The sequence below is a fragment of the Hyperoodon ampullatus genome (assembly GCF_949752795.1).
Source record: "Hyperoodon ampullatus genome assembly, chromosome: 3".
In the NCBI taxonomy this organism is placed as follows: Eukaryota; Metazoa; Chordata; class Mammalia; order Artiodactyla; family Ziphiidae; genus Hyperoodon; species Hyperoodon ampullatus.
Genome location: NC_136916.1, coordinates 179,048,555 through 179,103,459, shown reverse-complemented (window position 1 = coordinate 179,103,459; position 54,905 = coordinate 179,048,555). Strand labels below are relative to the sequence as shown.

The following is a 54,905-nucleotide window of genomic DNA, read 5'->3' as shown; positions in this document are numbered from 1 at the left end:
TGGGTCCGGGGCGCCCGAGCAGCCCAGCGGGACGTGCCCTGGGCGCCACCTGGTGGGCGCGGAGAGGAGCCGGCTGCCGGCACTGGCCCGCGCGTCGGCCTCCAGGCGCCTGCCCAGAGAGGGGCGGGCGGAGCCTCAGCCCCTCCTCTCTCACGAGGACTCAGCCCCGCAGGCGTGGCCGGGACAGGCCCGGGCGTTCACGGCGCCTGGCGCCTGGGCCCGGGGGAGGGGGCAGGAGCAGCCTGCTTCTCCAGGCTCCGGGGCCGGTGACCCTGACAAGACATTCCTTGGGGCGGGGTGGCTGCCGCTTCTGCTGGAAGGGGCGCCTGCGCGGAGCATGGGGTGGGTGGGGTCCGTCAGGCCTGCGGGCGCCTCTCTGGGCGGTGCCTGATTGCTCAGTTTTGATAGGCTCTGAACTATTTCACTCCCACAGCTTTTTTGGAAACCACAAACACACCAAATGTTACCTGCTAAATGATGCTTTGGATCCAGATTTCAGATACATAAAAACGTCCTTCAAATTGGGAGCCTGTGCACTGTGGGTGGGAATGTAAAATGGCTCAGCCTCTGGAAAACAGTATGGAGGTTCCTCAAAAAAATAAAAATAGAACTACCATGTGACCCAGCAATTCCACTCCTGGGTACACATATACCCCAAAGAGCTGAAGGCAGGGTCTTGAAGAGGTGTGTATTTTAACACATAAAGAAAGGGAAACAATGTATATTGTAGACATGTAGACACCAGAGCCTACAGCAGTACCTTTCCATTATCCTCGAACTTCGAGCAAATGGTGCCCCAAAGCGGCAGATGTGGTGTGGAAAACCGGGAGGTGCCTCTGCAGCTGGAGCTGGGGCATGGGGGGTGGGGGGGCGGCCAGCTGGTCAGGCAGAGGGGCACAAGCTGCTCTTTCTCGTGGGACCTCCTTGATGATTGGAGGATGGGGGGATGGTTGGGGATAACTGGGGGATGCGGGTGATGGCCTTAGGGACATTCCTTGGCCTGGGACAGGCTTCAAGGTCATGGGCATGGACATGAGCACTAACTTACCCTGACGGTATGTCCCATCTGGGTGGGTGGGGCCGAGAGGGAATGAACCAAGACCGGAGACCCCAGAGCCTCCTGGCCTTCCCGGAGGTGGGGCTGTGCAGGCGCCTCCTGCAACAGCGTCGGGGCGGAGCGGTAGGGGTGCAGGGAGACCGGCACCTCGGGGAGGAAACTCCTGGGCGCTATCCCGTCCGGGCCGCAGGGCCAGAGCAGAGCCGGAGGGGCCTGGTGAACAGCGGCCTGGGGCAGCGAGGACCAGCAGGGTGGAGGTCCCACGGCCTGGCCTGCACGGGGGCCGAACGCCCTCCCATGTCCCACCCAGCCCTTCCAAGCAGCAGGCCGGGCCTCCGGAGGGACACCAAGACAGGAACAGAAGTGCCTTTAGCACCCGTAGTGCCCACGTTTCAGCAGGCATGGCTGGGTGCTGCAGACGAGGCCCTGGGGGCTGCGGGTAGGCCAGCAGCTCCCAGCAATGGGCCAGCCAGGCTGGGGTGTCGGGACGGCATAGGGGCGGGGTCTGCCCCCCAGTAAATGCCACTCCAGGGATGTCTGCTCAAAGACGGGTCATCATTCAACAGATACTGTCTACCCTTTCCCTTTGAATTTGCTTGTGTCTTCATACTCAAGGTGAACTTCTGGCAGACAACAGAGTTGGCTGGGTCTCAACTGTTGTTTAGACGATCTGAGGGCCTCCACCCCTACGGGGGTGCTTAGATCACCTACAGGAGTGGGATCTAGACGTGGCTGAGCTTAAACACCATCTTGCTGTTCCTCTGTGCGCCCCATTGGTTTTTTGTGCCTTCCTTCCTCTTTTTCGCCCTCATTTTGGATTAAATAACTATTTTTTTTTTGTTTTTGTTTTTGTTTTTGCGGTATGCGGGCCTCTCACTGTTGTGGCCTCTCCCGTTGCGGAGCACAGGCTCCGGACGCGCAGGCCCAGCAGCCATGGCTCACGGGCCCAGCCGCTCCGTGGCATGTGGGATCCTCCCGGACCGGGGCACGCACCTGAGTCCCCTGCATCGGCAGGCAGACTCTCAACCACTGTGCCACCAGGGAAGCCCTAAATAACTATTTTTTAACAACCCATTTTATCTTTTTTAAAAAAATTTTCTTAATGTTTTTGGCCACGTCAGGTCTTAGTTGCGGCACGTGGGCTTCTCTCTAGTTGTGGCATGTGGTCGTCTCTCTCCGGTTGTGGCACTCGGGCTCCAGGGTGCGTGGGCCCTGTAGTTTGCAGCACATGGGCTCTCTTGTTGAGGCGCGTGAGCTCAGTAGTTGTGGTGTGCGGGCTTAGTTCCTCCTCAGCATGTGGGATCTTAGTTCCCTGACCAGGGATCGAACCCGCGTCCCCTGTATTGGAAGGCGGATTCTTTACCCCTGGACGACCAGGGAAGTCCCCCATTTTCTCTCTTTTATTGGTTTATTTCGATTTTACCAACTCTCTCACTGATGTTCCTTTTCTGTTCCAGGATCCAACCCAGGATCGCATGTGGAATTTAGAACAAATCTCTCCTGAAGGAACGACTGTAGCCACGGCCTGTCGGATGTCAGTCCGTAACTCACCCAGCAGCCTGCCTTGGAGGGAAATTCAGCCCTTCACACGCACGGTCCTCTGAACACACACCTCCACTTGCCGTCTCCGTGCTGTGGTCACAACTTTTCCACGTGTTCAAAATCCCCAACATACATTATTAGTTTTGCTTTCAACAATTGTCTTTTTAACATTTTAAATATTCTTACTTGGTAAAATATATGTAAAGTTTACCGCTTTAACCATTTTTAAGTGACCAGTTCAGTGGCATTAAATGCGTTCACGTGGCTGTGGCACCAGCACCACCGTCTCCAGAACTTTTCATCTTCACAAACTAAAACTCTGCTTCCGTTCAACACTCACTGCCCCCTCCCCCGGCCCCCACCCTTCCACTGTCTGTTTCTGTGAACCCCACTGCTCTAAGGACCTCATAGGAGTGGAATCACACAGGACCTGTCCTTTTGTGACTGGCTACTTCACTCGGCCTGACATCCTCAAGGTCCATCCGTGCTGCCATCTGTGTCAGGATCTCCTTCCTTTCTAAGGCCGAATCATATTCCATCGTATGGATGGACCACAATTTGCTTATCCATTCATCCCTTGACGGACACGTGGTTTGTTTCCACATTTTTACTCTTCTGAATGCTATTGCTATGAACGTACGTGTACGGACATCTGCTTGAATCCCTGCTGGGTATTTGCCAGAAGTGGGATCGCTAGGTCACGTGGGCTCTACTTTTAAGTTTCTGAGGAGCAGCCATACTGTTCCACAGAGGCTGCATCACCTTACATCACCACAGCAGTGCACAGGGCTCCCGGGTCTGCACGGCCCCGCCAGCGCCTGTTTCCTGTTAAACAGCAGCCCCCCTGCCGGGTGAGGCAGCACCTCCTGTGTTATTGAGCTCTGTTTCCCTAATGATGAGAGATGCTCAGCATCTCTTCACGTGCTCACTGGGGCCGCGGTCTGCAGGTGGACACTGGGACGGAGGCCCAGGGCCTCTACAGGAAGCCAGGTGAGAGGAGGTGAGCCCACGATGAGGGCTCGTGCTGCACTCACGTGGCCGAGCCAGAGAGGCCTCTGGAGGTTCTCAGCTCAGGAAGACCCATGGGCTCACGTGCAGCCGCCCCCAACACCTCATGCCTCCCTGTGGCCCTCCCCCGCTCCTGCTTCAGGGGTCCTAGGCCCTGCACTCGGGGCAACCCCCCCGGCCCAGCCCCCTGGAAGAGTCAGTCACTTGACCCTCCACAGTGGGTGCCCCCGCTGCCCACGGGACACCGCCTTGCTCCCCGCCCCAGAGAGCCTCTCTTCTCCTCCAGGGTTTCTCGGAGGGGCTGGGACTGACCACCCGCGGATTCATCCCGAGGGCCTGGGCCCACGGCGCTGCAAGGACCCCGCGCGTGGGAACCAGGGCCCAAGACCCAGGTGAGGAGGCCCCGCGCAGGGCTGCGACCCTCCCTTCCCCCCTTCGTCCGCTCCCCCACCTCAGGCCACACGGGCTGCACCACCCAGACGGAACTGACAGGCAGGTTACCCGGGGCCTGGCCACCCAGACAGCAGCGTATTATGGTGGCATTTCAGGGACAGCCTGGGACGCGGCCCCACCCCCGAGAGGCACTGGAGCCCCACCTGGGCTCGCACGCTCTGGACTTCAGTGTCCCCACCTGTCAACGGGGCGACCGGCGGCACCTGGCACGGAGCTCAGGGCGCTGCCAGGTGGGAGCCGGGCAGACCACGGGCCCCAGGGGCGCTGACAAGTGAGTCCTCTTGTCCAAATATAAAGGCTTTATTCTCTTCTGTGGTCAGGAGAACAAAATACAAAATAGAAAGGCTGTCCCCTCCCGCCCCTCCCCCCAGTCCCTCAGCGTGGACGGCGGCGAGGTCGTCCAGGCAGGGCTGCCGTCCTCTCCCGGCCTCAGGCCTCGAACATGGCACAGCTGGCGCACAGCACTTTCTCGTGGAGGTCGTCACTGCAGCTGCGACACCGCGAGGATGGGGGAGAGGAGCTGGCGTTAGGGCCGAGTTCCCGGGAGCGGCCGACCCCACCTGGTCCCTTGGCTTTATCTGGAGGCAGGGCCGTTGGCCCAGACAGAACCAGTTAAGAAGAGGCCCCACAGCCGCAGGGGGCCGGGTCCTTGGAGGACACCGGCAGAGGGGGGCGGCTCGAGGGCCCAGGGAGAGGCTGAGCGTGGAACTCGCAGAGTGCGGGGCTCCAGGAGCAGACCCCGCGGCCTCCCTCGACCCAGCCCCCCGAAAGGTGTCTGCCTCTGGAGCACGAGGGTAAACGTCTGGGGTGCTTGCTGGAGCCGCCCCCACGGACTGACAGCTAAGGAGCCCCCGGGGCTCAGCCCGGCTCTCACGGCGGCCAGGTGCGCAGCAGGGTTGACTGGCCCCGGATGGCTCACAGGGGCAGCAGCTCAGGTAGGGTAGGGACGTGGCAACTCAGCGAATGGCAGGGGACGCGCGTCGGGAGACATGCTGAAAGGAGGCGGCAGCACGCCTGAGGTGCAGCGGCAAGGGGTCCACGTCCAGGGCCAGGAGCTCGGCTCCAGCTCTTGGCGGCGATGCCCCACCCGCGGCCGTGCCTGACCCTGGAGACAAGGCAGCCACCAGGTGCGGGCAGGATGCCCACTTCCAGGGCGGCGCTGAAGCTCGGAGGCCTGAGGCGTGGCCTCCAGAGGGGACCCAGAACGCGTCGTCTGTCGTCTGTTTCTCACCCCTCACCCGGGTCAGAGAGCCCCGCCCGCCGGGGCCTGAGAAACAGGCAGGTGCGCGGCGGGCTCTGTGGGCGCTTGGGGACCAGGCAGCAGAGAGCAGGGGCGGGGGAGGCTGCCACGGGAGTCCCTGAGGAGGAGGATGGCCCCGGGGAGGGAAGCAGCTGCCAGCAGGCGGGGCACCCACCTGGCCCCTCAGCTGGCCTTGTGCTGTGCGCAGCTCCCCCTCCAGGGAAAAGCCACTGGCAAGGCCCTGCCCGTCTCAGTTTACATATAAATAGGAAGAAAGGAAAAACTGAGTTGGCAGAATCAAAAGAAAGAGTATTCCACACCCACGCCTCGCCCGGCACCTGACCCTGAACTGGCCAGCACGTGACCCCTGAACTGGCCGGCACGTGACCCCTGAACTGGCCAGCACGGGAGGCCCACGCTGGCCTCCGTCCTTCTGCCCAGCGCGGCCCAACCGTGGAGCAACCCACCTCTCGAGAGGCGTGTTTTTAACTTTCCACGGTTGGGGTTGGTTTTTTTGTGTGTGTGTGTGGTGGGGGGGCGTTGGTTTTAAAGGCCATTGGGACTAAACTGGTTTGAGATCTGCAGAACTTTTCTTACGGGGCACTGCCCATCCCTACCCGTCAGCTGGCAGTGGCCGCTGGGACGAGGACAGCGCCCGAAACCTCCTGGGCAGGGACAGGGTCCACCGGCTGTGGCGGACATGCTCACCCAAGTCACAGATAAACGCTTGTTTCCTGCCCTCACCTGTCAGGTGTCCTCCGCTAACGAGCGCGCTACATAGGAAGGCCACGTGAGGCTTCCTGACGCCAGGGCTCAAAGGACTAGAGCGCGGATGGTCTGGGACAGACCACAGACAGCGCAGAGCTGACCTACAAGGTCTGGACTTCCTCCAGAAAGGATCTCAAGGTCTTGGAAAAACTCAAGCTGAGCAAAGCATTTACTGGCATCACATCGTCCCACCGGGCAATGCGGGGTGGGCCTGCCGCCCCCACTCCCCGAAGGGGCCCACACTCACTCCACAAGGGCACACAGGGTGCAGGCCACTGCCCCACAGCCGCAGCAGGTGCGCACGCAGCGCCCGCACAGGGCCCGCTCGCACTGGCCACATGCCGCCTTCCCGTCCACGGCCCGCACGCACGACGAGCAGGCTCCCGATGCCGCCATGGCTGGGTCTGTGGGGAAGAAACACCCATCAGCCCAAAGGGGACCTGGAGCGCTGGGGCTGGGGGCCACCCTTCCTCCCGCGCCTGACCGACCACTAGGTCCTAAGACGACAACCTGTGCGTAAGCACAGCACCCAGACCCGTTCACCAGGGAGAGATCCCAGCTGGCTTCCGTGACTCCCACCTACAATTCCCACCACACAAATGTCGGTACCTAAGGGTCAGCCCTTCTCCTGACCGCCTGCATCAGAAGTCGCTAGGCCTTCGTCCCCTGTGTGTCTCACAGCTGCGTCTCAAAGCGTGGTCCCTGCATCACGGGTTAACACAGGGGTCCCTTTGCCCCACCCAGACCCGGGGGCGGGAGAGTTTTTAACCAGCGACACAGATGACAGTCTGAGACGCACACCACACTGCACAGGGACTCGAACAGGCTTTTCCCACCCAGCCAGGTGGGACTCCGTGGGAGAGCTGCAGGTGGAAAGCAGGCAGGACACCCAGGAGGGTCACCCAGAGGGGTCTCTGTTCCTTTCCGATCCAACAGTTAGAAGCTGTTCGCAGCTACCAGATGTGGATGTTGGTGACAGCAGAGCCTCCTAATGTCAGGAGCCTGCAGGCCCTTGCCCTGTTCATATTGTCAGACTCGGGCCAGGCTCCCTCCAGCCCAGGTAGGAAAAGCCCCTGCCGCATCCCGTCCTTAGCACACAGCTGGGAAGCGCCTGCCATGGGCCTCACTCACCAGCCTCAGAGGCCTGGGCTCGACTCCTGGTCAGTCGGCCGTCGGGCCCGATCAGCATCTGCCCGCGTGCGGCCCGAGGGGCTTCCGTGGGGCCAGGCTTCGGGGACTCCGGAGTGTCGACGATGGCGCAGCCTTCCTCCCACGCGGGGTCCATGCAGGCCTGGGCCCCGCGGAAGAGGAGCTGCGTGGTCTTTTCTGCGGAGGACAACCATTTCCCCGCTTATACCGCTGCAGCACGGAAGCACCTGCATGGCCACCCTGTGCCTTGAGCTGTGCGTGGCCGGGCCTCTGGTTATCCAGCCACCCCAGACCACGCTGCTCCCTGGCGAGCTGGGTCCCACCTGACCTCCTGCCTGGGCTCCGCGGCCACCTCCTCCAAGAAGGTTCTGGACGCTGCAGCCCCACCTGGGCTCCCCGTGCTATCACTCTGCTCATTCTCCACACGTGTGGCCTCACCTCCTCGCCGTTCGTCTCCTCCCCAGCACCCACAAGCCGGCTTCGTCCAGCAGAGGAAGCTCTGCGCTGTGGAGTGCTAACTAACGCACAGCCAGAGACTCAGAGCTGAGCCCACACCCCAGGCCAGCACGCACCCCTTCACTTACCACGGAGCTGCTAGCAGAAGGCATGGCAGCAACAAGCTCCAGACAAGGTACCCCAGAACTTTCCAGACCTCTGTGGGCCCTGGACATCCCCCCACCCCCTGACCCCAGAGCTGAGGTGGTTTCCCAGCAACCAGAGCAGTGGCTTTCCATCAGGGCACTGGGGGCTTTCACAAGGTCAAAGGCCAGGCGCCAGCCCCAGAAATGCTTTCTTTGTGGTGTTCTGCCCTGTCCCAACAGAGCCAGGGTGGAGACCTCAGAAGCTGCTGGTGCTAAGTGAAACCGACAGAAACACAGTTGGGTAACTCAAATGGAGTGGCTGATGACAGCCCCGTCACACCCAGTTCCTCCTCCTGCAATCCCCCCCACCCCCACTTATAATAGGGTGGGACTGGGGGGAGGTCATGTGGTGAGGCTAATACTTGTCTTCAAGGGCCTGTGGTCCGTTCAAGATAAAGAGACCAGGGTTCAGGCTTGGAATTCATTACACACGAGTTCACGCTGGCCTACATCCTGCCCTTCTTAGGGAATGCCCCGGGAGCCACGCACTCCCTCTGTGACGGGGCGCTGAGAAGGACAAGCCCCTGCAAATGCTCCAGAACATCGTGGTCAAGAGCTAGACTGACTTAGCCCCCATTTATTTTTAATTCTTCTCTCTGTCTGCAGTGTTTACATTTTTTGAAGGTCCTGAGAGGATAACACTTGCAGTCTGGCCATAGTACTCACAGCTTCACTCATTTTTATCACCTGCACGGCCTCGAAAGGCATTTGCATTTGCAACCCTGCATGTGCAAGAAAAGAAAGGGCACAGCAGCTGCTGATGGGGGCAGCGGGGTGGGGAGCAGCAGGAGGAAGAGAAGCAGGGTCTCCCCAGGCGAGGCTCTTCGCCACACCCCTAATGCACGGCAGCACCACTCAGTCACAGACACCCAGGTAACCATCTGACTGTTCTACACGCACAAACCTCGTGCCTCCAACCACTAGTTAAGGTAAATTCCACTCTGTAGTTACCCCAGGGTATTAACCCCCCCAAAGCAATGATCAATAATATCAATGCGCCCAAAAACCTGCATGAGGAAGCCAGAGAAGGCTTCCTAGGTCAGTGTCTTTACACCTCTGGAACTGGACACTCCAGTCACAATGAACCGGACAGCACTCTCCAACTTCCCGGTTTTTGCATAGGCTGTTCCCTCTGCCTGGAATTCCCTTCCTCTCCCTCTCTGCCTGCCTAACCCTGCAGGATTCGGCTTCGACTCTGTTCCTCCACGAGACCTCTGACAGCCTGCAGGTGGTCCTGCAGCGACCCGTGCCTGCCCTGATGACCTTTAGAGAGCGCTTCTCTGGCTGGCCCCCCAGTAGACAGCAAGGCAGGGTCTCCCGCAGCCGCAGCGCCTGGCAAGGAAGGCGCGCTCCACAAACGCCTCTCGGGTCAGAACGGGTGCTTCTACCGGCTTATTCCACCGGGACATCCCACTCCCCGGCCTCTCGCTGGGCTGGTCAGACCAGGGCTGGCTCCTGCGCGAGTCCAGCATTCCCACAGGACAGAGCCCCGTCTCGGCCCCACGCGGAGGCCGCCTGTTTCGGGAAGATGGAGGGCGGGGACAGGTCGTGGACGCGGGCGCATTCACAGCGCCCAAATTGCTGCTCCCAAACCCGGCCGGGCGGCTGGCCCCGGCCCCCGGCTCCAGGGGGCGCGGCCTGCGGAGACCGCCTGCCCGACCCCGCTTCCCCTCACTCACCGAAGATCTCCCGCGTGAGGCGTTCGGCGCACACGCCGCGACTCAGCTCCCTCCGGCCCACACGCACCTTGAGCTGCAGCGGGGCCGCGTCCGCGAAGGGGCAGCCCCGCTTGGGCATGGCCGCGGCCCGCAGCGGCGCAGCTCCGCGGCCGCGCCTCGCCTTTCCGTGACGTCACAGCCGTGCGCCAACCCCTGCGCGGGGCGGGGGCGGGGCTGGTGCGCGGCGCGACGCGGGATAGGCCCGGGAAGAGGGCGGGGCGGGGCTGCTGCACGGCGCGACGCGGGATAGGCCCGGGGCGGGGGCGGGGCTCGTGCACCGGGAGGCGGGACTCGGAGACGCGGGAAAGTCCGGAAGAGGTCAAGGGTCGGAGTGGGCGCCGCGGGGGCGGGGAAGCGGGAAGGCGGTGTGGTGCGCACGCGCCGCAGGATGGGCTGGGGGAGACATAGGGGGCGGGACTCGTGTGAGGGCTGGCTCGTGATAGGTCGGAGGCGACATGTGGGAGGGACTGGTAGGAGGGGGTGCGGAAGGCAATAGCGTCTGGGCTGTTTTTAGTTTTGCTCCCCAAACAACTCTCGAAACTGGTTACACTTTTCCGTTTAAATCACCAAAAGTTCTCGGATGATTCACTTCTCTGTAATTCTTAATTTGGAGGACTGCCCCGCCCTCACAAGTGGAGAGTGCCGCATGAACGCACTGGACACACGTCACGGGCCGGGTTTCGGGCCCTGCTGCGTCATGCGGGGCAGGCCTGACGTAATGTCGGGCTGTGACAGAGCCGTGCGGCTCCGGCCCCGCCTCGGCCGCCTGCCCGCCCGACCCTCGTCCTGTCCGCTGCCCCCGGGGTCGTCCCGCCCGTTCCGCTGTCGCCTGCATTTCCGCTGACAAGCCGAGGGCCTCTGTCTTACAGGCCGCGCCCCACGCGACGCACCCCTCACGTGACACCGCCCCACGTGACGCACACCACAGCCCAGGACACCCGCAGGGGTTGGGCAGGGCCAGCCTCCGGTCCACCTGCCCCTTCCCGCCCCGCATGGCGTGTCTAGGGAGACCAGGCCGAAGGTGGGGCTTCGGCCAGCGTTTTTCCTGTTGCGTGACCGCATGGTCGGGTACTATACCTGTTAGCGGTCTGCAGTCACTGTGACAAAAAGACGCTTGATTGGTTTTATCCCAGAAATAGATGAAATTCCCAGGAGTGTTGTTTTTAATCCTACAGGTATTGGGGATTTTAAAAGACTTCTTTGCGTTCAGATTTGAAACTGCCTTAGGCTCGTTTAAGACACAGTAGATAGGTGCAAAACATTGTGATTAAAAGAGAATCTTGTTAGCTCTTCTATTTCAACCTAATTTTAATTTAAGAAATATTTGTTGAGGGCCCAGTCAGTGCTGGATTAGTTTTCTAGAGGTGCCGTAACAAAGCACTCAGACTGAGGGCTTAAACAGTAGACATTTATGTTCTGACAGTTCTGGAAGTTGGAAGTCTTAAGATCAAGGTGTGTGCAGAGCTGGTTTCTCCTTGGCCTGCAGACGGCCGTCTTCTCCCTGCTCTCACGTGGTCGTCCCTCTGTGTGTGTCTGTGTCCTCACCTCCTCTTCTGATAAGGACGCCAGTCAGACTGGATTAAGGCCAACCCATATGACCCCTTTAAAACTTAATTACCTCCTGGTTCCTCAAAAAGTTGAAAATAGAACTGCAATGTGATCCAGCAATGCCGCTTCTGTGTATACAAAGGAATTGAAATCATTACCTTGAAGCGCTATCTGCACCATGTTCCCTGCAGCATTTTTACAATAACCAAGACATGGAAACAACCTAAGTGTTCATCAATGGATGAGTGGATAAAGAAAATCTGATATTTGGAATATACATATAATGAAATATTATTCAGCCATAAAAAAGAAGGCCATTCTGCCAGTTGCAATAACGTGAATGAATCTGGAGGACATTTTGCTAACAGAAATAAGTCAGAGAAAGAGAAATACAGTAATGTATGATATCATTTATATGTGCAATCCAAAATCATCAAACTTGGGACTTCCCTGGTGGTCCAGTGCATAAGACTCTGTGCTTCCAATGCAGTGGGCCTGGGTTTGATCCCTCGTTGGGGAACTAGATCCCACATGCACGCTGCAACTAAGAAGTCCGCATGTGGCAACGAAGATCCCGCATGCCGCAACTAAGACCCAGCGCAACCTAAGTAAGTAAGTAAGTAAGTAAATAAATAAATAAATATTAACCAAAAAAAAAAATCATCAAACTCATAGAAACAGAGTAGAATGGTGGTTGCCAGGGGCTGGGCTTGGGGGAAATGGGGAGCTGTTGGTCAGAGGGTACAAACTTCCAGTTATATGGTAGATAAGTTCCAGGGATCTAATGTACAGCTCAGTGACTATAGTTAGCAAGTATTGTGTACGTGCAGGTTGCTAAGAGTAGATCTTAACTGTTCTCACCATAACAACAACAACAACAACAAAATGGTGATTATATGAGGTGAAGGATGTATTATCTAACCTTATTATGGCTTTTGCAATATGTATGTGTATAAAATCATCACACTGTACACCTTAATGTTGTAAAAATTAAGAAGCAGAAACCTCATTTAAAATGGAGTCAGAGGGAATTCCCTGGCGATCCAGTAGTTAGGGCTTCGCACTTTCACTGCAGAGGGCTTGGGTTCAATCCCTGGTCGGGGAGCTAAGATCCTGCAAGCCGCATGGTGTGGCCAAAAAAAAAAAAAAAAAAAAGAGTCAGGAGGCCAGAAGAGGGAGCAAGCATGCCCTACTACACTACATTAATTGCAGACCGAATAGAAAAAGAGTACCTTGCATCCACAAAGAAGAAGGTTACTACTTTACTACCCAGCAGGAGGAAGAATTTCTCCTCGCCCGACAACAGCCCAGCCAATAAGAGTCTGTCACAACTCAGCCAATGAAAGACCACTTACATGTCAAACTCCCAGTTTCCACCAATGGGTTCTTTGCCCAGACTAGCCCCTCCATCATCTCCTCCTTCTCAAGAGTTTTCTCTCCTTTGTTTTCCAGACTTGCCTGTGGTTAGCCATAGATTACATATCCTGAATTGCAATTTTTTGCCGTTCCCAAATAAACCCATTTTGCTGGTCTTTTATTGTTTTATGTCAACAGTGTACAATTAAGGTGTACATTATATGTCAATTATATGTTCTGTATCAATTATATCTAAATATATGTCAGTTACACCTCAATAAAGCTTCGGAAAAAACGACCTCTTCAAAGTCCCTACCTCCAAATCAGTCCCATTCGGAGGTACTGGGAGTTGAGGCATCAACATGTGAAGTTTAGGGGAACACAGTTCAGCCCATAATAGATACCGAGCTCTGTGCTCGGCCCTTAGGGGTGGTGTGGAGCAGCGGCAGCGGGGTCCCTGCCCTCTGGGGGGACAAATGTCACAAAAGGGGAAGGACGAGAGCTGTGGAAGCAGAGTAAGGAGAACTGCCTTGCCCGGGGCGGGGCGATATCCCAGGAAAACCGAACTCAGGCAAAGCATTTGCGGAGTGGCATAATTTGACCTTAGAAAGTTGGACATTCTGGAAGTGAATATGTGTCAGATGAGGAAGGACCACGCTTTCTGTTTTCCCACGAGAAGTGCAGCAAACTTCCCCTCTAACAAATGCAGAGTGGGTAAGGCTGGCAGGAAACATATTCATTGATATGTTTCATCAAAGTTGCCTCGGGGTCCTAAAATTGTGAGTAATTATCATCTCAGTTATGTAAGATGGTTGTATGGTTACTCTGAGTAACTTTTAGATTGGGGTATAATTTACTTACAGTGCGGTTGTGTGTATTTACGCCCAGTGGAATGCCCAGATGGTAAATGTATAAAATTCTGCCAGTTACAATGACCCCGTCACCCCTCCCCCGCCTCGGGCAGAAGTGACCATTGCTCTGTTTTCATCCCTACAGGGACGCTGCCGTCCTAGAACCTCACAGGCTCGGTCTCATTCTGCACGTGCACCTTTGTGTCTGGCTTTTTCCCTCAGTTCGCTCCGAGACCGGCCACCGTCCTGCACCCCTCAGTGGTCCATTCCTTCTGTTACTGAGTGTATTCTGTGTGTGGATGGACCACAGTTTGTTCACCTGTCGACTGACACCTGGGCTGTGCCAGGTTTGGGCTCTGATGAGGGCAGCTGCTCTGAACATTCTCGTCTAAGGCTTTTTCTGTACATTCGTGGTCATTTGTTGTGGGTCAGTGCCTAGGAGTGGAATGGCTATCTGATGGTAGGGTAGATGAATGTTAAACTTCTGAGCAAACCGGCAGCTTTCCAAAGTGTTTGGGAAAACACGTTTTTGTTGTTTTTGTTTTTTTTACATTTTGGCCACGCCCCCACGGCATATGGGATCTTAGTTCCCCGACCAGGGGTCGAACCCTTGCCGCCTGCGGTGGAAGCACAGAGTCTTAACCACTGGACCGCCAGGGAAGTCCCTGGAAAAACACGTTTTACCAAACAACGTTATCAAATCACGTACTTGTCTTTTATCCACGTATTGACTTGCGACCACTGTGAGCTTGTCTACAGTGGGGCTGTGTTACTGGTGCAAAGAAGAGAGAGCACCTTATTCTAACTACTCAGACCCCCACAGCATCTGATGCTGAGAAAAGGGGGCCGTCTGTCCTAACCCCACCCAGAGGACACAGCCTCCCGTCCCTGGGCCGCACGGGAGTGAGGAAGCTGGTGCCAGGGAAGAATGATTTCCCCTCCAAATTGGTGTCTTTTCACCTTGTATAACACCTGCAGATACTCAAAGGCATTGCCTGGGGCTGCCTCCCCAAGATTTTGTCCAGAGATCAAAGGAAAGAACAACTCGTATTCGAGTGGAGAATTTAGCAGCTACTACATAATACAGTGGCTTTTTGCAGCTTTGTAATTTAAATTGCAGGTTGAGCTTGCCAAGCCAGGAGTGCAGCTTTTTATGCAGAATGAAATGATTTCTTTGGAAAATGCCTACTCTGGTTGATTGCCCAAAGCGTGCATCCCTCTGTCGTAGCAGGATGGTCATGTGGTCAGGAGAAGCACAGTATCCCCGGGGGCAGGGAGAAGAGCTGGGCTCCACCTCCTCTTTCCTTAAGGACTCACCCTGCCTTTGGCCTCTCCTTTCGTCCCTCTTGCTCTGTCGTGGAAGGAAATAATTCTTGGGAAACTCCAAGATCAGTTTCTGCTGGCGCTTCTCACCTGTAGCCCTGCTGCCCGAGGAAGCTGGTCCACACGCATGCCCCTGACATCTTTCAAATTGCTGAAGCCTGTTCTCGGCACTGTTTGGAAAAGTTCGCTGGCGGGTGTGAAGCCACACACCCAATCTGTGGCCCTTTCACCCAACATGCTGTCACATGAGTTTGGGACTCCGTGGTGCAAGCCGGTGACACCGGACCCTGCGGAACCGCCTGGGGGCGGCAGGGTCCATGGGAAGCAAGCCGAGTTGGCAGCGGCCCAATGTCAGTGAACCCAGCTGGCATCCTCAGCTCTAAAAAGCTAGGATTTAGGGCTTCCCTGGTGGCGCAGTGGTTAAGAATCCACCTGCCAACCCAGGAGACACAGGTTCGAGCCCTGGTCTGGGAAGATCCCACATGCCGCAGAGCAACTAAGCCCGCGAGCCACAACTACTGAGCCTGTGCTCTAGAGCCCGTGAGCCACAACTACTGAAGCCCATGCGCCTAGAGCCCTCGCTCCGCAACAAGAGAAGCCACTGCAATGAGAAGCCCGTGCACCGCAACAAAGAGTAGCCCTTGCTCACCGCAACTAGAGAAAGCCTGCACGCAGCAATGAAGACCCAATGAAGCCAAAAGTAAATAAATAAATAGTTTAAAAAAAAAAGCGCATAGGATTTAAGCCCAGCAGACTCTAGGTCTCTCCATATGTATAATCCCTTCTCTCTCTGAAATGATACCAAAAGACCTGTTATTTTTCTAAACCTACCCCAAACTGTGAAGGGTTAAGGAAGCTACCACTCAGCTTCCGGTTGAGCAGACTACAGTAGGCTCTTTGCAGCTTCAGCCAGTTGAGAAGTGGCTTCCTAGCCCAGGGGACTCAAGAGGGATGGGGCCAGTGGCTGTTCCACCGAAACAGAGGGGACTGATGGTTGCGGGGAAGGGCTCGGGGCGCTAGGGTGAATCTGTTGAAGTGTTTAGTTCTGGAAAACCTGTTTAATGCCTGTGGTCTCTCTTCCCTGGGCTGGTTGCATTTTGTGGTCTGAGCAAACTCACAGCTTGGCTTCGTGACACGAAAATGTATGTCAGGGATTCCCGGGTGGCGCAGTGGTTAAGAATCCGCCTGCCAAGGCAGGGGACATGGGTTTGAGCCCTGGTCTGGGAAGATCCCACGTGCTGCGGAGCAACTAAGCCCGTGCGCCACAGCTACTGAGCCTGCGCTCTAGAGCCTGTGCGCCTATGCTCCGCAACAAGAGAAGCCACCGTGATGACAGGCCCGCGCACCGCAACGAAGAGTAGCCCCCACTCGCCGCAACTAGAGGAAGCCCGCGCACAGCAACGAAGACCCAACGCAGCCAAAAACAAATAAATTTATTAAAAAACAAAAGAAAATGTGTGTCACCCAGACTGCTGATGCGGCAAAGTGGCGCCTTCCAGCGTTTAAAAGTCAAAATGACGACGACAAAGTCAGAACAAAACATGCACTGCTCACTACCGTTCAGCGGCTGTCGGATTTGTTTATTACTAAACGGCTCCAACCAGGCATACAACCATGTGACAATTCACGTGCCATAAAAGGTCTCTGTTTTGAGCGCTTCGGCTCATTTGAAACAGCAGGATTTTTTTAAATGTACCCAACACTGGTTTTCAGATGTTTCAAGTTGTTGTAGAAATCAGTGGGTGGAGCCGAAGGCTTAAAGAGAAATATAAAAGTACAGAAAATAGTTTTCAAATCTCTTTGTATACGGCGTTGGTTTTGCTGGCTGGGAAAGAACACTACTGTGGCTGCTGGCGTGGACGTGGCCTGCCGGGATCAGCTCTGTCTTTGTCTAAAACAGCTGGATCATCGAATCTCTGGATTTGCCAACACCAACCCATTTCACTGAAAGGGAAAGGGGAGGTTCAGCCCAGGGCGCGGCGGGGAGAGGGGGCAGCCAGGGCTCAGGGCACCCACCTGCCACTCCAACGTGGTTCTCCACAAACCGGATATAGCTCTGGGCCTGCGGGGGCAGGTCCTCCCACTTCCTGGCGCCCGTAGTGTCTGCCTTCCACCCAGGCAGCGTCTCATACTCCACCTCCACCTTCTGCAGAATCTCCTGGTTGGCTGGGGACATGCAGGGCCGGGGTGAACCACGTGCTGCGGACAGTTGCTCGGCCACGGACCCGGGACCCCCAGCCTGGGGTCCGCTTGCCCCGGGGCTCAGAGGCGGGGAAGGCAAGCCGCCCTGCTTGGTTTACTCAGGGGGTGGGGGTGGTTCTCGGACACTGGCTGTACCCCTTCCAGCCCAGGGGACATGCCACCCTGGACACGGATTCACTACGCGCTCTGCTGCAACATCCACAGCCATCATGAGAGGAACTCTGAGGCCCCTGCTTGGAAATTCTAAGGGGATCCAGGGTCCTGAAGTGTCAAGAGGTCCTACAGGATCTATATCCCCCTCCTCGGGGCAGGGACCCCACTTGGCGGGGATTCCAGGGCTACAGCAGACACCAACCACCCCTTATTGTCAGCAGATGCTGCAAGGAGCCGTCCACTGCAAGGGCCCTGGATGCGCTCCAAGTTCAAATGCTCCCCTGGGGTCACATCACAATCCTGCTGCGGCCTCTCAAAGCTCAGGGTCAGTAGGGCTGGGGCACACTGGCCGAGAGGACGCACGGGGCTCCCACAGCCGCCGGTACTGGTGGGTGTACACACGTGCTGGGGGTGGGGCAGCGGGGGGCAGCTCGCCCATGGCCACTGGTGAGGGTGGGGTCACGTGACCCCGGTGCAGATGCACAAGTAACTGTGACCCCAGGAAAACAGCACTGCCTTTATGCTTTTTAAAAGAAAGGATGCTTGCTTGGTCACAGAAACTCCAGTTAGAACCTTAAAGAGTCTAATCAAAAATGTATGTTTTCTTAGGTCAAAGTCGTCTTCCTATTTTTTTTTTTCTGGTACACGGGCCTCTCTCTCACTGCTCTGGCCTCTCCCGTTGCGGAGCACAGGCTCCGGATGCGCAGGCTCAGTGGCCATGGCTCACGGGCCCAGCTGCTCCGCGGCATGTGGGATCTTCCCGGACCGGGGCACAAACCCGTGTCCCCTGCATCGGCAGGCGGACTCTCAACCACTGTGCCACGAGGGAAGCCCCTCGTCTTCCTATTTGCCCAGAGCTTTGAGCGCCCAGACCTGACGTCAGCTATTTCAGGTGAGTCCCCTGCTCCCGGGAGGTGGGCCTTGACCCCAGGCACCTGAGGGTCCCCCAGGGTCCCGGGGTCAGGCCGGTCCCTCTGAGTCCCTCTGAGCCCTTCCCAGACCATGGATGCCTGGCAACTGCCCCAAGGCCCGGCCAGGCCTCCCATCGGGGTGAGAACCTGCCACAGACAGAATCGGGATGAGTCTTCCAGACACGTCCTCACCCCACGTGTTCAACACGTACACCTGTCCCCTCGCCCCAGAAACCACGGGTCACGTCTGTTCCCAGGTCCCGCGAGACAGGCCAAGGACAGGAAAGCCACCGTGCTCGCACCTGGGAAGTAGGGGATCCGCTTCCCGCTGAGCTTGTACGCGATGCCGACTTTAATCTCGTCCAGGGCGTCCAGGATGTCCACCTTCGTTAAGGCCAGCCTGTCCAAAACCACAGCGAGACGCTGAGTAGCGGTCAGCTACGCCATCATTTCTCCTGTCTGGGCCCCACCCCTCGCTTCTCCTCTACTTGCCAGGAATCGAGAGGAGGATGGAAAAGGCCGCCTATGGCCAGGCTGGAACCCAGCTCCAGCCACCTGGCCCACCTGGCCCTGAGCACCCCATAGGGACCCCAATCTGGCGGCCTTGTCCTTTCTGCCCTTCTCACGGCCGCGTTGAGGGTCTGGGCATGTGAGCCTTGGGCCCGTCCATGCCCCTCTGACCCGGGAGACCCCGAGCCCGGGCCGAGACCACTGGTGCCCTTGACATCGTCCACCCCTGAGGGTCTCCCACACCGTCCGCCCAGGGCCAGGGAGCCCGGGCTTCACGCAAGTTTCTCCCTTTCCTTTTCTCATCTCTGCACGGCCAGGCCTCAAGGGCCTCTGGGTGGGTGTCCCTGGGTTTCCCGAGCCCACGTGGGCCACCGTGCACGGCGCCAGTGCCCTGACCCGGGCTGGGCCGTTACCCTCAGGGCCCCGGGAGGCTGCATCTCCCCGTTTTGCACACAAGGACTGCGGGCCTGGGACCTTGGACACCGTGTCCTTGGCCACTTCGTCCCTGTGCCTCCCGCGGACGGATGGCCCACACACGCCGAGCACGGCTGTGGTAACTCGTGGGCCGTGTGCTGTGACAAGCGTGCACCTCGCACCCTGGCCCGTCTTTCTGGGGAGGAAGCAGCAAGTCCTCCGTTCGCACGAAGCCCCTCGTTTCCCAGGGCGAGGTCTGAGCCACTGAAACCACAACCATCACCCAGAGCAGCCTGGCTGCCTGGTTGGTCTCGGGGGCACTGTGGGGGGCCTGCCCTGCCCCCCGGGGGTGCCGCTTCGGAGGAGGGGGGCTGCTGCTCCCGGCCCCCTCGGGGTCATCTTACTGTCCACAGCCTTGCAGACCGGGGCCCCAGAGCGGGGGGACCTGCGGAGGTGCCCGAGGGACTGTAAACCCGGCCGGCCGCTCTCCAGGACCAGCGCAGGCTGCGTCCCTGCTGCCGCCTCTCTGCGGGGCCTCGCGAGCTTCAAGCGTGGCCTCTCCTGCTGGGGCTTTGTTCTGCCCCCTTCTTAGGAGCCCAGTGTCACCCTGGGGGTTTGGGGGAACTGAAGTGACGGCGTTTGTGCTGGCACAGCTAGTGGGGGAGCCCCAGCCCTGTCTGTGCTCAGGAGGAGGTGCAGGGCTGGCCGCAGGGCCAGCTCCAAGGTGCCCTGCGTGGGCCTCCACATCACCCCACTGTGGCCTCGCTGTGGAGAAGGGTCTCCCTCAGGTGACATCACCCTGCGTGGGGAGACGGTGGCCCTGAGCCCCGATGCCCAGCTCCCCTGTTCCCATCGTGTCTGGGGACTCAGGGACAGACCCCGGGTGGACGGGCACCCGGGGGGCTCAGCAGCAGATGTGCCAGAAGTGTCACTTACGCGGTGAATCCGTTGACCATGTGGGCGTATCTGAGGATCATCAGGTCCAGCCAGCCACAGCGTCTCTTCCTGCCCGTGGTCACGCCCCACTCGTGGCCGCGGCTCTGCAGCAGGTCCCCGATTTCCTGCGTGGGGACAGAGAGGGCCCCGGTGCCACGGGAAAGGGAGCCTGTGCCCGGCTGCCTGGCGCTCACAATCATCTCCTCTGCCCTCCCCTCCGACCCTCCTGCAGCCCCTGGCGATCACCCCCCCTCACGCCTGCTTCCCTGGCCCCCGGCACACCTGCCCCAGCTGAGACCCCACAGGTAGGGCCGCACTGACCAGCACCTCCTTCTTGGGCCTCGTGGGCAGGTGAGGGTGGATTGACCTGGCCCTGCAGCTGAGCCTCGGGCAGGTGTGTATTTCTCAGGGGTCCCTATCTCTATCCCTGCGCCTCATTCAAGCCCCTTCCCACTCTGGCTCTCAGACATCTGCCCAGGACAAGAGTCTCGGGTGCTCGCCAGCCATGAGGGCACAAGGCCAGGTGAGAGGAAGGCCGGCGGTGTCCTGAGCTTCCAGAAACACCCACGAGGCTGGAGAGCAGTTTGCTGGGCGGGGCGGGGGCGGTGCTTCTGGCCCTGCTCTAGCTTGGCTGAGACCAAACCCAGGCGGGCTCAGGCCCCCAAGGACGAAGGTGGCCTGTGCCCCCGAGGATGGAGCAGAGACACAGTTCTCGGTGCCCTTCCCGAGCCGAGGGGCTCCACTATGTACGGCCACGGCGCGGGACGGGGCTGGAGCGGCAGCCTCCTGCATCTCATTAGCCTCCCCAGGCCCCTCCACCAGGTGCCCACGCGGTTCCGCGGGGCTGGGGACTCACGTTGATCTGCTCGGTGGGGAAGGCGCCGATGCCCACGCGTGTGGTGTAGGCCTTCACCACGCCGTAGACCTCGCCTATGTTGTGTGGGGGGATGCCCAGGCCGGTGCATACGCCGCCCACCGTGCAGTTGGATGACGTCACAAAGGGGTAGGTCCCTGTGAGACAGCCGGTCAGGCCCCCACCCCGCAGATCACCTGGGCCCAGGGGTCCCCCTTGGCAGGGTCTCCAGGGGGACCATCCCGGGGGAGTGGCCGGCACAGGGCGCAGTGGGTATGAGCTAGGCGGGGAGGGGAGGGAGAGGGTCGCTCGGGTTTGGACGGTGCATGCCTCCCCTGCCTGCGCCTTGCGGCTTCGGGGCTTCGGTGCTGGTGTGTCCCTGGGTCGGGGACAGGGTGGACAGAGGCCCACGTGGGGCAGTTGGGGCCCCGCCGGTCTCTCTCGCCCTCCCTCCCTCCCCTCCAGCCCAACTCCTCCCTTCTCCCCTCTCGGCTGAAGTTAGGGAAACGAGGGTGGTAGGTTTCCTGGGCACGGCCGGCAGCGTGGCCATGCAGGGAGGCCGCACCACGCCTGTCTCTGAAAGGCGGGGTTTGTGGGGATGCGGCCGGGACGTACCGAAGTCAATGTCCAGGAGGGCTGCATTGGCGCCTTCCACGAGGATTTTCTTGGGGGCGCCGTGGAGCGCCTCGTACATGAAGTAAACGCCGTCTCGGACCATGGGTCGGATCCGCTCCGCGAAGCCCTGGGGGAAGGGGGAGGACGCAGGAACTAGGGTGTCCACCCAGTGCTGGCCTCCTCCCCACAGCCTCTCTTTTCCAGCAAATTCCCGCCCAGTGAGGGGCTAGGTCTGCAGATATCCCGGCTCGTCCCGCCCTGTCACATTTACAGCCCCAGACGAGGCTGGAGGAGCTGGGGTCCCAGCCCTGGAAACTTCCAGAAGGGCTCTGCGCTGACATCCTCCTGTCTCCCGCTCCTGCTCCAGACAGAAAGGGTCGGCCTCCGTCCCCCAGCACATCTGGGGCAGTTTCCTCAGAGAGGAGGCGAGGGTGCAGGCCATCAGGGGAGCACCCGGCCTCCTGAGAAGACCATCTTGAGCGCGGCTGGCCAGGGGGTTCCCACAGGAGGCCCATGGCCCCCAAGCCCAGGCCACCTGTGATAATGCGACAGGTGCACTGCACGAATGTGCACGGACCGTCAGTGGGACGCAGACCCTCGGCGGGGTCGGCCCTGCTGCCGAGGCGCCCAGCTCTATCTACCTTGAGCTTTTTGAGTTGACCTTCAACATCTATTTCCAAAGTGGGGAACATGGACTGGTGCTGATGGGCCAGGTTCTTGAATCTGCAGAAGCGACAATGACTGAGACCCCCGGCCCCCTGGAGCCCTGAGCCCACCTCCCTGGCCAGGCTCCCCTGGGGTCACGGACAGGTCAGGTACCGGGTGGAGAATTCGTCGAAGTCTGACAGGAGGTCACAGATGCGGAGGCCCGTGCGGGCCGCTTTGGACGAGTAGGCTGGTCCAATCCCCTTCCTGGTGGTGCCGATGCTAAAAGACAGGCCACAGGCTGTGAACTCGGGTCGCCCAGGCCAGCCTGCCCAGGGCCTGGGGGAGGAGCCTGGGAACACAGGTTCCCCGGCCAGCCCCTCAGGCCTCAGTTTCCAGCCTCATAAATCAAGGTCGAGCTGGGTGACATCTGAGGGTCCCTCCCAGCAGCAGCACCCGGGGGTCTGGGACGGCCATGAGAACCACGGGACACCTCATGTGGCCAGCTTCCAGGGACCCGGGGCTGCAGTGGTGGCACCTGGGTCTGATTCCCAGCCCTGACCCTCCCCTACCCACCCTCTGAGGCCCAGTGCCCAGTGGTGCCCTCCCCGGCCTGTCTGCCTTCTGCCCTGGCTTCCCTCTCGCCTGGCACAGAGGCTGCTGCTCCGGGACTGGAACCCAGCTGTGCCCATCCTGTACTCTCTGCCCGCCACAGCCCAGCCAGGCTCAGCATTGCCACCTACATGTGGCCAAGCCCTGTGTGTGTGCGTGCATGTTTGTGAGTGCATGTGCTCCTATGAGAGCGTGTGCACACCTGTGTATGAGCACGTGCGTGTGAAAATGTGTGCAGCGCATACACGTGCGTACATACATGTGTGCCTGTATATGAGCGTATGCCGTGAGTGCATGTGGTGCGTGCACATTTGTGTGCAGACATGCGTGCACCGGTGTGTGTGTGTGTGTGGATGTGTGTGGTACATGCATGTGTACGTACGTGTGCACTTGTGGACGAGTGTGTGCAGAGTGTGAATGTGGGCAGTGCAGGCGCGTGTGCATGTGTGTGTGAGAGGCAGTACTCTGGTCTGCTGCATCCTTGTCCCGGCTCTGAGAACCGTCCCTGGCACCTTCTAATAAACATCTCTGGAGAACCAGTGAACGGCCACCGAGAGCTGGTGGGCAGGACGGGGTGCCGTGACGGAGCTGTGGTCAAGGCTGGCTTGCGATCCCAGCAGGGGTGGGGGACGCAGCAGGTGACAGACAGCACAGGCATTCCGCGGGGTGGTGGCCGGGGAGGACGGCGCGGCCCCGGGGAGAGGCGGCTCACTTGGGCTTCAGGGGGGTGAACCGACGGGCACCGTCCTTGGGGGCTTCGGGTGGACGCACGCTCCCCACCCCACACGCCCCCAGCTCTCCATCCGTGGACTCGAGGGCCACGAGCTGAGTACATGCGCTACTCACTTCTTGCCCTCCTGGGCCTGCCTCTGCACCTCCTGGAGCCCATCCACCGCCTGGTGAAAATCGAACACTGCCGGCCGGGCCGGCGGGGGCACCACGAGCGGGAGAGACAGACGGTTACAGGGCCTCCGGGGACGCACTGGGGTCCCCCGGGCCTCAATCTCCCCATCTGCCAGTGGGGGCAGTGATCCCGACCTGGCACCCCCGGAAGCCCTTGGAGAAGGCCTGGGGGAGCCCCAGGCCATGGTGGGGATGGGGGCGTCACTCACAGGTGGGCAGGGAGGGCCTGAGACTCACCGAGGTGGGCCCGGTCAGAGATGATGAGCCTCTTTTCCCAGTCCTTCAGGCCTGCGGACACGGCACATGGTCGGCCACGGGCCACAGAGCCACCTCCGGTTAGCGGCGGGCCCTCCCCGTGGTGGCCTCTCTGGGGGGGGTCCTGGGCCCTCCCCCCGGGGACGTCCACCCACGTCCCAACGGGCGAGCCTGTCTCCCCGTGGGGTCTCCGTCCCGGCACCTCCTGGTGCCCGCGTCCCAGGGCCAGGGTCCCACTCGCTCTTTTCATGCCTGCACTGAGCCCTGAGGCCGCGGCTATGCTTCCTCCACGGCATCTCAAGGCTGCTGTGTCATCAGCTTGCCTCTAAACAGCCACTGAGGTCCCACTTGCCCAGATGCCTGGCTGGTGGCCTCGGTCACTGCCTGCCAGCCTCCTGCCCGTGAACAGCCCCCAGGAACCACATTCTTCCCTGCTCGCATGGTCGGTCCAATGGTCCCCAGTCTCAGCCAGACATCAGGGTCATATTCCAGGTTCCAGGGCTCCTTCCTGGACAGCCTGGTCTTTATCTCCCAGTGCCACCTGTCCCCAGTGTCATGAAAGCTCCCCTGTGACACTGAGGCTGTGGCCTGGAGCCAGAGTTTGGGGCCTCTGGACTGCCCGCTCCCGGCTTCCTGCACAGGCAGAGCCAGCAGGCCCAGGCAGGGGGCCAGCCGTGGAAGCCGCCCCACCTGTGCACCTGCCGCCACCCTCAGGAGAAACCACATGGCGAGCCACCCGGCAACTTGGCCGCTGGGAACATGCACGTGTCCTGAGTGGGGGGGGGTCTGCGGGGACACGGGCCTACCTTTCTTCTCATTCTTTTCTGCTTCTTCGAACAAGCCTGGTAAGTGGACAACCACTCCGTTGCCTGCAACACACAGACACAAGACTGAATCGTATCACGGACGCAGGGGACTTACGTATAAAACAGCACAGGGACTTCCCTGGCTGTCCAGCGGTTAAGACTTCACCTTCCAATGCAGGGGGTGCGGGTTCAATCCCTGGTCGGGGAGCTAAGATTCCACATGCTTCATAACCAAAAAACCAAAACATAAAACAGAAGCAATACTGTTAACAAATTCAATAAAGACTTTAAAAGTGGTCCACATAAAAAAAAAAAAATCTAAAAACAATATCAGGGACTTCCCTGGTGGCCTAGTGGTTAAGAATCCGCCTGCCAATGCAGGGGACTCGGGTTCAATCCCTGGTCCGGGAAGATCCCACATGCCATGGAGCAACTAAGCCCGTGCGCCACAACTACTGAGCCTGCGCTCTAGAGCCCGCAAGCCACAACTACTGAGCCTGCGCTCTAGAGCCCATGCTCCGCAACAAGAGAAGCCACCGCAATGAGAAGCCTGTGCACCGCAACGAAGAGTAGCCCCCGCTCGCCGCAACTAGAGGAAGCCCGCACAGCAATGAAGACCCAACGCAGCCAAAAATAGATAAATAAGTTAATTTTAAAAATAAAATAGCCTATTTTTAAAATAAATAAAAACAAAAACAGCATGAAATTCGTGCTCTCATGTTCATTGCAGCATCGTTCAAAATAGCTAAGATGGGGAAGCAACCCAGGCGTCCATCAACAGAAGAATGTGGTTCATCCACATGTTGGGATATTATCCAGCCTTAAAAAGGAAGGAAATTCTGACACAGGTGGCGACATGGATGACCTTCGAGGACACTATATAAAGTGAAATAAGCCAGACGCTGAAGGACACATTCTGTATGATCCACGTGTACGAGGTCCATAGAGAAGTCAAACTCATGGAGACAGAAAGTAGGGTGCTGGGGGCAGGGGCTGGCGGGGGCAAGGCGGAGTGAGTATTAATGGGGACGGAGTTTCTGTTTAGGGAGACGATGCAGCTCTGCAGACGGACGGTGGTGAAGGGGCCGCACAACGACGTGAACAGACCTAACGCTACTGAGCTGTACAGTTAAACATGGCTAAGATGGTCGATGTATATTAGGTACATTTTATCACAATAAAGAAAACGGTCAAGTCAAAACAAAAGCCATCATGAAGCATTTACAGAGACAGCAGATCAGTGGTTGTCGGGGGTGGGGTGGGAGGGCGGAGGGGAAACTCCTCGGGGGAGGAAAATGTTCTAGAACTGAATCGTGATGGATGTACAATCGTACCCTCACAGGGGTGAACTTCGTGGTACGTAAATTATACCTCAGTAAAGCTGTTGTGTTTTGTTTAAGTGGCATGGAAATGGGAAGGCGGGAGGTGTGGAGAAACAGCCTCCAGCCCTTCCTGGGACCCAAGCAGGGCCTCGGGGGAGCCACGCTTCCCCATCCACGTAAAACTGAAGTAGGTTCTACAGAGGGCGGAGGTTGAGGCCACGGAAGGGAGGGGCTCACCAAGGTCACGAGGTCACCGTGGGCCCAGGCTAAAGCCAACGCTGGCCCCTTCCTCTAAGACCAAAACCAGCTGGGCAGGGCCCCCGCTGCCTTCCTGGGAGGAGCCCGTCCCTGAGCACCGGGATTGGCCGAGGGACATGGGACATGGGTCCAGACGGGAGTGACTCAGAGACGAAGCAAGCCACACCGAGCACAAAAGGTCACCTAAATGCCACGAGTCCTGAAATGACCACGTGGCTGGGCCTGGGGGAGTGACCCGGGCTGGAGGGGCAGCTGTGTGAGTGCCAGCTCGGTCTGCCCTTGCTAAGGGGCTTCCCGCCGCCGTCGCCGTCTGGCCGCGCTGACCGCCGAGCTGAGCCCTTGCCCATGCTCCCCGGTGACCGCTGGCCCCCACCCACCCCCAGCTCCTCGGAGACCGGGCAGAGCGCCCCCTGGTCGGACGGTGCCTCCTTGGCTTCGTTTCCCTCCCAGAGGGGCCCGGGGCCCAGCACCCGAGGCTGGCGCTGAGCAGCTTCCTGCAGCAAAGCCCCCGCCCCAGGCGTGGGGTCCCGGGTGAGCTGGCGTCCTTGCCGCCCCGTCCTCACCCACGGCGGAGGCTCCGGGAGATCCTTTCCTCCTGCTCAGCCTGACTGCCCACTGCCCCTGCGGCCCCTCTGCCGCCGTGTCCCTGGGCTCCCACGCAGGGCAGACCCCCTGCCACCGCCGGGCACACACCTGCCGCGCCACCCCGGCTTCCCAGCTTCCCAGCCAGCGAGGGGGCGGGGCAGATAAGTCACGAGTGTGGGCCTGCCCAGTCGTGGAAAGAGCCAGAAGGAAAAGTACCAGAAGCTGCCAGCGCGTGACCCATGGGGGGAGGGGCAGCAGAAGGCAATGGGAAGGGGCCCGGGCAGGCCAGGAAGAGGGGAGCCAGGCCCGACCCCGCTCGCACGCTCACTTAAGGACACGCACAAGAGCACGCACACACAGTACCTGCACACACGCACGCACACGCTCACACTCATGCACCTACGCAGACTCATACACATGCACACTCACACGTGCGCTCACCCACACAGGCACACAGGCCTGTACACACACACTGCGGGAGTCTGAGCGCTCAGGGGAGCCTCCTGCACTCTCCCTCCCTCTGGCCCAGGCTGGGTGGGGTCCTGGGCTCTGGGAGGGGCTCTGAGGACAGGTCCCGGGTCAGAGGCCTCTGCGAGGGCTCCCGCTTGAGGCTGGGACCGTGAACCTCCCGGCCCAGGGTCGAGGCCCCGGCTGAGCAGGTTATTCCCTCCTGGCCAGGAGCACCTGGTCCTCACGCTGGGCAGGACGGGGGGGCGGGGGTCCAGCCCAGCTCTCCGGCTGCGTCCAGGCCTCACACCGGGCCCTTGGGCTGGATGACGTCCCAGGTCTCTCCTGCTCACACGCTCAGGATCCCAGGCGGGGGTGGGGCGGGGCAGGCACTCACCAATGAAGGACATGGCCTTGGTGTTGATGATGCCGCTGGGCAGCAGGTGGAAGTCGTACTCCTTGCCGTCCACCACCACCGTGTGGCCAGCGTTGTTGCCCCCCTGGGTACAGAAAACAAACTGGCTCAGCATCCAGGAGCCCGGGGGCCTGGACCCACCCTGGGAACGCCTGCCCGGCAACCGGCCTCACTCCAGGCAGCTCTAAATGCAGGCGCTCAGGAGCCCCCTCTGGGCTGCCCGGAGTGGTGGTCCTGTCCCCCAAGGAGTGTGACGTGCCGTCCATGCTTGGACTTGGGGAGTTTGGTCCAGTGGTCGGCTCTGATGCACGTCTGGGGTGCTGGGTTAGGGCCCTGCTCCTGGGATGGGGTGAAGGGGCCTGGCCAGGGGACTGGGTCCAAGAGAGGGGCTGGCCCACACCCAGGACCGTCACGTGCTGATGCTCCAAGGAGGCTGGCTAGTGCAGCCCCCGAAGCTGCGGACACACTCAGAGCCCTGCCTGCCCTGCCCATGAGTCCCTCTGGGGGTCCGTCCTCTGATGCAGGAATGAGGGGGCCCAACCATCCCGGGAAGCAAACTCAGGCCCCCACGGCCCCTGCTGCCGCACAGCCCGAACTCCGAGGAAGCAGCGGGCGGGCCAGACAGCACAGCCCTTCTGGGGCCGGGTGAGGGGACTGGGTGCTGGCATGGGCCAGCAGGGACCCTCCCTGGGGCCTGTGTCTCCCATCCAAGAATAAAGAGGGAAAAACCACTCTGAGGCTGGCGGGGCTGAGTCAGGGGAGCCAGGGGAAGGCCCTGCCCTTGAGGGGCACCGGCCTCCAGTCCCAGTTCCGGCCACTAGCGGACATCGCGGGCCCCAGCACGTGGGTCCCCAGAGCCAGTGAGCAGGGCCCGGGGAGGGGCACATTCCGGCTGGTGCCAGCGGCTGTGGGCCTGCCCTGGGGGGCCCGCTGTGTCCCCAGAGCCTCGGAGCCCAGCCCGGCTCCACCTTCCCGGCTAATCTCCTGCAGAAGCACACGTCTATCTGCGGAGGCTCTCCACGGCTGGGCCTCCACCTTCCACGCCCCGCCGTCCTCCAGCCTTGTGGAGGGGGCCGTGGCTGCTGGCAGTGAGGGCTTCAGCCCCCACTCCGCAGGGCCCGGCAGGGTGGGGCTCCCCCTATACGAGGCCTCTCCTTGCCCCGTCCAGGCAGGGCTGAATGAGGGCGGCCTCCTCCCGCCAGGAGCACCTGCTCCTCAGGCTGGGGATGGATGAAACTTACATGTCTCCTGGGCCCCCCCACCGAGATGGCCTAGGCCGGGGGCACAGGCGCCAGGAGACCCGGCCAGGGCCTCTTCCCCCTGGACCTCACCGCACCCCCGGGTAATCTAAGAAGCGGGGCCAGGGCCCAACCTCACCCACAATACCCCTTTCACCCTGGGGCTCGGCCGCGATCTGTGCCAGACGGCTCCACCACGGCCCGGCTAGGAGCCCCTTCCACGGGGGTCCCCAGACACCCCAGTGCTCTGCTTGTCAAACGCACGCGGGGAGGCCTGTCTGGCCTGACACGGGGGTTGGAGGACTCGGGTGGGTTTGCCTCTAATCTACTCCTGGGGTCGCTGCGATGCTGCTGTGCATCCCCGAGGCCCTGCTGCGCGACGGTGCCGGGTCCCTCGGCTCATCCGCCCCCGAAGGCCGACGACTGCTGGAGGCCAGCCTGCCGCCTCCCCAGGTGCCCCGAGCCAGGCGGTTGGCTGCGGGAACTGAGTGCAGGCTCTGAACAAATGACGGGGGAAGCAGAAGGACAAAGGACACGACGGGGGGCTGGGGGCCAAGGAGGGGGGGCCCTGGGAGCAAGGGCGGGTGGGCGGGCGGTGTCAGGCCCCGGGGGGCTCGGATGCAGACTGTGCTGGGGGGGTGAACCGGGGGGGGCCGCCACGGAGGGAGACAGGGAAGGGACCCCAGAGGGGCTGCGGGAGGGAAGGGAGCTGATGCTGACGTGGTGTGGGGGGCGGGGGAGTAGGGTGGTGGGCTCAGCCTTGACCATCTGAGTCACCGTGACTGATGGGCCCCGGGTTTGGGGGTCAACTGTGTCCCCCCCCGAGACCCCCGTCCTCGCCCTGCTCCTGCCTCGGTACACGTGCAGTGAGTCCCCTCACATGAGGTTCTCCGCGGAGTTCACACCCAGGGTCAGGTTTCCCGCCGTAGGCGGGTCAGCCCGCGGTGCGTGGCCTCCTTTCACAGATGGGGAAACTGAGGTCCCAAGAAGGGAGTTTGCAGCAGAGCCCAGGCTAGACCAGATGGCAGCTTGCAGATGCTCTCCCGGTATGCCAGACACTGTCCCCCGCCAGCCGCATCCTGCCTGCCTCGGTGGGGGTCCAGACGGCTCGCCTCCCTCCCCCGCTCTCAAGTGCCCAGTGCCAACGCCAGCTGGCCTGAGCACACACCACATTTGTTTGGGGTAAACACCAGCGCCTAGGAACAGGCGCAGGCCACTGTGGGCCTGTGGGAGGCAGATGACCCCTGCTGGCTGCAGGGCCCGGGCATCAGGTCACAGTCCACTCCCAGGGGCGTGAGCCAGCCCTGGACGCTGAGCTCAGGGTCTGCTGACCCGCAGGGCGCACGTCCCAGCAGCTCTGCAGAGGTCCAGGTGACCGCCCCAGAGAGACCCCCGTCTGCCCTCTCCTGGTCGCACAGTCAGGGGGTGAGGTCGGGGCAGGGACACCCCATCTGCCCTCCTAAGGCTCCAGCCCTGCAGGCCCAGCCCGGCTGCCTCTGCAGGGCCTTCGCTCCTGGGTGGTGCCCTGCCTCCCCATCCCTGGGTGGGCAGGTTCCGGAAGCTCCATGCCCGGGGCCCCGCAAGAGTGAGCTGGAGCTGGCCTCACCCCTCTTCTGTGTCCCAGGGGGACCCTCAGGGCTCTGCCAGCCTCCAGGTTCTCCCCTCCGTGATGCAGCTTTGGGTCAGGCACAGCTCTGAGTCCCCAGGGATGCTGAAGCCACCCCTGTGGCCTGGCCGGTCACTCAAACTCCCTGGTGGGTGCTCCTGCCTGTTGCTTCCCTGGCAGCAGGGATCTAAGAAAGGGGGGCTCTCTCACTCAGGGACACAGGAACGGGGCCAAGGCCAACCCACTGGGGCATCTCACCAGCCCTGACCCTGCCTGCCTGCCTCTGCAGGTGTCCTTCCAGCCCACCCTCTCTGGGGGCCAGGGAAGAGTGGACAAAGACAGCAGAGAGGGTGAGTGCGGGGCGACAGTGTCTCAGAGGCTGTGAAGCTGCTCCCACGCCGCCGGGTGTGGTCATGGGCGGGGGAGCGGCAGTGCGGGTGTTATCAGGGGCGCGTACAGCACGCAGCAAGGGGCCGGCTCTCCGGCTGGAGACCCTTGTGAACTGCACCCCCCACAGCAGGGTCGGGGTGAAACCAGGGAGTGCACGCGCCCAGGCAGCCCTCAGCTCCTGTGTGTCTGCTCTGCTGGCAGGCTCCTGCCGTTCATTCGTTCACCCACTCATTCACTCACCCCCAACAGACCTCCTCTGTCCCGTGAGGCACTGGGGTGAGGCCTGGAGGGAGGAGGGCGCGGGCTCCACGTGGACTGGGCGACCCTGCGGAGGCCCTCCCCCTGGAGCACTGCCGGGGGGCTGGTGTCATGGGAGGGTGTACACGTGGAAGGGGGGCTGCTTCTGGAACAACACCAGGTATTTTCCCCACTCTCCCTCCCCGTCGGAGGCTCCTGGACTAGCCTGGGGTTCCAGGTGAGGCATTTCCCAGTCGCCCTCCCGGGGAGAGGGGACCCAGAGCACCAACAAGCCGCAGGACGCGGCCCCCAACGAGTGAGACCACCGTGCCCATCGCCACAGCCCCCTGGGAACTGACGGTGGTGCTCCCCCAGGGAAACCCGGCCGCGCCCTCGTGCCGAGCCGTCTTACTGCCCTTGGAAGGAGGGGAATCTGAAACCCTGCCCAGTGCGCGCGAAGGCCTCGGGGTCCTGGGCGGGGGCCCAAAGCCTGACGAAGGCAACTCTGGGAATGGAAGGAGGGCTGGCACCGAGGCCCGACGGCCAGGCCAGGTGTGTGGGCTCTTAGGCTCCTATTTGGACCACGGAGGCAGGGGTGGGGGGGCCTGGGGGGGCCTGGGGGGGATGCCAAACAGCAGGAAGGACGCTCAGCACGGAGCCCAGGGGAGGGGCGGGGACTCCCAGGGAGCGAGCGGAGCCCTCGGCCGCTCGGGCCGAGGGTCCCTGCAAAGAGCAGAGGGGGCATGAGGCGCCAGCGCGGGGAGGCCGCTGACGGATGGGCTCCGGGGTCTCTGCCGCAGCGCTGCGGCAGTAGCTGAACCAGACAGAGGAAAGGGGGAGGCTGCGTGGCCATCCCTGAGCCCAAGGGGCTGGGCTGCAAATGAGGAGAGAAGGGAGCCAGCCCTGGGGCAGACCAGGGACCCAGGCTGCAGAAGGGCTGCTGCTGGTGGAGGGCAGGGCTGCGCACCCTCCACTCGGGGAGAGGGGAGGCTGCCGGGAAACGGGTCCTGGAGTCACAGACAACAGCAGGAGGGGCCTAAGGCCTGAGTCCCTGGACCGTAAGCAAGGTCTTGGGGGTCTCGGGGTGCTTGCTGACCACAGGCCCCAAACCACTGAGATGGGAAGAAATGAGGAAGGCTGCTGGGGGCACGGGTGGCTCTGGCCCCAGGCCGCCTCTGGGCAGGAGGAAAGTGAGTCCCGGTGAGCCAGGTGGCCAAAGGCCACCAAAGGGCTTCCCACTTGTACCAGAGCCAAGACGGAAGACAGGCCTGCTGGTGGCAGAGGGTGAGCAGAAGCAAGACCAGAGCCGGGGACCAGGGCAGCCACGGGGGTGGCAGCTGCCACTCAGGACGGCCCCAGGCCCAGGTGACAGGCCAGGGGACCCTTCCGGCCACTGGGGCTGGCTGGCTTTAGCCCTTCTAGGCAGCCACCCAGACGGGCCCCAGCCCAGCCCAGCCCCGCCCATGCCCTGCATGCGACTCCACCGCCAGCTGCCCTGGCCCCTGGCTCCCGAGCTGGACCAGCTCCTGGGGTCAAGGTGCAGTGTGAAGGCTAAGACTCTGGGCTTCACGCATACACTCTCTAAGTAAAAGCAGCCTTCCCGGAGCATGGGCTGGACCCTCCCCGTGCCAGCCGCTGACGCCCAGCGCTGTTGCCATGCGGGTGTGGCACACGTGAGGGCCCATAAGTGCTACTTATTCCAACTGCTCAACTTTTCTGAGGCCCCGCCTCACCAGCTTGTTTGGAGGCTGGAGAGGAGAAGCCACAGTGGGCTCCCAGGACAGCTGGGAATTATTCCCACATGTTGCAGAGCAGAGGCCTGCAGGTGGAAATGTACTGATGTCAGTTGGAGAATATGGGTGGGGGAGAGGGTGCCTAGGGGGCCCCCGAGGTGGGTGGGGGGTTCCAGCCTGCTCTGCCCTTGGCTGGTCCTGTCCAGCGACGGAAGAGGGCAGGGCCTGGCCTGCTGACCCAGGTGGTGGAGCAGGGAGGGCCTCATTCCAGAACCATCTCCACAGCCAGGACATCCCGGTGGCTTCAAGATGAGGGCTCTCACGGGTACCTGCAAAGCCCCGAGGTCACTTCAAGGAGGGGAGACGGCCACAGGCGGGTGGGCGAGGCTGACCAGAGGTGGCAGGTCACACGGAGGGCCCTGGGCATCACTGCTGGAGCAGACAGGCCCCAGGAGGGGATGCCCTGAGCTGGAGAGGGAGGAGAGTGGGCATGGACCACGTGCCCGGCTGCAGGGTCCAGGGGAGAGGAGTGGACTTGCTCGCCGTGGCTTAGGGCAGAGAGAGGGTGGGAGACTTCTCACCACCCCAGGAAGCACCTTCCAGGAACCCACTGTCTGTGTCAGGCAGGAGTGGTCCAGATGGCAGCGTCTTCCCCAAGCCCGGCATGCTGGCCTCCCCTGGGGCGCCGGAGCCCCAGGCCACCTGGCGGGAGCTCAGGAATGAGGCCACAGAGCCAGGGAGGAGGAGCTCAGAGGGCATCCCTTCCTCATTTTTGGCAGCATTCCCGCCCGTGGCTGCAAACCTTGGCAGCACCAATGCACGCACCCCAAAGCGGACCGCTCTGCGCCCCGAGCTGTAAGTCAGCCCACAGCAGCAAGCATGGCACGGGGCCCCAGGGGACTGCCCGGTGGCAGTCAGGACAGACGGGGTGCAGAGAGCAGCCCGCAGCCGGCAGAGGCCCCGCCCTGGGCCCTCAGGGGAGAGAGCTTGTGTCTGGCCTCCTGGCTGGCACTGCCAGACACGGGGTCGCCCCAGCCGTAAGTCCGAGGCTCCCTCCTCGCTTCCTTGTCCCTGCTCTGCCTGCCGTCAGGACCTGGCCCGCTGTCCTGCCCTGGCCTCTGCCTCTGCTTGGCTGACCCTCCAGGGCCACCCCTCTCAGAGGGGCCTTGCTCGCTTCCACTCTGGGCTCTGGGCACTCAGCCTCCTCAGCGTGCACTGACCCCTTGTGGTCAGCCAGCCCAGTCCCAGACCCAGACAGAACCAGGAAGGGAGGGGTGTCTCCGTGGCCCTCAAACCCCTGGGAAGCTGGGGTCCCCGCCCCCCACACTGCAGGGCCCAGTGTCACACCCACGGCACACCCCACCCCCTGAGGATCCGGTGTCCCCAACTCAGCGACTTGTATTTATAGCTCTGCCCCTGGCCCACTGCCCTGGGGGGGTGGGGCTGGTGGGGAAGGCGGGGTCCCTGGGGGAGGCAGTGGGGGAGGGAAGCGTGTGCTCCCATGAGTGGCAGGGGGTTGTGAGTGGGTGGTGTGTGCGTGTGAGTGGGCGGGGGTGACGGCTGGGAAGGGTGTCCCGGGAGGGGAGGCGTCCAAGAGGCGTGTCCCGGGAGGGCTGGAGGGCAGGGAGGACAGGGTCCGTCTGGGCCCGAGGGGACGGGAGGGGGGCTCGCTGGGCGGGTGGGGGAGGGACCCGGCGCCCGGCCCGCACCTGGAAGCGGCTGATGATGTCGGCGTCCGTGGCCAGCAGGTCCACCACCTTGCCTTTGCCCTCGTCCCCCCACTGCGCGCCCAGCACCACGGTCACCCGGGAGCCGGTGGTCGCCGCCTCGTGCTGCAGCCGCCCCCGCTTGACGCCGCCTGCGGCGGGGGTCCGGTCGTTGGAGGCTCGGGTCCCCGACATGCTGGCTCGGCTCTTCCGCTGCGCTGGGCCGCCCGAGAGCCCGCCGCACCAGTGCGCCGCGCCATTAAAAAGGAACCGGCCGGGGCGGGGGGCGGGGCCGGGGGCGGGCTCTCAGGCGCCGTGACGCGCCGCCGTGACCTCCAGGCCGCCGGGTCCCGCCCCCGCAACCACCCGGGAGCCGGGTGGGGCCGCGGGCCGGGCCAGGGTTTGGGGGGGTGCCAGGCCCGGCGGCGCGCTACGGGGTCCCTCCACGCGGCCAGGCCGGGGGAGCCCCGGGAATGCTCTTGGGGGCTATCGCGCTCGCCTTCCCCGAGGCGAGGCCTGGACGCCGCGACCCACCCCGCCCGCCCCGCTAGGTCCAGGACCTCGGCGTTCCAGAAACCGAGGGGGTCCCCTCCAGGGCGGGAGTGCGGTTTGCCAAAAGGGAGCTGCGTCTTTGCGCCCCACTCGGGGTGTTCGGGGTGCGCACCTGCCCCGCGGTGAACCCGGGTTCTCCAGACTGGCGCGGGCGCCCTCTGGTGGACGCAGAGCGAGGACAGAGTGTCTCCCCCACCAACGTCCCCGCTCCCCTCGTCCTCCCACATGGGCAGGGGCCCCGGAGTCTGGCACTGGGCACCCTGGTATCACAGGCGGGCTAAATCCAGGAGCCCGGCTGCCCTCGGGTGTCAGGGCCCTGAGTCCAAGGAGAAGGGACGGTGCTGTCAGGTCACCTGGTTGGGCACTGGAGCGGCCAGTGATGCTCACCAACCGCACTGGGCCGGGGTGTCTAAGAGGCCCCACCAGACCTCCTCCCTGCCCCAGCCTGTGCAGGGACTGGGTGCCCAGAGAGGGTGCCCCATGTTCTGCTGGGCTCCTGTGTTCCCAGCTGAGTGAACGCCCGCTCTACCCTGCCACATACACACCCTAAGTGGACTTGGGCTTGGACACGACTGGCCCTACGGGTCGGAGAAGGGGCGAGGGATGGGCCCCTGGGGGTAGGAGTGCCCCTGGGGGGACTCAGTGCAGAGGGGCCTGGAGCCTGTCCACTGGCCTCTGCCCAGGGCTCAGAGAGCCACTGAGCTCCCTGGGCTCCCAAGCCAGAGGCAGGGGGCCAGATACTCCCCGGGAGCAAGGGAGTGGACCCTGGGCTTGTCACAGACCCCTGGAGAGTCAGTGCTTCGAGTCCCAGGACTGCTGCATCTGCTCCTCCGGCCCCCTCCCCACCCCTGCATCCTCCAGCCCCCTGGGCTCCTGGCCAGAGCCCTGGCTCCGACCCTAGGCAGGGCCCTTGGCCCCTCTGTGCCCCAGTCCCTCTCCTCGCACATGGGGACACCGGGGGTTACACGCAGGGTGTGAGACCTCCCTGGATGACAGCGACGGAGCGGGGGCGGGCAGCACCCCCCCCACACACGGCTTTCCGTGGGCCACCAGCCCTGGGAATCGGCTGGAGCAGGGTCAGGAGGGCCAGGTGCCAGGCTCTGAAGCCACCGAGGGCTGGGGAGGCTGAGGATGGGGCGAACCGTGGGCTGGCAAGGGGGGGTGCTGTGGCCAGGGGGGCGGAGTGTTTCAGGGAGTGAGGGCGTGGGAGGCTGGCTGTGTCAACAGGGAGGAGGCGGGATGGTAGCGTGAGGGACCAAGAGGGTTCTGGGAGATTTCTTTGTTGTCTCCGGATGCAGGAGTTGAGCTTTAGGATGGCCCCAGGAGCCCTGGAGAGGGATTTGCTGGAGTCACGTCAAAGGGGGCTGGTGGTGATGCTTCTCTCTGTCCACCACTGGGTGGTGCTGAAGGCCCCAGGCGGGGACTGCTGGCTCCGGGCCCTTCCTGCGGGAGACCGGGGCTCTGGGCCAGCAGGTGTGAGATGGAGGCTCATGGGGGCCAAGGGGACACCATGGGGGTACAGACGGGCTCTGCAGGGCCAGATGCTGGCCGGGGCACCAACTCCTCCAAGCCCGGGTCTATAAATAGCCAGCAGGCCTGGGGGAAGTCAGGCTTTTCTATAAACAGCCTCGTTCAGGCCCAGTAGCTGGGGCCCTGCCAATCACATGGCCCAGCCCAAATTAGAACCACCCCCTGCAGAAGCATACAGGCTCGGCTGCCCAGGGTTCCCACTCTCTGGGGCCACACATCAAGGGACCTCACCTCACGTCATACTTGGTGCCCCAGGACACAGGTGCCCCTGGAACTTGAAACAGTGCACCGGCAGGAGTGAAAACTGGTGCAGCCGCTTTGGAAGAGTTCGGCAATTTCTTAAAAAGGTGAACATAAACTTGTCATATGACCCAGCCATTCTCGTTTTAGGAATCTATCCCTGAGAAATGAAAACACACAGGCAGCACACACGTGTTCACGGCAGCGCTGCTCACAAAGCCTCACGTGGAGACCACCCGAGCGTCCACAGACAGGCGAACGGATGAACAAAATGTGGTCGGGCCACAGAACAGAACATTTTTCAGCCACACGAAAGAACGGAGTCCTGACACACTACAGCCCGGCCAAATCTCAGAAACATGCTAAGCCGGTCACACGAGGCCACTTACTGTCTGATCCCACTTCCGCGAAATATCCACGGAAAGCCAATCTGTAGCGACAGAAGGTACTTTAGTGGTGGCTGGGGTTGGGGGAAGGGGGAACGGGGAGCGGCTGCCACATCGGGAATGCGGGGACTTTGGGGGCATGATGGAAATATACCAAAAGTGGATCACGGTGATGATTGCAGTATCTTGTAAATCTGCTGGAAGGGTAGCTGAATTACATACACTTACAACAGGTGAGGTTTATGTCTGTAAATTATGGCCCCGTAGAGCTAGCTGTGCTCATCTCACCACTGTCCTGCCCTTGCCCCTATTCTAGGGGCTCTGTGGGAGCAGGCAGGGCCCCTCAGGCCCACCCCTCCCGCTGTCCCCCCTCCCGATCCATCCACCTGTCCACCCATGCACACAGCCACCTATGTGCTAATGTAGCCATACCCTCCTCTACCCATTTACCCACCCTCTCACTCCCCCCGTCTGACCTTCCCTTCCTCCATCTACCCGTCTGTCCATCCACCTGTCCATCCATCCATCCACCCATCTGTCCATCATCCATCCATCTGTCCATCACCCATCCACCCGTCTGTCCATCACCCAACCATCCATCCATCCATCCGCCTACCCACATCATCACAGCCATTGTGATCAAACCACATTCACCCACGGCTTCTGAATACAATGTAGTCACGTGCTGGGCAAGCTTTGCTCTTTATTGGCCAAAGTTCCTCCAGTCTCAGCAGCACACAGCGGGGGGTGGGGGGGATGGGGGTGGGCGAGGGTGCAGTGCAGGCAGGGGGCCCACGGGACGGGGTCAGAGACGAGAGGCGGCAGCCCCTCTGGCTAGATCCGTCCGGTCCCCTAGGCCTGGATCCCGGCCTCCCCTCAGCCCAGCCGGGTCTGGAGGTGGGAGCAGCAGCTCGCAGGGCGGGTTGTGTTGTCGATGAGGGGACCAGGTCCTGGCTGTGGCCACAAGGGCAGACCCCTCCCTACCTCAGGGCTGGAGATGCTAGGATGCGTGTCAACTCCATGGGGTCCCCCCCCTTCTGAGGAGAGGGACGCTGGCCCTCCCATGCACTGTCAGACAGCCTGCCTCTACCCAAAGGCCCTGGGGTCCTCTCACCCACCTATCCCCGACTGGACCACCACAGAACTGTAGAAACGCATAAACAATCCCATTTCAGTTAAACACGACTGCTTCAGATCAACTGAGTGGGCTCGGGGGATGAGCTGTGGCGCCGGGGCTCCAGCGCCCCCCCGCTTCGGCTAACCGCAGCTTCAGGGGGAGGGGGTCTGTGAGGGCCTGTCCCCAGAAGCAGCTGGGTGCCAGGTCACAAGCTCAGTGGTGCCCGGGCCCGCAGCCACCTGACCCTGCCCCCTGCAGGCTGCGGGCGGGCGCCGTGGTGCATGCGGTGTGGGGTCGGGGCTGGGCATCGGCGTTTGGAAAGCAAACCGCGAGGGGCTGGGGGCATTCAGGCAGGCCAGGAAGGCGCCAGGCGGGCCGGGCCCCAGTGCCTGTTGGGGTCCCAGCCGCAAGCCCCTGCCAGGGCTCCGGGAGACCGCGGCACTGGCTGGGTAAGGCACACAGTTTTGGTTTCCTGGGGGCCGGTCCCAGCCTGGCCCCGGAGGAGCCCCTCTCGGCAGCACGTCGGGCGGTCCTGCTGTGGGTCCTCTCACTTGGTTCTGGGCCGGGGCCTGAGGCCTGCGGGGAGGGAGAGGAAAGCACTCGGTCAGGAGCAGTCTTGCTGTGGGCAGTGGCAGGGGGCCCGCCTCAGGTCCCCAGGCTCCTGCTGCCCCCTGGTGAACCCTGCCCAGTGGGCTGCACCGCGTGTCCCCAGGTCCACTCGGACGGCAGGCCCTGTCTCTGGAGAAGCGAGGCTCACACAGGAAGCAGGTGCCAGCTGACCCCTGGCAAGATGGCTCGTCCACCTGTCCAGACTGGGTTTCACAAAGCACATTTCATCACCAGGCGGGCAGGGTCTCCCCAGGTCTCACTCCGTCTATACTCACGGGTCCCCACTGTCACCAGCTCTCCCTGGAGGCCCCAGTCACTTCCCCACTGGCCCCTCATGTGGACACCTCCTGCTGTGTCTTTCTGCAGCTCCGTCCTCAGGGCACCGGGCCCTACACCTATGGCTCCTGCCCCAGGCCGGCCCTGTGCCCACCCAGTGCCCTCCGTGCTCTCTCGTCCAGGGGCCCTCGCCTGGCTGTTGCCCCCAGATGCCCTGCGCCCATGGCAGCCCGGAGCCAGGCGGCAGCGTGGGGCTTGAGGACCAGAGCTCAAGAGATGGGCCAGCAAGACGAGCAGGGCAGAGGCAGAGGATCCGAGTCACCCACACTGTGGCTCCAGCCCCGGCCCCGCTGCAGGCCCCGGAGGGACAGTCAGGCGGGCCCGGGCCGGGCCAGGGTGGGCAGAGGGAGCGGGGGCGGGGCTGCACCCAGGAAAGGACCAGAGGAGCCGGCGGAGGCGCCCTGACGCCACTCCTCCCACTCTTCCCGTGGCCACGGGAGCATCGCAGCAGAGAACGGAACAGACCACCCACACTCGACACTTGCACGATTGAAAGATGGCAAAAGAGACGTTTGTGGAAGGCACGACAGAACAGAAATGCTGGTGCAGACTGGGAGCCGTCCCTCCGGGCGTCCCCCACCCGCTGCTTGCTAATCAGAGTGAAAACAGCACTTGTGCAGCGGGGCTCTGCCAGAATCACCACCACAACACGTCTGGGTCGGCATCAATGCCACTGACACCGGGACCAACGGGCCCCTGAGCCCCTCCCGCGATGCTCTGGGGGAGGACTCACGTCATGGGTGTAGGATTCCTGCCCTAAATGCAACCTGGACCCAGGTGGGGGACAAACAGGACACCTCCAAAGTGACTTCGTGTCTTCGGTGTTATGCAAGACAAAAGGGGCTGGACGTGTGGTCCTGGGCAGGACTGTGTTTCCCGAAAAGCAAAGCAACGACTACGACAGGTAGACTGGAACCAGGGGTCACCCCGGCCGGGGATGCGGGTAAAAACAGCTCGGTGTCCGGGTGTGCAGGAGAATGGCCCTGACATGGGGGCCCCGGGGACAAACCCCAGCACAAAGTATCCTGATGGCTGTAAGCAACTCTCAAATCGGTCCAGAAAGCTGCAGGGGGTTGGGGGAGCAATGCAGCAGATGTCAACAATTCTATGTTTTCCACATTTTTGTAATTTCAGGGTAAAGGGCAGGTGGTGTTCATTGGGACCTCCTCGCAAATTTCCTGTCAAGTTGAAGTTTTTTTCCAAATAAGAAGTTGGGGAGACAAGGAGGGTAGGGGTTCTTCCTCCCGTCCTAATACTGGGATGACGGGGCCCATGAGCCTGCAGACTGGGAGCCCCAGGCCTAGCCGGGGGTAGGGCGGGGGGGGAACTCGGGGAGCACAGACCCTGCACTGGGCACAGCGGTCTTTCACCAGACAGTGGCCACACATGGTTGCTGTCCCCGAACCCACGGACTGCACACTCCAATGTCCCCCACACCGAGGGCCAGCAGCTGGGGCTGCAAGGACAAATCCTGGCCCCGAGGGACAGGCGGGTGCCCTCGTGAAAGCAGAGAGCCCAGCTCAGAACCCCCGGGGGGCAAAGCCCCGCAGCGCAGGGTGAAGGCTGAGCCCGGCAGTGAGGATGGCCTGGGTCACAGCTGCACTGGGCGGCGCCCCGACCTCACCTCGAAGCCCTGTCCAAGCCCCGGGCACATCGGGCAGGAGATGCGTGAGGAACAGAGGGCGCCCCCCACAGAGCTGCCACCCGGGCGGGGCTCCGGGGCCCTGCACCAGATCACGGCCCACAGCACAGGCCAGGACGCCGTGGGGACCCAGGCCCGTCACTCTGGTTGCAGCTGTGAGCCTCGTCAAAGACCCTGACTGTCCCACCCCCTCGCGGGGGTCCCAGGAGGTGCCCACAGACCCACCCACTGCCCCCAGGGAGAGGACGCCTGTGCATCCCCACAGGGGCCAGTGGCCTGCCTGTCCCTGGCAGCGGCCTCCAGGGTCTTCCCTGTCCCTCACAGCCTCCCTGGGGACGTGTGTGGCTGGAGCCAGGGCCAGAGGAGGGCCGGGTGCCCTGTGGACAGACTCGGGGGAAACGAAGGCTGGGGGCCGGGAGTGAGCACGAGGCTCCGGCAAGGCGACCTCAGCCTGCCCGGCCGGGCCAAGGGCCACGCCATCCCCACCCTCCGGGCCCTGGAGCCCTGCTCCCCGAGGGCACCCCGGCTGGCCCTGTCCGCCCCGTCGACCCGGGGGAGGCTCTGAGGCCGCACCTCTCCCAACTAGGCGAGGCACGGCTCCAGCCCTCCTCCGAGAGGGAGGGGGAGCCGGGCAACAGGAGGGCCCCACCCCCGCGGCCCGGGGGACGCTGGCTGCGGGGCAGGGGGAGCTGGGTTAGTGCCCAGGAGGGCCGGGCACGGGCCCTGCCTCTGCCGCCACCGTTAGTGCTGCGAGCCAGGCTGGTACGTACCTTACTGGATCACACAGAGTCTTTTTGTTTTATTATCGTCAGGGTCAAGGGCAACCTCTGCTTCCAAATAAAAGAAACACGCTCAACAGCTCGCCCCTCACGAGCGACCCTGAACTCAGAGCGTGGATGCTGAGCTGAAACACAGCCGCGCCCCAGGACCCTCGCCGCACCCTGCTGGAGGTGGCCTACGTAAGGCAGGGGTCGGTGAGTTAGAGGTGTGGCGGCTTGGAGGTGCCCCCCAAGGCTGCCCCTCCCGGTGCAGAGGCGCTGCCACCTCCTCTCTGGCAGGACACGGAGATGCCCCGGGAATCGCCCATGCTCGGGGGGCAGGGGTGGCAGCGGCCGGCCGCAAGGAGAGCTCCAGGGCCCTGGCGTGTGACGAATGAGCTCCAACCACACGCCAACGCCCCGAGCCCTGCCGACTCGCTCGCCCGGAACCCCTGCTCGGGGTACAAGGAGGGAGGGGGGAGCCCCGAGTTACCTTCCTGGCTCCTGGAGGGGCGCTTCTTCCTTCGCTTGCCTGTGCCCTTTGATGTCCGGCCCTGGGCCCTGGGGAGGGTGCCAGACCCTGATGAGTCAGTCACGGCATCCTCGGAGAAGGACCTGTCCAGGGAGGTGTCCAAAGCGGAGTCTGGGGCTGTGTGCTCCTCATCTTCGTCTCCGTCCCCACCACGGCCTGCACCAGGGAGGCCAGCACCGCGGCTGTGGGCAGCTGCGTCCTCCATGCCCTCGCTTGTGGTGTCAGCCTCGGCCTGGCAGGCGCCCGGAGGGGCCGTGGGTTCCTCGGTGTCTTGGCTCAAACCCGTTGCTTTGGAGGGCTTGTCACTGGAGAAGCTGAGGGGCTTCAGGGCCTGAGTGTCTCCCAGCACCAATGGCCAGGCACCTGCAGAGGGCTGGGGGGCCAGGGGCTCCTCGGTGGCCAGGAAATCACTGGCATCCATGTACCAGGAAGAACGCCTCTCCAGGGACCCAGGACCACCCATATCTGATGAGTCTCCAGTGGGCTGGGGGCTGTTGGGGGTGGCATCCGCGAGACCCCAGCCGCGGGGCTCCTTGGCCGCTGCGGCGTCGAGACCAGGCTCAGATGTGGGGAGGCTGGTGCCTCCCCCGGGGTCCCTGGTGGCCACTGTGGATGGAGTACACATCAGTGGGGGGCAGGGGCCCGTCAGGGATCCCGATCCCCAGGGCCTGCCCAAGTCGAACACCAGCCACCCTGCAAAGCCCCCTCCCCGGGAAGCTTTTCCTGGTGGCCGAGTGTGGGTTCCCACAGGGCAGGCCTGGGCCTTGAATCAAGTCCACGGTCTGTCCACAGTGGGGGAGAGCAGGGGACGCTGGGCCCCGAGGTGATGGCACATGTCACCCCTGCCCCCAGAGTCCCCAAGGAGTCCAAGGCAGCCCCCTCAGGAGTGGAGAGTCCCACCCCAGGGCCTCATGCCTGCCTCCTCCACCACCACAGAGCCCCTCTGAGCCCCAGGGCATCTGTCAGCGGGCCCACTGGCCCGACTCTTCTGCCGGCCTGGGGGCTGGACGGGCGGCCGTCACACCAGCCGGGGAGCCCTCTTGCAGCAGAGACATGCGGAAGCATAGTGGGGGTGGGCTGGCCCTTATCTCAGGGGAGAGGAGCGGGCTCTCCTGTGAAATCAAGGAGGGCTTCTTGGAGGAAGGGAGGTGCTGGGCTGCAAGGATGGCATAGCGTGGGGGTGGCGGGAAGCAAATGGTGACGGCAAGGTGGGGGAGGGTCTCACCAGGTGCCTTGTTCCTCGGGGGGTCTGCGGCCGTGTCCCCTCGGCCACGGGCCGTCTTGCGCAGCTGGAAGCCCTTCCTGATGTCAGCCAGCAAGGCATCGATGACACACACCTCCTCCTGCTTCCCGCCTCCCTGCCTGACTGAGAAGCCCAGAGACGCAGCTCAGAGGGTCCCTGGAGCCCACCCGGGGAATCGCCCCAGAGGAGGGGAGGTAGTGCTGCAAGGCTTCCAAGGAAGGAGGAGTGGCCACGGCCCAGACACGGTGCCCCCAACCCCACTCCCCCGTGGCCTGTCCCCACTGCCACGGGCACAGCCTCACCAGGCTTCCCGCCCTCGCCCCGCAGCCTCCGGGCCTCGTCCTCCTCCGCCAGCTGCTGCTTCCTCCTCTCAGCCCTGGCCGCCCGCTCCTTCCGGTCCTTGTTCTCCTGCAGGACAGACGCGGCCGGTGAGCCCGGCCCCCCAACACCCCGTTCCGCCCGCCCTACCGGCAACGGCGGGGGCCCACCTTCAGGGCGCGGATGAAGAGGTCCCGGAAGGCCTTCATGGTGCTGAGCGTTTCCTCCAGGGACAGCTGCTGGGCATCCTCACACAGGTAGGCGGCCAGCTCCAGCTGCTTCTGCTTGATGGCCTGGAACACCTCCTCCACCTCCTGGGAGGCCGTGATGCCGGCCTGGGGGCACAGGGGCAGGGTCATGGCCCTGAGGGGGCACACGCAGGGCACCACCTGCTGTCATAAGGAGATGCCCAGGCTGGAGCCCCAGGGAGGGCGTGGTGGGGCCCATGGCCACAGGAGGATGGCCACCGGCACAGGCCCTGCAGGTACTGTGGTCTCTGAGCAGGACCGAGGGTCTGAGCACTGCAGCCGCAGGATCAGGGATCAGAACAGGGGGCCGCCCTCCCGGGGAGGTGGGGTGTCTCTCACTCTGGTTCTCTCCTCCCCACGCTCACCTGCCCCCCGCCCAACTCGCCAGCCCACCTTACGGACCCCAGGTCTGACAGACTCCCCAGCACTGGAGGGGCCCACCTCCCCAGAGACCAGTGGGCAGCCGCTCCCTGCCCAGGGCCCCACCCGCCCAGCACTCGCCTGGAGGCGCTGGGAGTACTGCTCTTGCACCTCTGGGATGGAGGAAGACACCTTCTGTTCCATCTCCAGAAGCTTCTTCAGGTTAGTACTGCACTCCGAGTGGATGATCTCAAGGTTTATCCTGAAGGTGCCAGAGGGCTGGTAAGGTCAGGCGACAGCTGGTGTCCAGGCTTGCTGGGACAACGGGAGACCCCTGGACTGCACAGCCTCAGGGACAGCGGGGACCCCAGGCTGCACACCCTAAGGGACAGTGGGGACCCCAGGCTGCACACCCTTAGGGACAGCGGGGACCCCCGGACTGCACACCCTCAGGGACAGGGGGGACCCCAGAGTGCACACCCTAAGGGACAGTGGGGACCCCAGACTGCTCACCCTAAGGGACAGTGGGGACCCCAGGCTGCACACCCTTAGGGACAGTGGGGACCCCCGGACTGCACAGCCTCAGGGACGGGGGGACCCCAGAGTGCACACACTTAGGGACAGCGGGGACCCCCGGACTGCACACCCACTGGCTGCCAGAAACACGCCAGAGCTTTCAGATGGGCTGAGTGGTGCTGGGATGAAGGGCCCACCCCAGCAAGTGCTGCGCTGTCAGGACAGTGACCCCCGCAGACCAGCCTGTTCTCCTCGCCTGACCCTCCACAAGGCTCAGCAGCGCCACGACCAGAGGACCTTCCACGGTGGCGTGGTGCCAGGCAGGGCCTGTGCTGCGAGTGTGGACCCTGGAGGTGGATGGCCCGGGCTGCCTTCCCAGAGCTGCACCTGGGCTATGTGACCCCATGGACCCGGCCCTGCTTCCCCAGGCCTCAGCTTCCCTCCTTGTACAAGGGGGTGGCACGGCCTCGTCTTGAAGGTTAACCTCGTGAAGAGGGTGCGTTAGACCAGCCCCTGGCGTGAGCGTAGCCAGGCCATTCCCCAACACCCCAGGCCTCAGCTTCTTCCTCTAGGTCACACGGCCACAGGCCACGGTGGATGCGAGGTCTTGCCCAGGGTGAGAGTGAGTGTCTATCAGGCAGCAGATTCTGGGGGCCCGGGGTGGTGCCGCAACGTGCGACCCAGCCTAGCCCAGCCGCCCCACTGGCCGGGGAGCGGGCGGTGGGGGAGCAGGGCAGGAGGTACCTACCCTGCCGCTCGGGAGGGCGGCTCCAGGTCCTGGGGCAGCTGCAGGAGGTCCGGATGGCTCTCCTCCACCTCCTGCAACACGACGTGTCCAGTGAGACCCGCTGAGGCCACCCTGCAACCCCCCACCCTCAGTAGCTGTGGTTCACGGCCCTCGGAAAGCCCTCGGCACCCTGGGCCTCCAAGGCCTTCCCTCGGGCCTGGCCGGATTCTGCCAGTTTTGCTCTCCTTGGGGTCTGGGGAGGGACGGAGGCCAGTTGGAGTGGGTGAGGATTGCGGGGGGTGCAGTGGTGTGAAGGGGAGACCAGGGGCTCGGATGGGAGCCCAGAGGGGCTGCGAGCAGAGTGGGGCATGGGCGCCACCCTGAAGGCCCCCCAGGCCCGCGGGCACCTCCAGCACGTGGTGCAGCAGTGTGACGCGGCTCTGCTGGGCCTTGGTCTCTGTGAGCTTCAGCAGCGTGCTCATCTTGAAGCCGTCAGCGTCCCCGGTGTGGCTGCCCTGCGAGGGTGGGAAGTGAGCCTCTCGGCCCGGCCAGGGGCCCGGCGGGGATCAGGGAGCAAGGGCGGGCTGCGTGCTGCCCACTCACGTAGTTGAGGAAGTTCCCGATTTTCAGGATCAGCAGGCAGAAGACGGGCAGCCGGTGGCTGGCGAGCAGGCCTGCAGGACGGCGTCCCTTCACTGCCTCCCGCACCCGCTCCCCGCGCCCTACCCCACCCCCCGCCTCCCCGCTAGGCTCCAGGGCACGACGGAGTGGGCAGGGCAGCGGAACCCTGACCCAAAGAGAGCCTGGAGGCTCCGGAAGCAGGAGCGACATAGGCGCTCACTGAACCTCACGCCCCCGGGGGCAGGTGACCACTGCCCGTTCTGGGGGCGAGGACACTGAGGGCAACCTTCTGGAACCTGCAGCCACCCTGGCTCTCCGTCTGTGGCCAAGACAGGGGACATCCCCACCCGGCGTGCGACCCCAGCGGAACCGAGCCACGCCTCGGTGGTCAGGCCCGTCCGTGTCCCTGCCCGGTGGCTGGGGACTCCTCGCTCAGGGAAAACGGTGTGCGTGTGTGTGCGTGTACGTGTGTCGGCGTGGGCACGCGTGAGTGCGTGCACGGCTCAGGCTTCAGGACGGGGCGGTGGTCTACAGGGAGGGGAAGGTTAGCACGCCCAGGCGCCTCCGCGGTCCGAGGGGCGCCCTCCACGGCCTGCCCGCCCCCAGCCGGGTGCCGTGCTCACCCTCGCAGGCGGCAAGCAGCAGCTGGGCCTTGGGCCGCACCATGTCCAGCACAACAGCCGTCTCCTCACACAGCAGCATGCACTCGACCCGGAGCTGGTAGCTGGAGCGGCAGAGCGGGAGCTCAGGGCCCGGGGGCCTCCACCCACTTGCCCTGGGCCCGCAGGGTCCTCTCGGCACAGAGCTGGTGGGCGTGGTCCCACGGCCTGGCCCGGTTCAGCATGCACCTTCCCCGGCCGGGCCCCAGGTGGGATGCAGCAGGCCTGGCGTGGGCCTGGGAAGGGCGCTCCGGACAAGCCCCTGGCTGCCGAAGACGAGGGCCGGCGCTCCCCCATGGGGCACCCCTCTCTCCTAGAACAGAGGCCTTCCCGGGAGTCACACAGGGGGGCCCGGGCCTGCCTGCTGGAGGCCACACAGCCCTGCCCACTGCCCACCCCCAATGCCGTCGCCAGCCTGGAGGAAGGCCCCGGCCCACAGCGTCCCTTCGAAGGGCCCCACGGCTGGGGGCAGCACCAGTGATATCTGTACCGCTCTTCGTGGAACCCTGGGGACGGGTCTACACAGCCCTGCTCTCTCCTCTGGGTCTGGGCCCAGCTCCCGCCCCATGGGCAGGCCCTTGGGTCCGGGGCTGCCAAGCTCACCAGGGGATATCCAGCAGGAGTAGGTAGAACTGGTCGGCGCTGGCCAGCCTGGCCCGATCCTCTGTGAAGGAGCGCAGGTGTTCAATCTGCAACAGGAGGCCCACGCGTGCTCACCCAGGAGGCCTGCGGCGGCTCGCTGAGGTGCCCGCTCAGCAGGCACAGCCCTGGGTGGAGCTGCAGGCCCCTTGGGCCCCCCTGACGCACACCTCTTGGGCCCACTCACCTCGTGCTTCTCGGGAAGGAGCTTGCGGAGCTGCTTGAGGACCTCCACGTCAAACTTGGTGGTGTCCCCAGCCCGGATCATAGCGGTGACCTCCTCGTTGGAGCTGGAGGGGTGAGAGGACGGGGGTGGTCGCACGAAGCACCCCACTTGGCCTCCTCGGGACCCTGCTAGCCTGGGACGGCCCTCGGCCCACGACACCTCTGCTGGTCATACCCGGGTTGCCTCCCACACCTAGGAGGTCGCAGGGGCCAGGGTTGCGGGGCACAGAGAAGGCAAGCCATCTGCCCGGGGTCACACAGTAATGAGGCTGGTGGCTGAATAGAACACTCCCCATCTGCCAGAGCACCCTCTTCCTCCTCCTTCCAGGGGGCTGCTCAGGACGGTACCCAGTGAGCTCCCGGGCACGACACCTGCTGCAGGGAAGGACTCAAGGGCTGGGAGGCTGGGCCACATCCTCAGCCTGGCTTGGCCACTGCCTGTCTGTGGCTTAAGGGGTCCCCACCACTCTCTGGGTCTCATTTTCCCCAGGGAGTCTGGCCTGGTGGTCTCCAGAGCCCCCAGCTGGGGTCCTCTGTGGCTATTACCCCGCCATCTCTAGCCCCAGGGATGGGATGTGAACTTCCCAGGGTGGCCTGCAGAGGGCACTGCTGAGCCCAAGATGTGGAGCGGGTCAGGCGGGGCCTGGGAGTGTGACCGGGGCTTGGCGGGAGGGGCCGGCTCTGCGACACCAGCGGTTCTCCGATCCTCGCAGCTCACCATTTAAACTGCTTCAGGAAGATGTTGAGGTTCAGACTCTTCTTGGAGTCCAGAAAAGTGATCTGGAAAACATCCGTGACCCATCAGTACCTGGAGGGCAGCCACGGAGCCCTGTCTAAGCCCCTGGCCCCGTCCCTACCTCCTTGGGCTCCTTCCTGGCTGGGGCCACTGCTTGTTCCTTGGGCTTGGCCACGGGGAAGGAGAAGAGCCGCTCGATGCTGGAGAAGTCGGGCTCCACCACCTCAGCGTCCGGGCTGCTCAGTGACGCCCACATAGAGCTGCGCTCTGCGGGGAAGGGGGCTGCCAGTCAGGCTCACACCTGCTCCGGGGGTCTGGGGTGCAGGCGGCCCGGGCCTTGGAGGGCTGGCAGGGGTGCCCTGCCTGGGGCCCAGCCCAGGGCAAGCATACAGCAGGCACTTAATAACTGCCTGGCAAAGGAAGCCCTCCAGCTGCTGTCATGCCACGTTATGTGGGTGTGGCTGCACGGGGGGGCCTGCGTCCAGGCTGGCTGGTGACCTGGCCTCTAGCCAGCCTTGGCCTTGACCTTCTCTGAGCCATCAGCACCCTCAGCCCGTGGGCGGCATCAGAGACACACACTGGCCTGCAGCTGTGGGAGGAGAGGGGCCTTAGAGGTGACCCCTGACCTATTCCTGCCCCGGCTGCCCCCCATGGCAGCCAAGCCCCTGCCCTCAGAGGGAAGCCACCTGGGGGCCTGGACTCACCTCGGGCCACGCTGGACGGCAGCTTCTGCCAATTCAGCTTCTTCATGCGCAGGGTGGGGGGGTGCACCCGCCGGTGGCTGGGGACCCAGGCGGAGCCCAGGTTGTGGCTCACGGTGACCTCCTCCACGCCGTCCGCTGCAGGGGGCCCGGAGGTGCCCGGCAGGGGCGGGGGTGGGGGCGGGCACCCCAAGCCTGGGGGTGGAGGCGGGGGGGGTATGGTCCCACTAGGGCCAGGCAGTGGGGGAGGTGGCGGTGAGGGGAACGCGGGCCCCAGGCTCGGCGGGGGCGGGGGTGGAGGAGGTGGGGGGCGTGGGGGCGGGGGACAGGTTGCGGTGCCAGGCAGGGGGGGTGCAGCTGGGGGCGGGGTGGGCTCCGGCTGCTCCGGGGCTGCGGGCTGCGGCGCCATCCTGCCACTCTCGCCCTGGACGCTGGCAACGTGCAGGCCAGCGAGGGCTGCCGCTGGCTGCTGGCCCCCGACACCCACTGTCGGGGCACCGGTGTTTTGGGGGGAGTTGCCCCTTCGATTCTGGCTGAGGTTGACCTGGACGCCCTTGTGGGCCTTGTCCAGGGAGTGCAGGCGGGGCCGCCCCTTGATGGACAGGAGCCGCTCGACCATCTCCTCCAGGGTGCACTCCTGGGCTGGGGTGGGGACAGCCAGGTCAGGGTAGGGGGCATCCGGAAAGGTGCGGCCCCCTCCCTCAGGCAGGGGCGGGTTAAGGACCGAGGCTGGCCCCCTCCCCCCACAGGCTAAGAACCCAGGGTCTGCCCACCGGGCTGGGGTCAGGGAGGGGGACGCGGACGGGGGCTAAGGGCACGGGGCCCCAGCCCCCACCCCATCCCACCCACTCACTGTCACTGGCCAGGAGCACGGCCCGGTTCACCAGGCTCTCCAGGGCCTCCCAGAGCAGCTGGCTGGAGCGGAGGGTGGGCTCCAGATGCAGGAGGCCCTGCAGCACAGACAGCAGGTGGGCAGACACTGGAGAGCAGCTCACCTGGGCGGGGTGGGCAAGGAGTAGGGGGTCACAGCCCTTGCCTCCCCAGGAGCGTCCACCCCGTCACCCCTCTGTGCCCCACAGCGGCCCTGGCGATGCGCCTGAGTCAGGGTTCCCTGACGGGAACGCCGGTGACACCTGGGGTCAGGTCACCGTGTGGGGGCGGTCCGTGCACTGTGGGACGTGCAGCAGCATCCCTGGGCTCCACCCGCTGGAAGCCAGTTGCACCCCTGCTCAGCTGTGACAACTCCAGATGTCTCCAGATGTTTCTGGATGCCCCTGGGGACGCTGGCCCCTGGCTGAGAGCTGCTGGGTTCGGTGAAGGGAGCGGCTGAGCTGGACCAGAACCCAGCGCCTGACTCGCTGGTCCCGAAGTCCCCTCGGTACCCCTCACGGTGGCCGGTGGGCTGGGCCCAGGACAGTGCAGCCAGCCTGTCCTCCTGGGTCCTGCGGCCCTGGCTCTGGCCGGGGACAGCCCAGCCCCAGCCCCAGGCAGCGGGCTCCAGCCTCTGCCTCGCTCCAGCCCCCCGGCCCTCTCAGCTCCGGATGTGGCTCCCCCCAGCCCCAGCAGGGCAGGGTATGACCAGGGCAGGACACGAGGCCCCTTCCAGCCCTGAGCCCACCGGCCCCTCCCTCCAGACAGTCCCGGGAGGGGCTGCCCGCCCCGGCCCACCTTGTGGAAGAGGGAGGCGAAGACCTCCTGGTGGCTGCTGACGTCGATGCCCCCGAAGACCCGCAGCAGCTCCTCCTCGTCCTCAGCCTTGGCCTCCCTGAAGGCCTCCAGCTGGATCAGCAGGTCCTCGTCCTCCAGGTCTCTGAGGCGGGAGGGTGGGAGGGGGGCAGGCAGGCTCAGCGGGCTGCTCCCCCAGCCTCACCCCCACCGGACAGGCGCGCAGACAGCCCTGAGCAGGGCCTGTGGCCTGCAGGTGGCCGCCGTAGCCGGGGGCAGCGTGGTCTGTTGGGCCGGCCTCTCCGGTCAGCTCCGCGCCCCTCGGGACAGGAAGCGCGAGTTCTCACACTCGCAGGGACAGACGGAGGGGCCGTGCTGCGGGCACGGTAGGGAGGGCAGGCCCTCCTCTGGGTGCTGGAGGGCGGCACCAAGGCTGCCCCTGAGGGGTCCCCCCGGCCTCTGCGAGCAGGCACGGGGCTCTGGCCTGAGCGGGGGGCTGTGCGTTCACCAAGGCCAGCACAGGCCTGTCCTCAGCCTGGGCAACGAGCCGCCACCTCAGCGCCCAGCAGACCTCTGCCGGAGGCCGGCGCAGCACCAGTCGCACCAGCTGGGGCTCCTACTCCTGGGGTCGCCGCCTGCCCACTTCCCTGGGGGTGGAGGCCCCACCCTGGAGAGTGGTCCTAATAAGGCCTGGGATGGGGTTCTCAGCTACACGGGTTTCTAGATGTCCATTTAAATCTGAATTTTAGGTAAACACTGAACGATATTTAGCACAAGTACATCCGTGCGACATGTGGGACATACTTATACCACCAGAGCGATCTGTTGTCTACCTACGATCCAATTTAACTGGGCGTCCTGTACCATACCTGGTAACTTAGTTTCCAGGGGCAGCTCCCGAGCCCCTGGGCGGGAAATTCTGCTTAATGGCCTGTCCAGCAGCGCTAGGGATGGCCAGCTGGGTTCTCCCTGGGACCTGGCCCCAGGAGGGGTGGGCCTGCTGGGGCTACTCCAGGAAGCCCCCTCCCTGCCCATCTGGAGGTGCTGCTTGGGCCCCAGGGGGAAGGGGGGCCTGGCTCTGGGGAGCAGAGTGGGGACTCACCGCAGCCGCGTCAGAACGTCCAGCAGCTGCAGCCCTGGGAACGGACAGGTGAGCCTCAGAGGCTGCTGCTCGGGCTGCCAACCCCCGGGTCACCCGTACCTTTGACACCTTCATCTCCACCCTTTCCCTGGGCTCACTCCTACCAGCCAAAGCACCCGGCCCGCTCCCTCGGGACATTGGGGATATGGGGCTCTCGGGGGAGACCACACTGGACGCACAGTGGTCCCCAGTAAACGGTCACTGGCACAGCCAACTGGGCTGGAACTGGACGTCAGAGGACCCGCCTCCCTCCACTGCCCGGCAGCCTTGCACAGAGAGCCCTCCAGGGCTAACGTCCAGGGGTCCTGAGGCCCTCGGTCCACCGAAGGGAGCAGGGGGAGGCAGCAGGCTTCCCGGGCCCACGCAGAGGCCTGCCTCTGGGGCCCAGTGGCAGAGGTCCGGGCGGGGTTACCGATGAACTCGCTGCGCAGCTGGGCGCGGGCACGGACGTCCTCGGGGCCCAGGATGATGGCATTGACCACACTGAGCAGGGTGGCCGCGTAGGGCACGTTGTCGCTGTCTGCAAGCTCGTTCATGATGACGCTGAAGCGGTACTGCTGGCTGCACACCGTCTGCAGGGTGGGCAGCGGTCAGTGTGCCCCCGGGCCCCACCCAGGCGCCAGCCACCCACCGCTCACCTTGTAATGGTCCAGGGCGTCCAGGGTCAGGGCGTGGCCCTCGGGCGAGTAGACGCACAGGGCCGCTAGCAGCTCCAGCACCTGCTTCTTGACCATCACGTTGGATGTGTCCAGAGCTGCCAAGGGCAGGGGGCCTCTCAGAGGGGCCCACCGACCCCCAGCCCGGGCTTCTCCCCCTCCCGCCCCTCCCCCATCTGTGCCCACCGCCCATCCTGGGCTCCCACACTTTAGCTGCCAAGTACCCGGCTGGCAGAGGCCAGGGGCGCTCTGTATCGGCCCACCGCCCACATCAGGCGCTGGCCTCTCCAGACGCGCTGACCGTCCCCGGGACCACGGGGAGGGGTGTGGAGGCAGGCACGGCCCCAGTCACCCGGGGTCGACTCCCGCTGACCCTCAGGTCTAAGGGGGCCCCTGCGGGCTCCAGGCCCAAGGCCAACATTGGCAGCCCTCCCAGGGCTGAGCCCGTGTTTTCTCCAAACTTAGACCAACTGTGTTTACGGCAGACACAGCCTGCGATGCCTGCTTGTCCCCATGTACCCCTGCCTCCCACTGCATTCCCGGAGCTGGGAAAGCTTTGGGGGTGTCTCTTGGCCGGCCCTGCTGAGACTAAGGCACAAAGGACTCCACAGACGGCAACAGCCGGGCCTGGCCGGGTGGTCGCTGGTTTGCTCGCCCACACAGGCCCTGCCCGCCCCGGAGCCCCAAGCATCGTGGGAGCAGCACAGCCTGGTAGGCAAAGAGCACGCAGTGGCCACTGTCCACCAAGGGCCACTCGCGGTCTCTCCCAAGGGTTGAGGACTAAGTCTGGCTGCAGTCCAGGGAGACTTCCTAAAAGAGGTGACAGTGAGCCAGAACTTGAAGGGCGAGCAGGACTTGGCAGGCACAGGAGGGCACAGCAGCCTGAGCGGAGGATGGAGACTGGGGGCCGGCAGCTGGGGAAGGAGAAGCCCCAGGTGGCCAGAGCAGGGATGGGGGTGGGGAGGCGGGTGGAGGTGGAGAATGATGCCATTGGCAGGGGCCGCAGACCTGAAGGGCTGAGGCCTGGCTGAGGCCGAGGAGCTTGGAGCCAGGCGAAGTGGAAGCGGGCCCCTCAGGTGGACGTGTGTTTCTGACCCAGGTGACTCCAGCTGCCACGGTGTGGACGGGGGCCCGGAGGCCAGAGACTGGGGAGGGGGCAGGGCCCAAACTAGCACAGGGCTAGGTGGAAAAGCAGGGCAAAGTCACAGAACAGAGTGGGCAACTAGCTGCAGCTGGTAGAGGATCACGGCTCCAAGGTGACCTGGAGGCTTCAGACTTGGGAAGATGGGAAACTGGTTCCTCCTCCAGGAAGTCCTCCCTGGCTGCCGGGCCAAGCTCTCTCTTCCTGTGCCCCAGCTCCCCCACCGCCCTTCCCAGCCCGGAGCCTCACCCTGGGAGAGCTGGCGCACGTAGGCCTGGTTGCTGAGGATGTACTGGATGCCCTCCTGGGAGTTCATGACGGCGCGCACGCAACTGATGCAGGTGAGCTGCAGCAGGGCGTCGGCGATGCGGGCCACGCCGCGGCCCGACAGGCGCGCCAGGGCCTCGAGCAGGAGGTCCAGGCCACTCTGCTCCAGGAACTGCACCATCCAGCCACCGTCGCTGCTCTCCAGCCGCTTGCGCAGCCCCGAGTAGTTGACCACGGAGGGCATCTGCAGGAGCCGGATGCACAGCTCGGGCTCAGCGCTCTCCAGGTTGGCCTCCGTGGGGTCCGAGTCCTGAGGCCCCAGCTTCTCCTTCAGCGCTGCCCACTTGCGCTGCGCACCCTCCTTCACCGACATCTTGCTGAACTGTGGGGCCAGAGGAGAGGGGTGTCAGCCCGGAGCCCGGCCCCGGGCCCAGAGGGGAGCCACGGCCCAGCTTGGCCCCTGGCTGGTCAGTGGAGGCAACGTCCCCTGCTCCGAGCCTCCACCTGCCAACTGGGGACTCACTGCGTTTCTTGCTGATGCCCAGGCCTGCCCAGGGGACACACTACTGGCAAACCCTCGTCCCACCAGGGCTGCCACTGCCCACGGGCTTCCCTTGTGCCAGGCTCTGCTTACACCCATCCCTGTCTCGATCATCCTGGCAACCAAGGAGGCAGCACCGCTGTCCTCACTGAAGGCGCCAGGACCCCAGAAGGCTACACTGGCAGGAATACCACTGACCCAGCGGTGATGAGGCAGCAAAAATGGTGTCTCCGGGGCTCCCTTATCTGGCCCCAGGGTGCTTCCCCTGCCCAGTGGACAGAATCAGATGGGGACAATAGGGTGGGTGGGGACAATTCCAGACCCTGGTCATTTCTAGCCGGCCCACAGCATCGGGAATGTGCCTGGGGAGGGGGGCTGACTCAAGGGGCATGT

The 54,905-nt window shown here is 63.2% G+C and overlaps 3 protein-coding genes across 7 annotated transcripts; all 3 read right to left on the bottom strand.

The window, feature by feature from the left end:
• Positions 1-4,423: 4,423 nt before the first annotated feature.
• SIVA1 (SIVA1 apoptosis inducing factor) lies at positions 4,424-9,707 on the bottom strand. Of its 2 annotated transcripts, XM_079700578.1 has the most exons (5): positions 9,538-9,707; positions 7,200-7,394; positions 6,316-6,472; positions 5,476-5,551; positions 4,427-4,550 (listed from the first exon to the last, which is right to left on the bottom strand). In XM_079700578.1, the coding sequence occupies exons 1-5, from the start codon at positions 9,653-9,655 to the stop codon at positions 4,542-4,544; spliced, it is 555 nt and encodes a 184-aa protein (XP_079556704.1). In that variant the 5' UTR covers positions 9,656-9,707; the 3' UTR covers positions 4,427-4,541. The 2 variants fall into 2 exon arrangements, with proteins under 2 accessions (XP_079556705.1, XP_079556704.1); XM_079700579.1 differs by lacking the exon at positions 5,476-5,551 and having other exon boundaries at positions 4,424-4,550.
• A 6,506-nt stretch (positions 9,708-16,213) lies between these two features.
• On the bottom strand, positions 16,214-34,629 carry ADSS1 (adenylosuccinate synthase 1). Of its 4 annotated transcripts, none has more exons than XM_079700332.1 (13): positions 34,410-34,629; positions 27,479-27,581; positions 24,470-24,532; positions 23,646-23,696; positions 23,352-23,418; positions 22,068-22,175; positions 21,890-21,971; positions 21,249-21,375; positions 20,637-20,791; positions 19,781-19,905; positions 18,223-18,320; positions 16,671-16,820; positions 16,214-16,598 (listed from the first exon to the last, which is right to left on the bottom strand). In XM_079700332.1, exons 1-13 carry the CDS (start codon positions 34,599-34,601, stop codon positions 16,546-16,548), a joined length of 1,374 nt encoding a protein of 457 aa, XP_079556458.1. In that variant the 5' UTR covers positions 34,602-34,629; the 3' UTR covers positions 16,214-16,545. The 4 variants fall into 4 exon arrangements, with proteins under 4 accessions (XP_079556458.1, XP_079556457.1, XP_079556460.1 ...); XM_079700331.1 differs by having other exon boundaries at positions 16,700-16,820; XM_079700333.1 differs by having other exon boundaries at positions 16,466-16,570.
• A 3,171-nt stretch (positions 34,630-37,800) lies between these two features.
• INF2 (inverted formin 2) lies at positions 37,801-54,344 on the bottom strand (the record flags this gene model as incomplete). Its single annotated transcript, XM_079701115.1, has 22 exons — positions 37,801-38,807; positions 38,931-39,043; positions 42,070-42,714; positions 43,334-43,474; positions 43,654-43,759; positions 43,840-43,983; positions 44,404-44,539; positions 45,542-45,612; positions 45,928-46,035; positions 46,124-46,194; positions 46,765-46,865; positions 47,404-47,489; positions 47,627-47,729; positions 48,383-48,444; positions 48,522-48,667; positions 49,105-49,743; positions 49,955-50,096; positions 50,770-50,911; positions 51,869-51,902; positions 52,320-52,479; positions 52,546-52,661; positions 53,954-54,344. The coding sequence occupies 21 exons, from the start codon at positions 54,342-54,344 to the stop codon at positions 38,985-38,987; spliced, it is 3,603 nt and encodes a 1,200-aa protein (XP_079557241.1). The 3' UTR covers positions 37,801-38,807; positions 38,931-38,984.
• Between the last annotated feature and the right edge of the window lie 561 nt (positions 54,345-54,905).

Coding starts and splice junctions, on each gene's coding strand:
- SIVA1 (XM_079700578.1), bottom strand. CDS start 9,655: ATGCCCAAGCGGGGCTGCCCCTTCGCGGACGCGGCCCCGCTGCAGCTC. Junction 7,395..9,537: donor CCTCACGCGGGAGATCTTCG/GTGAGTGAGGGG, acceptor TGTCCTCCGCAG/AAAAGACCACGCAGCTCCTC. Junction 6,473..7,199: donor AGCCCAGGCCTCTGAGGCTG/GTGAGTGAGGCC, acceptor TCTTCCCCACAG/ACCCAGCCATGGCGGCATCG.
- ADSS1 (XM_079700331.1), bottom strand. CDS start 34,601: ATGTCGGGGACCCGAGCCTCCAACGACCGGACCCCCGCCGCAGGCGGC. Junction 22,176..23,351: donor CAGGCCCAGGAGGGCAAGAA/GTGAGTAGCGCA, acceptor CCTGTCTTTTAG/CATCGGCACCACCAGGAAGG. Junction 21,972..22,067: donor TTCGACGAATTCTCCACCCG/GTACCTGACCTG, acceptor TCGCTTCTGCAG/ATTCAAGAACCTGGCCCATC.